The sequence below is a fragment of the Macaca thibetana genome, chromosome 7 (assembly GCF_024542745.1).
Source record: "Macaca thibetana thibetana isolate TM-01 chromosome 7, ASM2454274v1, whole genome shotgun sequence".
NCBI classification, from domain to species: Eukaryota; Metazoa; Chordata; class Mammalia; order Primates; family Cercopithecidae; genus Macaca; species Macaca thibetana.
Window position 1 is genome coordinate 85852347 of NC_065584.1, and position 72089 is coordinate 85924435.

Consider the following 72089-nt stretch of genomic DNA (forward strand, 5'->3'; position numbering starts at 1 on the left):
CAGTAATTATGAAAACAGTAAGGAGTTTCCCCCTAGAATTAAAAATAGTACCATATGATTCAGCCATCCCACTACTGGCTATTTATCCAAAAAAGTTAAATTCAGGATTTTGAAGAAACACTTTCCCTCTCATGGTCACTGCAGCATTATTCACATTAGCCAAGATACAGGAACAACCTAAATATCTACTGATGGATGAATGGATAAAGAAAATGTGATACATGCATAAAATGGAATATTCTTCAACCTTTAAAAAAACAAGATTCTGGGCTGGGCATGGTGGCTCATGCCTGTAATCCCAACACTTTGGGAGGCCAAGGTGGGTGGATCACAAGGTCAGGAGATCGAGACCATCCTGGCTGACATGGTGAAACCCCGTCTCTACTAAAAATACAAAAAAAAATTAGCCGGGCATGGTGGCAGGTGCCTATAGTTCCAGCTACTCGGGAGACTGAGGCAGGAGAATGGCGTAAACCCAGGAGGCAGAGGTTGCAGTGAGCCAAGATCACGCCACTGCACTCCAGCCTGGGTGACAGAGCGAGACTCCGTCTCAAAAAAAAAAAAGAGAGAGAGAGATTCTGCCACATGCAACAACATGAACAACATGGATGAACCCTAAGGACATTATGCTAAGTGAAATAAGCCAGTCATAGAAGGCCTGCATGATTCCACTTACATGAGATATCTAAAATAGTCAAACTAATAGAAGTGGAGAGTAGAATGGTGGTTGCCATTCTTGGGGCTGGGGGAAGAAGTGGGAGGATGTTGATGAAAGGGTACAAAGTTTCCATTAGATAAGATGAAGAATTACTAGAGATCTGCTACACAACATTGGGCCAATAGTTAACTGAGTTGTACACTTAAAAAAATTGTTAAAATAGACATCATGTGAAGTGTTCTTGGCCTGTAAAATTTGAACATAATCAAAATAAAGGGTCATAAAATGCACAATGGAAGGACAAATCTGTAAGAAAAACTACAAACAAAAATGAAACGAAGACGAAAGTAAAACTGGAAGAGGTGGCACACTAAGAAGTAACTAAAGAATGTCAGCAGCCAAAGAAACCATAAACAAGAACCTGAGTCTTTGGTGCAAGAGAAGAAGCCAACTCTAAACAGCTTTGATTATAAATCCTCTACCCTCTTTTAGCTCAATTCATAGGAATATTTTTAAACTACTTTAAAGGCATGTTTTATAATAAGGGAAGAATATGACTTCATCTCATTTTAAAAGAGGAGATTTAGGCAATTATAAATATTTTTAAGAAGCAAGATAATTCACTTCATAATTTTTGTCATCAAAAATTATAAAAAGTAAAATTAAGGAAGACTTAATTTCTGTCTGTGTGAACATTTTATAATACTTTGAGAGGCATTTTTTAATTCTACCATGTGATCAAACTATAAATAAAAATTTGGAGTAATAATCATGTACATAAAATATCTTAGACATGTTGGTTTTTTGATATAATTATTTCAGAGTAAATAATAGTGTACCCTGGTCTTGGAGACACCCATTAGAATTAATATATGCTCTGATAATGTAACCGGAAATTTTTGTTGTGTAATTTTGTAAAATAAATCTGTGTAATCTCTTAAAATGAAGTGCCTCAGAGTTTTAAAGTAGTTTTTAAAGTAGTTGAATCTAGTGTATTTGATATCTTTATATTGGTTACATTTTTATCCCTCAGATTTGGAACTTGAAAATCACTGGAATAGCTGTTTTAAAAATGATCACAACTTGATGGCTTAGTTTTTCAATATTGTATTAAGATTCATGTTTAATTTCCTGCTTTGCATAATGCTTACAAGATTAAAAATCTTGATATTATGTCTAATTTACTTTAAACATGTCAATACCACACAGTGGGATACTATGTATGTGCTGGAAGTTAAGCTTCAAATCTAGGTTGAGAATCTGCAGTACACTGATTGAGAATCTGTGCTGCATGGGTTGCCCTAATTGAGAATCCATCCTGCACAGCTTTTAGCTAACATTCCAATCAGATTATTACATCAGTTATTCACAAGTTAACTCCTGAGGCAATACTAATCATGATGAATGCTAGAAATAATTTTTTATAAAAATGTTGTTGCCTTTTATTTAGGAGCTCTGACACCTTAGGATGTACTTTCTTCAGAGTGTGGAGGAGGTCCCCACTGAAGAAATTCATCAGTAAACCTCCATGTGGGACAAAGCGTATCTGAATGTGGCACGACATTGACATTGGAGCAATTATTCAGGAGACAAACCCTACCAAGGGCTCAGCCTACCCTGCCCTATGTGCCTTCAAAAGGGGCACAGAAAAAAAGAGACCTTCTTGAAAGCTCCACAGGTTGAGTTCTTGAGTCACAGAAAGTCTCAGCATCTCAGGAGGTTTGTGTTCAGCTCCTCTGCAGTCTCAAGCACTGTGTCACTCACAGCACAGAAGTACTCAGCCGTGTCGCTTATATGGGCTGAGGGTTTCCTCAAATGGAAGGAAGTTTCACTCTTCTTAAATTCAGCCTCAAAACCGTTGATGCCTTTAACCAGTGTGGGTCCTGATAAATACTTCAGGAGAAGCTGGAGTCCTTGGTTGGGGTATTGCACATACCAGAAGAGATACACTGAAACAGACGATGATGAGTAGTTGCACCTCAGCAGCACAGGGGCTTCTTCAAAGACAGGGACTTGGCTGTCAAGCTGGGTCACAGACTGGGCTCTGGTTCCTCCTGCAACATCAATGCTGTGTGAGTAAAAAATGTGTCTCAATTTAGATTCAATTACAACACAGTCACTTTTGTGGAAGGAAAAAGAATGGAATGTTACTCACCCAGGGTGAAAATCACCTCGAGCACTGGGACGAGCAGCAGGAGCATGGCTGAGCAGTGGCAACGCTGCAGGACCTTGAGCAGGGCGGACAGAAGCCAAGGGCGCTGAGCCTCAGGACCTAGGAGCAGTGGAGAGGTTGGACTGGACAAGTCCCTGGCTTTGAAAAGTGTCAGAAACAGAAAGAGGACTTCCTTTAAGGAGTCTGGATGTGTTCTGACCTCTTGCTCTTGTCACAGCTCCCTGTCTACACAGACATCAGTGAGCTACATCAGCCAGCTGCAGGAAGGAGGCTCAGTTGATGAGGATGGTCTGCGATGAAAACAGGTGCCTTCGTTGCGCAACATCGCCCTCTGGAGGCCACAGGCGGAACCACGGATCCAAGGGAGCAAGCTGTTTCCTTCTCATTTCAGACATGATATCAAAACTGCAACAGTGTTTATTTCTTCCTAAATCTGTGATGATGTCACCTTCTGTATAGTACATGCTGTTACTCTCAAAATACATGAGAAATTGCAGCCATAAAGCAAATTTCAATAAATTCAAAAATACCAAAATCTTGGACCACAGTGTAATAAAAACAGAAATCATTACCAAGAAGATCTCTCAAAACCACACAATTATGCGCAAGTTAAACAATTTGCTCCTGAATGACTTTTGGGTAAACGACAAAGCAGAGCAGAAATTAAGGAAAACAGACAGACAAAATTCCAGAATCTTCGGTTTGCAGCTAAAGCTGTTAATAGGAAAGCTTATAGTGCTAAATACCTACATCAAGAAATTAGAAAGATCCCAAGTGAACATTCTAGCATCACAATTAGAGGGACTAGAAAAAGAAGAACAACCAAAGCTCAAAGCTAGCAGAAGAAAATAAATAAACAAAATCAGAAAAGAACTGAACAAAATTGAGACTTGAAAACCCATACAAAGGATCAATAAAACCAAAAGTTGTTTTTCTGGAAGAATAAACAAGATTGATACACCACTAAGTCGGTTAATGAAGAAAATAAAAGAGAAGATCCAAATAAGCACAATCAGAAATTACAAAGGAGACATTACAATTGATCCTATAGAAATACAAAAGACCCTAAGAGAATAGTAGGAACACCAGCATTCATAAAAATTAGAAAACCTGGAGAAAATTAATAAATTCCTGGAAACAAATAACCTCTAAATATTCAACCAAGAAGAAATTGAAAACCTGAACAGACTAATAATGAGTTCTGGAAATGAGTCAGTAATAATAATTTTTTTAAAACCTGCCAACCAAATACAACCCCTGGACCAGATGGATTCACAACAGAATTCAGCCACTTGTACAAAGAAGAACTGGTACCAATCCTACTGAAGCTATTCCCAAAACATTGAGGAGGAGGGTTCCTTCCTAACTGATTCTATGAAGTCAACATCATTCTGATACCAAAATCCAGCAGAAACACAATGAAAAAAGAAAATATCAGTCAATATCCATGACAAACTTAAATGTAAAAATCCTCCACAAAAATACTAGCAAACTGAATCCAGCAGTACATCAAAAAGTTAATTCAAGGTCAAGTAGTCTTCATTCCTGGGATGCAAGTTTGGTTCAACATAGACAAATCAATAAATGTGATTCACTACAGAAACAGAATTAAAAGCAAAATCATGTGATCATGTCAATAGATGCAGATTCAGCTTTCAGTAAAGTCCAATATCACTTTATGATAAAAATCCTCAACAAACTAAGCATTGAAGGAATATACCACAAAATAATAAGAGCCACCTATGACAAACAGCCAACATCATACTCAATGGGAAAAAGCTGGAACCATCCTCCTTAGGAACTGGAACAATTGGAAGTCCTAGCCAGAACACTCAAGAAAGAGAAAAAAATAAAATGTACCCAAATAGAGAAAGAAGCAGTCAAATTATCTGTCTTTGCTGACAGTATGATTTGATATCTAGAAAAACCCTAAAGGTTCTGCCAAAAGGCTCCTAGACTTGATAAAAGATTTCAGTCAAGTTTCAGGATGTAAAACCAATTTGCAAAAATCAGTAGCATTTCTATACACCAATAATGTTCAAGCTGACAGCCAACTAAAGAACAAAATTACATGTGCAATAAGCACAAAAAGAATAGATACCTAGGAATACAGCTAAGCAAGGATGTGAAAGATCTCTACAAAGAGAACTACAAAACACTACTGAGAGAAATCAGAGACGGCACAAAAAAAATGGAAAAACATTGCATACCCTGGATTAGGAGAATCAATATCATTAAAATGTCCATACTGCTCAAAGCAATTTACAGAATCGATGATATTCCTATCAAACTACTAATGCCATTTTTCACAGAATCAGGAAAAAACTATTCTAAAATTCATATGGAACCAGAAAGAGCCTAAATAGTGAAAGCAATCTAAGCACCAAGCACAAAGCCAGAGGCATCACACTACCCAATTTCAAACTACACTACAAGGCTACAGTAACCAAAACAGCATAGTACAAAAATGGACACATAAACCATGGAACAGAATAGCAAACTCTGAAATAAAGTAACACACCTACAACCATCTGATCTTTGACAAAGTCAATAAAAATAAGAAATTGGCAAAAACTCTCTAGTCAATAAATGATGCCGGGGATAACTGGCTAGCCACATGCAGAAGAATGAAGCTAGACCACAACCAGTCACTATACATAAAAATTAATTCCAGATGGATTAAAGACTTAACTGAAATACCCAAAACTATAAAAATCTTAGGAAAAAAAACAGATAAATACCCTTTTGCCATCGGCATTGGCAAAGAATTTATGGTTAAGTCCTGGAAAGCAATTGCAACCAAAACAACACTTGAAAAGTGTGACCTACGTAGAGTTTGTGCACAGGAAAATAAACTATCAATACAGTAAACAGGCAACCTACAGAATGGAAGAAATTATTTGCAAACTAGGTATCTGACAAAAGTCTTATATCCAGAATCCATAAGTAACAAGCTGGATGCAGTGGCTCATACCTGTAATCCCCACACTTTGTGTGGCTGAAGCTGGAAGATTGCTTGAAGCCAGGGGTTCAAGACCAGCCCGGGCAACACAGCAAGAATCTGACTCCAAAAAATAGAGAGAGAAAGAAGGAAAGAAAGGAGGAAGGAAGGAAGGAAGGAAGGAAGGAAGGAGGGAAGGAAGGAAGGAAAGAAGGAAAGAAGGAAGGAAGGAAGGAGGAAGGAAGGAAGGAAGGAATGAGAAATAAAGGAAGAAAGAAAGAAAAAAGAAAGGAAGGAAGGAAAGAAAGAGAGAGAAAGAAAAAGAAAGAAAGAAAGAGAAAGAAAGAAAGAAAAGAAAAGAAAGAAAGAAAGAAAGAAAGAAAGAAAGAAAAAGAAAAAGAAAGAAAGAAAGAAAGAAAGAAAGAAAGAGAAAAGAGGGAAGAAGGGAGGGAAGGAAGGAAGGAAGAAGGAAGGAAAGAAAAGAAGGAAAAGAAAAAATCAGCTGGGCATAATGGCATGTGCCTGTAGTCCCAGCTACTCAGTAGGCTAAAGCAGGAGGATCCCTTGAGCCCAGGAGTTTGAGGATAGAGTGAGCTAGGATCATGCTACTGGACTCCAGTCTGGGCAACAGAGGGAGACCCTGTCTTTCCAAAAAATAAAGAAAGAAAAGTAACTTCAACAAATCAACAATCAAAAAGCAACCCCATTAAAATGTAGGCAAAGGACATGAACAGACACTTCTTAAAAAAAGACATACATACAGCCAACAAACATGGAAAAGTGCTCATCATCACTTAACATCAGAGAAATGTAAATCAAAACCATAATAAGATACCATCTCACACCAATCAAAATGGCTTTTGTTAAAGAGTCAAAGAATAATAGATATTGGCTAGGCTGTGGAGAAAAGGGAACACTTACATACTGTTGGTGGAAATATAAATTAGTCCAGCCACTGTGGAGATTAGTTTTGAGATTTCTCAAAGAACTTAAAACAGAGCTAACATTCAACCCAGCAATCTCATTACTGGGTATATACCCAAAGGCAAATAAAATTTTCTACCAAAAAGACACATTTACCCATATATTCATCACAGCATTATTCACAGTAACAAAGAAATTGAATCAAGTCAGGTGCCAATCAGTGGTGGATTGGATGAAGAAAATGCAGCACATATACACCATGGACTTCTATGCAACCATAGAAAAATGAAATCCTGTCCTTTGCAGCAACAAGTATGCAGCTAGAGGCCATTATCTGAAAGGAATTAATGCAGAAGCAGAAAACGAAATACTGCATGTTCTCACTTATTGGTGGGAGCTAAACACTAGCTACACATGAACATAAAGATAGTAACAATAGACACTGGGTACTACTAGAGTGGGGAGAGAGGGAGGGGGAAAAGGACTGAAAAACTATCAGGGGGGGAAAAGGACTGAAAAACTATTAGGTACTATGCTTACAACCTGAGTGAAAAGGCATTCCTAGTCCAAACCTCAGCATCATGCAGTATGCCTTTGTTACAAACCTGCACATGTACTCCTGATTCTAAAATAAAAGTTGAAAGAAATAAAATTTAAAAATTAGAAAATAAAAATGTTTTTCTCCTCAAAAAATACACAAGAAATTGGTGTTATGTAAAAATAGAAGAGTAATTTACTTCACTGAGAAATTAGTCACAGAAGACAATATTTTAGACTTTGGAATGCCATTAACATGCTCTATGTTATTTTTTAGAGCCACTCATCAAGGAGAGGGGAGAAGATCAGGTGCCTCAGGCTTAGCTACACTTCATGTGGCCCTGTGCTAGTGGATTCACATGAGCATTAGAGTGGATGAAAGAGACTTCTCGTTTATTAGGTGCTAAAGGAAAAAAAAAATGACTACAGACTCATACTTAAGATCAGCCTGGATCACGTGTCATTAGCTAATCAATCAATGCAAACTAATAGGCAATAATTTTCTTCGTGAAGCAGAAAGTGTGAAAAAGACTTCTTGGTTTCAAATCAAGTTTGACGTTTGTAAGGCTAGGAGAAAAAAACTTACAGAAAAGTCCCATTTGAATTATCAACGCTCAGAATAGACTGATACATTATGCCAAATTATGGCATCTCACCTTAAAAAGAACATTAACAGAAGCCCATTTATGGAGAAATTTGAGCAGAATAATGAAGGTAATAAAATATAACATATAAATAAGTAATTCTGGGAAGAATTAAAGAGATCAAAAGAAAAGTAAGCCTACATGAACTTAGTAAACCTGGGAGGAGTGCAGCCAGCAGAGAAGAAATGAGAAGACCTTGTGGGAGGTATAGAAGACTTAGGATAGGTTGACAATGACACTCAACAGAGCTAAGCAAGCAGCAGTCCCCGTGGGTGGGAGATAGAGTGTATTGAACCAGAGCGGTCAACTCTATGGCCTAAGACGATGAGATTCTTGAATGATAAGCCTTTCTCACCCAACTTATTTTAGCATAGAGATCATTGGATCCTAAAATTGAAAAAATCAAATAAAGAGAAAAATCTCAGGTGAAATAAGAATCTGGCCAGGAAGAATTCTTTTCAAAGGTCAAAACAAACTCCCTCCTTTCTGTGTACTCTGTTTCACTCGTGCCAGCCTGAAATCAGTTCTCCCTTGCACTTCTGATCTATTCCTTGATTCTGCCTGTAGATTTTCTTTTCAAATGTAAGACAACAAAATATATTTCATTTGAAATATTAAATTTTACTAGGGTAGGCTATTGCTATTATAAATAGTGCTTCAATAAACACACGTGTGCATGTGTCTTCATAGTAGAATGATTTATAATCCTTTGAGTATATACCCAGTAATGGGATCGCTAGATCAAATGGTATTTCTGGTTCTAGATCTCAAGGATCAAGGAATCACCACACTGTCTTCCACAACGGTTGAACTAATTTACACTCCCACCAACAGTATAAAAGTGTTCTTATTTCTCTGCATCCTCACTGGCATCTGTTGTTTCCTGACTTTTTAAAATCGCCATTCTAACTGGTGTAAGATGGTATCTCATTGTGGTTTTGATTTGCATTTCTCTAATGACCAGTGATGATGAGCTTTTTCCATATGTTTTTGGTCGCATAAATGTCTTCTTTTGAGAAGTGTCCATATCCTTATCCCACTTTTTGATGGGGTTGTTTGTTTCTTTGTTTGTTTTTTCTTGTAAATTTGTTTAAGTTCCTTGTAGATTCTGGATATTAAACCTTTGACAGATGGATAGATTGCAGAAATTTTCTCCCATTCTGTAGGTTGCCTATTCATTCTGATGATAGTTTCTTTTGCTGTGCAGAAGCTCTTTAGTTTTATTAGATCCCATTTGTCAATTTTGCCTTTTGTTGCAATTGCTTTTAGTGTTTTAGTCATGAAGACTTTGCCAATGCCTATGTCCTGAATGGTATTGCCTAAGTATTCTGCTAGAGGTTTTATGGTTTTGGGTTTTACATTTTAGTCTTTAATCCATCTTGAGTTAATTTTATATAAGGTATAAGGAAGGGTTCCAGTTTCTGTTTTCTGCATATGGCTAGCTAGTTTTCCCAGCATGATTTATTAAGTAAGGAATTATTTCCCCTTTTCCTATTGCTTGCTTTTGTCAGCTTTGTCAAAAACCAGATGGTTGTAGATGTGTGGTGTTATTTCTGAGGTTTCTATTCTATTCTATTGGTCTATATATCTGTTTTGGTACCAGTACCATGCTGTTTTGGTTACTGTAGGCTTGTAGTATAGTTTGAAGTCAGGTAGCATGATGCCTCCAGCTTCGTTCTTTTTGCTTAGGATTGTCTTGGCTATATGGACTCTTTTTTTGGTTCCGTATGAAATTTAAAGTAGTTTTTTCTAATTCAGCGAAGAAAGTCACTGGTAACTTGATAGGAATAGCATTGAATCTATAAATTACTTTGGGCACTATGGCCATTTTCATGATATTGATTCTTCCTGTGCATGGAAGCATGGAATTATTTTCTTTTTTTTATTGTGCCCTCTCTTATTTCCTTGAGCAGTAGTTTGTAGTTCTCCTTGAAGTGATCTTTCACATCCCTCGTAAGTTGTATTCCTATATATTTTATTTCCTTTCTAGCAATGGTGACTGGGAGTTCACTCATGCTTTGGCTCTCTGCTTGTCTATTGTTAGTGTATAGGAATGCTTGTGATTTTTGCACATTGATTTTGTATCCTGAGACTTTGCTGAAGTTGCTTATCAGCTTAAGGAGTTTTGGGACTGAGACTATGGGGTTTTCTAAATATACAATTATGTCATCTGTAAACAGAGACAATTTGACTTCCTCTCTTCCTATTTGAATACTCTCTATTTCTTTCTCTTGCCTGATTGCCCTGGCTAGAACTTCCAGTACTATATTGAATAGGAGTGGTAAGAGAGGGCATCCTTTTCTTGTGCCAGTTTTCGAAGGGAAAGCTTCCAGGTTTCACCCATTCAGTATGATATTGGCTATGGGTTTGGCATAAATAGTTCCTATTATTTTGAGATATGTTCCATTAATACCTAGTTTATTGAGAGTTTTTAGCATAAGGGGATGTTGAATTTTATCAAAGGCCTTTTCTGCATCTATTGAAATAATCGTGTGGTTTTTGTCATTGGTTCTGTTTATGTGATGGATTGTGTTTATTGATTTGTATTTGTTGAACCAGCCTTGCATCCCAGGGATAAAGCCAACTTGGTAGTAGTGGATAAGCTTTTTGATGTGCTACTGGATTCAGTTTGCCAATATTTTACTGAGGATTTTTGCATGGATGTTCATCAGGGATATTGGCCTGAAATTTTCTTTTTGTTGTTGTTGTTGTTGTGTCTCTGTCAGGTTTTCATATCAGAATGATGCTGGTCTCATAAAATGAGTTAGGGAGTATTCCCTCTTTTTCTATTGTTTGGAATAGTTTCAGAAGGAATGGTACCAGCTTTGTACCTCTGGTAGAATTTGGCTGTGAATCCATCTGGTCCTGGGCTTTTTTGGTTGGTAGGCTATTAATTACTGCCTCAATTTCAGAACGTGTTATTGGTCTACTTCTTCCTGGTTTAGTCTTCGGAGGGCATATGCGTCCAGGAATTTATTCATTTCTTCTAGATTTTCTAGTTTGTGTGTAGAAGTGTTCATAGTACTCTCTGGTGGTAGTTTGTATTTCTGTGGGCTCAGGGGTGATATCCCCTTTATAATTTTATATTATGTCTATTTGATTCTTCTGTCTTCTTTATTAGTCTGACTAGTGATCCATCTATTTTGTTGATCTTTACAAAGAAAACAGCTCCTGGATTCATTGATTTTTTGAAGGATTTTTTGTCTCTATCTCATTCAGTTCTGCTCTGATCTTAGTTATTTCTTGTCTTCTGCTAGCTTTTGAATTTTGTTTGCTCTTGCTTCTCTAGTTATTTTAATTGCCTTGTTAGAGTGTTGATTTTAGATCTTTCCCACTTTCTGATGTGGGCATTTACTGCTATAAATTTCCCTCTCACCCCTGTTTTAGCTGTGTCCCAGAGATTCTGGTATGTTGTGTCCTTGTTCTCATTGGTTTCAAAGAACTTATTTATTTTTGCCTTAATTTTGTTATTTACCCAGTAGTCATTCAGGAGCAGGTTGTTCAATTTCCATGTAGTTGTGTGGTTTTGAGTGAGTTTCTTAATCCTGAGTGCTAATTTGATTGCACTGTGGCCTGAAAGACTGTTTGCTATGATTTCTGTTCTTTTGCATTTGCTGAGGAGTGGTTTATTTCCAATTATGTGGTTTATTTTAGAATACATGCTATGTGGTGCTGAGAAGAATGTATATTCTGTTGATGTGGGGCAGAGAGTTCTGTAAATGTCTGTTAGGTCCACTTGGTCCAGAGCTAAGTTCAAGTCCTTAATATGTTTGTTAATTTGCTGTCTCCTTGGTCTGTCTAATATTGACAGTGGGGAGTTAAAGTCTGCCACTATTATTGTATGGGAGTCTAAGTTTCTTCATAGGTCTCTAAGAACTTGCTTTATGAATATGGGTGCTCCTGTATTGGCTGCATATATGTTTAGGATAGTTAGCTCTTCTTGTTGTATTGATCCCTTTACCATTATGTAATGCCCTTCTTTGTCTTTTTTTGTTCTCTGTTGGTTTAAAGTCTGTTTTATCAGAAACTAGGATTGCAACCCCTGCTTTTTTTTTTTTTTAATCTTTCCATTTACTTGGTAAATATTCCTTCATCCCTTTATTTTGAGCCTATGTGTGTCTTTGCATGTGAGATGGGTCTGCTGAATACAGCACACTGATGGGTCTTGACTCTATCCAATTTGCCAGTCTGTGACTCTTACTTGGGGCATTTAGTCCATTTACATTTAAGGTTAATATTGTTATGTGTGAATTTGATCCTGTCATCATGATGTTAAGTGGTTATTTTGCACATTAGTTGATGCAGTTTCTTCATAGTGTCATTGGTCTTTATATTTTGGTGTGTTTTTGCAGTGGTTGGTACCAGTTTTTCCTTTCCATATTTAGTGCTTCCTTCAGGAGCTCTTGTAAGGCAGGCCTGGTGGTGACAAAATCCCTCAGCATTTACTTCTGTGTAAAGGATTTTATTTCTCCTTCACTTATGAAGCTTAGTTTGGCTGGATATGAAATTCTGTGTCAAAAATTCTTTTCTTTATGAATGTTGGCCCTTGCTATCTTCTGGCTTGTAGGATTTCCACGCAGAGATTCACTGTTAGTCTGATGGGCTTCCCTTTGTAGGTAACCTGACCTTTCTGTCTCACTGCCCTTAACATTTTTTCCTTCATTTCAATCTTGGAGAATCTGACAATTATGTGTCTTGGGGTTGCTCTTCTCGAGGAGTATCTTAATGGTGTTCTCTGTATTTCCTAAATTTGAATATTGGCCTGTCTTGCTAGGTTGGGGACGTTCTCCTGAATAATATTCTAAAGTGTGTTTTCCATCTTGGTTCCATTCTCCCTGTCATGTTCAGGTACACCAATCAAATGTAGATTTGATCTTTTCACATAGTCCCATATATCTTGGAGACATTGTTCATTTCTTTTCATTCTTTTTTCTCTAATCTTGTCTTCACATCTTATATCAGTAAGTTGATCTTCAATCTCTGATATCATTTATTCTGATCAAAGTCTATTATTTCTTAAATGCTGCCCACATACCAGGCAAGTTCCATGTTCACAATGAACACTGCTGGTCCCCAAGCTAGACCTTCTTTCCCAGGACAGTGTAGCCATCCCCAGCTACTGTGAATGTTGGCTACTCTTGGCTCACAGTTGCCTCTTTCCCTAGAAAATCAACCTTAGGCAATGAGAGTTACCATTGTCCAGTAGAATACACCTCTACCCCAAGAAACACCACAACCAATGACAACTTTAGTCTTACCCACAATAGGTCTAGGCAGTCTGGTCCCCTTGCCTCAGGGAGGGAGGGATCAACCCTGTGATACAGTTCAAGCTTCAGAGGTCCCCATGAGGTCAGGCTTGATCAAGACCTCTGCTGGACCATGTCCATGCTTAGCCTTTCCCCCATCTCAACCTGGTTTCCCAAATAAATTATAAAGAGAGAATTCCAAATGCAGTCTCTGCTTTTAAGGAACTCATCCCACGACAATATTTTATCTCATTGAATCCTGAAACCAATCCTGAAATATATGTAATAGTATAACTTAATATGAAAAAGGCCATAAGTAACATAATCGATGTTCAAACCAGTACCACAGCCTGAGTTCTTTCCAGAATACCATGATGCCAGAAGGCAAATCATAAAAATGGGACAAAAATTTAAGTTCCTTGATTTCAGCACAACTGTTTGCTCTTCCTCATTGCTTTTTAAATCTCTCTTCCATGACTGGGAAATATTTGTTCAGAGTCTTCACTTCTGCAGGGTAAGAAGTTGTAGGAAATTCTGACTTGGCTTCATCATTTTCATCAGTGACTGTCAATAAAATGGACAGAAATCTTTGTTCTTCATTTCCAAGATTTTCCCACCTTCTGGGCCACATAAATAATGTCATACCTCTCAGACCACAACTTCATTTTTACAGTAAATGTGATTCTCAAATGTTTTGCCTGTAATTCAAGGTAATATCGACTAGAAGGCCTTATTTGATCAGGTTACAAATACTTTCCCCGTACTTGACATGCACTGCAGGGCAAATCTGTGGTGCCTCGTAATCAGGGGATGGAGATATTCATATGATGTTTAGTGTTTCCAACTCTCCAGACAAACATTTCCTGAAGCATTCTCAATTCCACATGGTCTTTTGTATCTTATTCATACAGGTCTTTACTCATCATAACAAAGGCCCTTGGTGTCTGGATCTCTTTTAGATACTTAGAGACCCTTCTCAAAAAAATGTTAAGTCCTTCTGTGCTGTCATGCCCTGCTGGGGAGATAAGGCACTCTATAACTAAAGCCAGTGCTCCCTCCCATCTCCAGGCCACACTCAAGTACATAGGCATCTATAAACTGTCCCATCAGGCTCAAGCTGGGAGTTTTGAATTTGATTAAAACTTCACCCCAAAATGACAACATAGACCCTCTCTAATCTTTAGTCTGTGCAACTAATTAGACTTTTTTTAACCAGTTCTCACCATCTGACTCTAGATCTTCTAGCTATCTATCAGATGTACCCTTACATAACTCAAGAGTGATGTTGCAGTTGAGGCTGGAGATGGAGTTAGGGTTCTATAACTAAAAAAATTTATGACTTATGGGATTTTCAAAGTAGTCTGCTTATGATTTTTCTTCTCTTTGCACTTCTGCTTTGCTGTTTCCTTCCTAAAGCAATGTCTGTCAAACGCCTTTGGGAAAGAGCGTTTGTCTTAGGAACCATGAGAGCATATCTGTTATTGTATGGAAATATTTTCTTGTCCTTGATAAAAAGAATCATAAAACCAATCTCATAAAGTAAAGATGTGGCATAAAAGTAGACTGGGCATAGATTAAATAAATGTACCTTTTTGTGTAGCAATAATAATCTAATAAAAAGAAAAAAGGGAGGAAGTAAATTTTTAGAAATGCTATCTATGTTTATGGCATGATTATATTGTCTGTATAAAGTGAATATGTGCACCTTTTTGTATGTCAATAATACCTCAATTAAAATATTTTGGATTTCTTTTGTTGTTGTTTTGTGTTTTGTTTTGGTTTTGGTTTTTTGAGACAGGGTCTCACTGCATTGTCCAGGCTGGAGTGCAGTTCTGTGATCACAGCTCACTGCAGCCTCCACCTCTCTGACTCAAGAAATCCTCCCACCTCTTCCCTCCCAAGTTGCTGGGACTACAGGCACATGTCACCACTCTTGGCGATTTTTTTTTTTTTAGACAAGGTCTCCCTATGTTGCCCAGGCTAGTCTCAAACTCTTGGGCTTAAGTGGTCCTCTTCCCTATGCCTCCAAAAGTGTTGGGATTACAGACATGAGCCACCAAGCCCAGCCAAAAAAATATTTAAAAACTAAAGTGGAAAGAGAAGACTAGAAAGTATTTCAAATAGACCAAATGGTGTCTTTGACTTTCCTTTGGGGTCTCAATTATTTTCAGAATTATGAAAATATTTCCCAAATTAATCAAACCTTCAATACTATTGCTCTTGGTTTTCGTCTGCATCCAGAGAGCAAACAGAACTTCATTGCCTTGAAATCTAAGCTCTACATCAGGCATTCCTGGGGTCCAGCAGGTTTGGGTACAGACTGCAGGTGTCTGGGGAGCACTGTGCGCTCATTGCACAGAAGTAGGTGGCTGAATCACTGGGCTGTGAGTCTCTGATGAACAAGGAAATATACTTGCTGGATTTATCGACCTGTGCTGTAAACCTTCCATCTTCTTTGTTACCACTGGAGTATATGTAAATCAGCAACTGAGGGCCTTTTCTGGAATACTGTCTGTACCACATGAAGTATTGAAAAGCACTGTTGCTGTAAGTGCAGTTGAGAGAGGCAGTGGCTCCCTCTGGAACACTGAGGGGTCCAGGATTCTGCTCCACCTCCTTCTGTTGGCTCCAAACCCCTGTGAAAAAAGACAGTGGTCAGACAGAGAAGACAGACTGGGGAGTGGACACTTAGTCCCCAGAATTTAAATCATCTTTTCATGGACCCCCCACTCTCCACAGTCTCCCTTTGTTAGCGGAAAAAAACCACTCATGTTTCTACCCACAGGCCTAGAATACACAATAATTGCAAACAATATACATTATATTCCTATAGAGATGCCCAAAACTCACAGCTTAACTGAAGCCACAGGATCACCAGTAAAACTCTCAAGGATTTCATCATTCTTTTCTGCCCTGGTTCACCGAGGATTCAAACCTTAAACACACACACACACACACACACACACACACACACACACACACGAAGTAATTCAAATGTTTCTCATTTTTCTGCTGTAGGAATCATAAAAGAAATCTGTCCTACCAATTAGAGAAAAGATGTTCTTTTTAACACCTCTGCTCCATCAGTAAGCTCCTCCCTCATCTCTCCCTCTGTCTCGCTCGTATTCATGTGTGTGTGCACTTGCTAGTGCACATGCATCCTCCTCCCCTCCCCCCACCCACAGAAGCACATGAGAGCTTTCCTCAAGGTCCCTGAGAAGACACTGCCATCTTGAGGACTCACAAAAGCGATCAAAGATGTATTCCAACTACAGGCCTGTGTTATATGAACTGTTAAAAGTGAAAATAAGACACTTTCGTTAAATTCAAAATATACAAGGAACTCAAACAACTCAACAGCAAAAAATAAAAAATCAAACAATCCCATTTAAAAATGGGCAGTGGATCTAAACTGACAATTCTCAAAAGAAGACAAATGACCAGTAGGTATTTAAAACATGCTCAACATCACTAATCATTACAGAAATGCAAATCAAAACCACAATGAGATATCATCCTATCCTAGTTAGAATCGCTATTATTAAAAATACAGAAAATGAGGATGCATAGAAAAGGGATCTCTCAAACATTGTTGGTAGGAATGTAAATTAGTACAGCCACTCTGGAAAACAGTAGGGAAATTTCTCAAAAATCTAGTAATAAAACTACCATACAATCCAGCAATCCAACTACTGAGTATTTATCCAAAGGAAAGGAAATAAGTGTATTGAAGGCATACCTGCCTCCCCATGTTTATTGCAGCACTATTCACAATAGCAAAGATATTAAATCAACAAAGTGTCTATCTACTGGTGAACAGATGAAGAAAATGTTGTATAGTTACACGGTGGAATACTATTCACGTATAAAAATGAATGAAATCATGTCCTTTGCAGCAACATGGATGGAACTGGAAGTCATTATGTTAAGTGAAATAAGCCAGGCACAGAAAGATAAATATTGCATGAATTCACTCAGAGGTGGGAGCTAAAAAAAAGAGTTGATCTCAGGAGACAGAGACTAGAATGTTGGTTATCAGAGACTGGGAAGGATGTGGATGTGGTTGCGGGGAATAAAAAGAGGTTGGTAGGCCGGGCGCGGTGGCTCAAGCCTGTAATCCCAGCACTTTGGGAGGCCGAGACGGGTGGATCACGAGGTCAGGAGATCGAGACCATCCTGGCTAACACGGTGAAACCCCGTCTCTACTAAAAATACAAAAAACTAGCCGGCGAGGTGGCGGGCGTCTATAGTCCCAGCTACACGGGAGGCTGAGGCAGGAGAATGGCGTGAACCCGGGAGGGTGGAGCTTGCAGTGAGCTGAGATCCGGCCACTGCACTCCAGCCTGGGCGACAGAGCGAGACTCCGCCTCAAAAAAAAAAAAAAAAAAAAAAAAAAGGTTGGTTAATGGGTACAAACAGAAGGAATACATTCTAATGTTCAATAGCAGAGTAGAGTGACTAAAGTTAACAACAACACATTGTACTTTCAAAATAGCTAGAAGTGAGGACTTGAAATATTCTCAACACACAGAAATAATAAATGATGCTCTTGGTAATAGATATCCTAAACACCCTGACTTGATTATTGTATATTCTATGCACGTAACAAAATATCACATTAACTACATAAATATGTACAAATATTACATATCAATTAAAAATAAAAAGTTTTAATAAAGCTTTTAAGCTATATTAAGAGTCAAAGTCAATGTATGTGTGAGAGAAGCAGAGGGATATGTATGTGTGTATGAGTTTCCATCAAATGGCAATTCTTATCTAAGTAAGACCACTTATATCTAATAGCCACTTTCCTGAACTAAAAAATCAGACATAACAGATTCTATTATAGAAATCTGAGTGATATTTTTGCAATTCAAGGAGAATTTCACACCGTATAGCTCTTCTTAATGTCAGGCCACATATTCCTATACTACTCTGTTATATACAAGTTTTAAAGAAATTTCTTGTAACTCAAAATAAGTCTTCCAAGATGAAATGACCTAAAATCTAGCTGAACAAACATGGTTACAGCCCACAGCCTAAGCAATATTTTTTTTTAGCAAGGCCAGGAACTGGAGGAGCTTGAACTTTGTCATTCCATTTTGCACCAATGATGCATCTGTGCCTAAACAGCACTTGCTTGGGTTGGTGCAATTGAGATGAACCTGCCTTTAGTACCTAAAAACTGTCAATAAACCCAATGTGCCTGTTCATTTGTCCTGTCCCTCTTATTGCTTTTCTTGTATAAAGCTGATATCTAGGAATCAGTCTCTAAAAGTTACAGGTTTTGTTCATCCTGACATAACCAACAAACCAAATCTATCAGGGAGCTATCTATGCAAGGAACTCAATTGAGTCTATAAATAAACAAGGACAGACAACTACTGTTCTTTTCTGTTCCACAATGTGTTTTGTGTCCTTTAAGAGGCCAACAATGAAGCAGGCTCTTTTCCACTCATGAGCCACGTAATCGGTATTCACCAAAGATGGCTGAGGCTAACCTTTCCCATTCCCACCAACAACTGCCTAGGAAATAGAATGAGGGAGAAGATGCTAATATTGAAATTTGTTTCTCCAAGGGTACATTGCACTTGACAGAAACCATGACCATTTCTCGATAAATACAAAAACCAGAGGAAAAGTGAAAGCAACACAAGCTGGCAGCCACTAGTCTTGGATAATGTACTAAAACAAATATAACGTCTGAAGCAAAGTCTGTAAGAAGCACCCTTCTTTGTAAGATTTGTAACAAAACATGATACAAATGGGTCAACAGATCTAACGCTGTGGTGGACCCAAGAGCCATATCAGTGCTAGCAAAATGACAGACTTTATACAGCATCAAACCTGTCCTAAGGACCCTTGTTTGCCTAATTATGTCTAAAGACTATATAAAACTCTTTCATATCCCCAAAGGACAATGTTATGATAATCAACAAATAAGAAAAACCACTGACCTCTCCTCCATTGATTTTACACCGTCTTCACCTTCCACAACAGTAAATTTTCTAGATATGCCTTGTGAACCTCAGAGTATTGCAAAACAAGACTTCATTTAAAAGCGATTTATCTTAAAATAAATGCTTCTGAAATGGTACTAATTTTGCGTCTATTTTTAGACATTTTAGCTTATGTTTTAGGTACAAGGGGTACATGTGCAGGTTTGTTACATGTGTATATTACACTCAGATGGTGAGCATAGTACTCGATAGGTACAATTTAATACACCCCCCAGTCCCTGCTCCCTTTGGTAATCCACAGTTGTTGCCATGTTTACATAGGTTCTGTGTTTGGCTCCCACTTATAAGTGAGAACATGTGATATTTGGTTTAACATTTCTGCATTAATTCACGTAGGATAATGGCCTCCAGATCCATTCATGTTGCTGCAAAGAACATTATTTCATTCCTTTTTATGACAACATAGTATTCCATGGTATATATGTACCACATTTTCTTTATCCAATCCACTATCGATGGGCACAGAATTTTATTTCACATGTTTGCTATTGTGCATAGCATGGCAATAATAATAAGAAGCCATGTGTCTTTTTGGTACAATAGTCTATTTTCCTTTGCATATATATCCAACAATGGGATTGCTGGGTAAAATGATAGCTCCATTTTATGTTCTTTGGGATATTTGCAAACTGCTATCCACAGGGACTGAACTAATTTACATTCCCATCAACAGCATATAAGTGTTCCCTTTTCTCTGCAGCCTCATCAGTATCTGTTGTTTTATAATTTTTTAATAATAGCCATTCTGACTGGTGTGAGATGATAACTCATTGTGGTTTTGATGGATATTTCTCTGATGATTAGTGATGATGAGCACATAGCAAGAGAAACTCTTAGACCCTGGCCAGTGGGGAGAGGTGAGGGTCTAATACTCTCTCTGTATGCTAAAAGAAGTATAGAAAAACAACCATATTGTCTTCTGAAACCAAGCAGCAACTCTCTGACCTGCTATTGGTTTGTTATCTCCTTCCACATTCCATGAACACAGGAAAACTCCTATGAATATGGCTTCCGGACTATTCTGTTATATCAGTGGCAACTTTCCAATATAGATTCCCCATCTTCATAAGTATCCAAACACAAGAATCAACACAACCTTGTCTCAAACGGACAGATACAAATTTATATGCTTCCCCTGATATCTTGACAGTTGGGTTATGTCATGAATGGCTACAGAGGTTGCAAATATTGCAAATACTCACTGACACTGCTCATGTAGTTTAACCAAAGTGATGCCATGCTTATCCAAATCAAGTTTAATAATAAATCCCAAATTTGATTAACCTGTGCATTTAGGGTTATGCCTGGGGAAAGGCCATATAACATCTCTGTATTGGGAATGGTAGGGTTTTTTTCTTTGTGGCAATTCAGAGATCAAAATTTCAGTCTAAACTTTCATGTATGAGTTATAACAGATAAAATGCTACATGCTAGCTGTCTGTACTTTGGAACTTACTCACATTTGGCTGGATCAAGCATAATTAAGGTTAATACTGCAGGTTGGTCTCATTCTGCTTCTTAGAGTTCTGCTGATAGTAGCCTTAATTAAGTGTTATTTGAGACAAATGTAATGCGTTTCGTCATGACATTTCTCAGTTACATAAATCAGAATGACTGACAAAGTGGCATACTCATAAAATAAATTTCTAGCAACTAACCCAGTGTAGGGCCATGGAGTGGATATTATTGAAAGACAGTCCACCATGAGTCTCTTGTACTCTTACATGACCTGATGAGTGTGCCAACAGTGTAATGACATGAGCATTCTATCTGGGTCACTTCTCAGGGTTATGCCAGCAAGCAACCTTGGGAGATGAGGTAATGTCTCCCTCTAAGACAAAAAGCAACCTGGCTAAGTGCTTGTTATAAAAGCAATGAACTTCCTAAGCTCAGAGTTCCTCAGCTGTGACACAATACCACTTCATGCATAGCATCCCTTACTACACATTATATCATCTTCTGAGGACTTAAAGGAAGGAGAAACTGATGGAAATACATCAATGTTCATGCTGTTTGTTGTACCATAAATAATAAAATCCTTTGTCTCTTACTAAGAAGCCCTGTGTTTTTATTGATAGACTCAATGAAATAAGCTTATTAGCTTGTAAGAAGGGACAAAATCCAAGACCTGACAACTCCTTACTAAAGGAGTTATAAAGATTTGTAAAGTAAAGACTTAAATTACATATGAGAAAGGTAAGTTTCTCCAAACTGGTATGAAACAGGCCTTTTATGGAGGATATAACATACATAGCTGACAAAGGTAAGTTTCTCCAATCTGGTATGAAGTAGGCATTTTTTGGAAGATATACATAGCCCCATATGGTAATTAACCATCACTTCCAATAAAATGCTTGAGCAATTTTCTAATATCCTTTAATGAAATAAAGATTCCTTCTGGGAAATTAGTGTTACAAACTCAAATGACCATTAATCTTGTGAGAAGCTTAATAGCCACTACACAGGCAGTCAAAAGCAGGGTAATTATGCAACTGTCATTTGAAAGTAATAATGATCTTTAGCCAGATTTTAAAAAATCTGGCTTCCCGTAACAATATACAAAGCCTACTTATTTGAATTTTTTTCTTGAGGAGCTTTTTCTTTTGCAGTAATTTGAAATAAAACTTTGATATGTGTTCATAATTATTAGGCTTGAGAGGTTACTTTTATACTTGCCAAACGTCTTTTAGGTATGTCTTTTTTCTTTTAGATATTTCGCTATGGGTTAGTAGTCTTAAGAGTTGACTCAGTCCTTCACATCACATCTGATAAGGTGAGGTCAATTAAGTGAGGAAAGGCTAAGGTCCTGAGTGAATCTATTTGATAGAAGCCACTAAGTACAAAAAGACTGGGTTCTGAGTCTTGGGGTGAGGGCCAGAGAAAACTGAGTTGCTCCACATAATGAAGTAGAGATAATATTCATAAAGGTCAAAGTTGCTAGAGTGGGAATGAGAGAGGAAGGGAAAAGGGAGAAAGAGAGGAGGGCCAAACAAATTTCATTCTTTCATTCATTCAGTAGATTTTTTGACTGACTACTATGGACTAGTCATTATTCTAGGCACTAAGAATAAAGCCAGGAAGAGAAACTCCAAGATGATCGATTAGACTCAGCCAGAGCTTCTCCTACCAATAAATCACACCATCAGAAAGAATGGCATTTTCTGAGTGTATCTTCAGAAAGAATGCATTGAGAATGGGTGGAGAGAAGACTCAGACCCTGGACCAAAGTGAGAGGAACCTGGGAACCCTGCACAGGGTTGCCAAGCACTGGGACTCATTCATGATGCCCAGTGTCTCCTGAGGAAAGGCTGAATCAGATAGGCGAGCATTTATTAACTCCTCCCACGGACCTCTCGAATCCTGACTGCAGGAGACCCCATGAAGCCCATCGAAATTTGAGCTGGCAGGGAGAACTACTTGGAATGCTAGAAGTGACAGGACTCTAGCCTGTGTGAAGCCCAGAATGTTTAGCATGGGAATAGCAGCAGTGAGCACAGCGAGAGACGCCCATTCCCCAAGGTGCACCATGCTCTTCTAGATGGCTCTGGCCTTTGTTGACTGTTAGACCTGGACAGAGTAGGGTTGTCTTGCCCATGGGTCAGGACTAGTCTGATCTGAGCACCCTCTTGTCTGCCGACCTCTCCTGGGGTCCCTACCTGACCATGCCTGCTTGAAGCTCTGCCTTAGGTGTCAAACCAGAGCACTTCCTGGCTACTGGTGCCATAGCTACTTCACCAGCAAACTCTGCCTAACCATCAAAGAGCTTATGCAGACAGGCCACTCCTGACACACATCCTTCCACAGCCTCACCCCATTGCCACTGGCACATGTGTACATGAGTGCTAATACTGCTGCCATGAGTTCAATGAAGTGCTTTTGCCGGCACCCCCAAGTGGAGTGTTGATGTCAGCAAACCAGTAATACCTCAGTCCCTCTGGCTCAGCAGGTACTTAACCTAAAGGGGCCAGAGAACAAAGCAGTGGGCCTGGTCCCAGCCCCATCGGGTTAGAGCATGCAGCCCAGGAATGCTCATCTGAATCCGGGACTCCTGAAATTATCCAGAAATGAAGTCAGTTGACTGAACCCAATTTATTCCACAGTCAAATCCCTCAAGGGCATAAAGTAATATAAAAGTTTTAAAAACCCATTCAAAGGACAGAAACTTCAAATATTAAAGGGTCATCAGCCTACACAGATGCTAAATAACCAACACAACAACTTTGGCACTTCAAGAAGCTAGAGTGTCTCCTTACTTCCAAACAACCACGCTAGCTCCCAGGCAATGATTATTAACCAGGCTGAAATAGCTGAAATGACAAACAGAGAAGTCACAATTTGGATGTAAGAACATCGAGATTCCCAAGAAAATTGAAACTCAATCCAAAGAATCTAAACAACCTAAAGAAACAAAATAATATGAGAGCTGAAAAACAAAATAGCCATTTTAAGAAAGAACCAAACTGTTCTGATAGAGTGGGAAAGAAAACTATTAAAGGCCACTACAGGGAAGGGGCTGGTCATCCACTAAGGAAACCCCATCAATCTCACAGTGAACTTTTCAGTAGAAACCCCATAAACCAGAGGAGATTAGGGGCTTACATTCAGCATCCTTAAAGAAAATAAATTCCAAACAAGAATTTCATAGCCAACCACACTAAGCTTCATCAGCAAAGGAAATGTAAAATTCTTTTCAGACAAGCAAATGCTAAAGAAATTTGTAACCTCCAGACCTGCCTTATAGGAGGTCCCTAAAGGAGTGCTCAAACATGGAAATAAAAGACTGCTACAAGCCACCACAAAAACACAATTAGGACAGACCATTGATACTATGAAACAGCTCTACCATCTATTTTCTTTCTCTCTTTCTTTCTCTCTTTCTCTTTCTCTCTTTCTTTCTCTCTTTCTTTCTTTCTTTCTTTCTTCCTTCCTTCCTTCCTTCCTTCCTTCCTTCCTTCCTTTCTTTCTTTCTTTCTTCCTTCCTTCCTTCCTTCCTTCCTTTCTTTCTTCCTTTCTTCTCTTCCTGAGTCAGGGTCTCATTCTATCACCCAGGCTGGAGTGCAATGGTACAATCATGGCTCACGGCAGCACTGACCAGTCAGGCTCAATCAATCCTCCTGCCTCAGCCTGCTGGGACTACAAGCACACATCATCACACTCAGCTAATTTTTGTATTTTTTTGCAGGGACAGGGTTTTGCCATGTTACCCAGGCTGGTCTCAAACTACTGGGCTCAAGCAATTTGCCCACCTTGTTCTGCCAAAGCATTGGAATTACAGGCATCAGCCACCACACTGGCACAATTGTACAATCAGGTCTACATAACGACCAGCTAACAACATGAAGACAGGATCAAATCCATACATATCAATATTAAACTTAAACATGAACAGAGTAAATGCCCCACTCAAAAGGCAGAGGGTGGCAATTTGGATAAAGAGGCAAGACAACTGTATGCCATCTTCAAGAGACCCATTTCACAAGCAGTGACACATATAGGCTCAAAGTAAAGAGACAGTGAAAGATCTACAAAGTAAATAGAAAACCAAAAAGAGCAGGGGTTGTTTTTTCTAATTTCAGTTAGAACAGACTTTCTAAAAAAATAATGAAAAAGCACAAAGAAGGGCATTAAATAATGAATAATAATAAGTGTTCAATTTAACAAGAAGACCTAACTATCCTAAATAGGTATGCAACTAACACTGGAGCACCCAGATTCATAAAGCAAATTCTTAGAGACCTATGAAGAGACCTAGATAACCATGCAATAATACTGGTAGACTTCAACTCCCCACTGACAGTATTTGACAGATTATTGAAATACAAACATAAGAAAGATACTTGGGATGTAAACTCGACACATGACAAAATGGACTTAACAGACATCTATAGTATACTCCACCCAACAACCTCAGAATACGCATTCTTCTTACCTGCACATGCTTGACTATAAAATCAGCCACATGCTTGACTATAAAATCAACCACATGCTTGACTATAAAGCAATTCTCAAAAAATTCAAAAAGACTCCAAATTATACCAACCACACTCTTGGACTATAGTGTAATAAAAATAAAAATCAATAACAAGAAGATCTCTCAAGACCATACAATTATATGGAAATTAAACAACCTGTCCCTGAATGACTTTTGAGTAAACAATGAAACTAAGGAAAAAACAAAAGATTCATTGGAACTAATGAAAACAAAGATACAATATATCAGAATCACTGAGACACAGCTAAAATAGTGTTGAAAAGAAAGTTCATAGTACTAAACATCCACATCAAAAAGTTAGAAAGATCCCAAATTAACAACCTAACATCACACCTAGAGTAACTAAAAAAACCCAAGAGCAAACCCACCCCAAAGCTAGCAGAAGAAGAGAAATAACAAAATTCAGAGCTGAACTGAATGAAATGGAGATGAAAAAACCATACAAAAGATGAATAAAACCAAATGGTTTTTTTGAGAGAATAAAAATGATTGATAGACTGCTAGCTAGATTAATAAAGAAAAAAACAGAGAAGAGCCAAATAAATACAATCAGAAATGACACAGTGGCAGTACAAAAAACCCTCAGAGACTATTATGAGCACCTCTATGCAGACAAACCAGAAAACCTAGAAGAAATGGATAAATACCTGGAAAAATACAACCTCCCAAGATTGAATCAGGAAGAAATAAATTTTCTGAACTGACTGATAAGGAGTTCTGAAATTGAATTAGTAATAAAAACCTACAACAAGAAAAAGCCCTGAACTGGAAAGATTCATAGCCAAAATCTACCAGACATATAAAGAAGAGCTGGTACTTTTTGAAACTATTCCAGAATATTGATGAATAGGAACTTCTCCCTACCTCATTCTATGAGATCAGCATTATTCTGATACCAAAGCCTAGAAGAAACACAACCAAAAAAGAAAACTTCAGGCCAATATCCTTGATGAATATACATGCAAAAATCCTAAACAAAATACTACCAAACCAAATCCCGCAGCTAATCCAGCAGAATCAAGTAGTCTTTATTTCTGAAATGCAAGGTTGCATATACAAATCAATAAATGTGATTCATCACATAAACAGAATGAAAAAAACTACATACCTCAATAGACATAAAAATATTTAATCATTTTATTTGATTTATGAAAATCATTTAATGAAATTTAAAATCTCTTCAGGTTAAAACTCCTCAACAAAGTAGGCATTGAGGAAACATACCTCAAAATAATAAGAGCCATCTATGACAAATCCACAGCCAATATAATAGTGAACAAGCAAAAGCTGGAAGCATTCCCTTTGAGAACCAAAACATGACAAAGATGCTCACTCTCACCACTCCTATTCAACATAGTACTGGATGTCCTAGCCAGAACATTCAGTCAAGAGAGAGAAATAAATGGCATCCAAATAGGAAGTGAGGAAGTCAAACTCTCTTTCCTCACAGACTATATGACATTTTACCTAGAAAACCCCATAGCCTCTGCTAAAAGGTTCCTAGATTTAATAAACAACTTCACCAAAGTTTTAGGATATAAAATCAATGTACAAGAATAAGTAGCATTTCTATAAACTGAAAACATCCAAGCTGAGAGCAAAATCAAGAACACAATCCCATTCACTATAGCCACACAGAAAAAGTTATCTAGGAATGCAGCGAACCAGGGGTGTGAAAGATACCTAAAATAAGAATTACAAAACACAGCTGAAAGAAATCATAGACCACACAAACAAATAAAAACACATTTCAGGCTCATAGATTGGAAGAATCAATGTCATCAAAATGTCCACACCGCCCAAAGCAATCTACAGATTCAGTACTACTCCTTTCAAATTATCAGTGTCATTTTTCACAGAATTAGTAGAAACCATTCTAAAATTCATATGGAACCAAAAAAGGAACCTGAATAGCCAAAGCAATACTTAGCAAAAGAAAGAACAAAACTGGAGGCATCATATTATCTAACCTTAAATTGTAGTACAAGGCTAAGTAACCAAAACTTAGCCTTAGTAATAATAGAAAACTGGACACATAAACAAATGGAGCAGAATAGAGAACCAATAAACAAAGTCACACACCTAGGATCACCTGATCTTCAACACAGCCAACAAAAACGACCAATGGGGAAAGGACTCCCTATTCAATAAATGGTACTGGAGTAACTGTCTAGCCATGTGCAGAAGATTGAAACTGGATCTCTTTGTTTTACCATATACAAAAATAAACTCATGATGGACTAAAGATTTAAATGTAAAACTTAAAACTAAAAACACCCTAGAAGAAAACTTATGAAATTCTATTCTGGACATAGGCCTGGCAAAGATTTCATGACCAAGACTCCAAAAGCAATTGCAAAAAAAAACCCCAAACATTGACAAATGGGACCTAATTATGCCATGGGATAATTAAGGAATCAGACCAAGAGGTTGAGGAGGAATTATCAAATTATTTAGATGCACCGACCAAGTTGGATTAACATCCAAAGGTCTGAGCCCTGAACAAAGAGTTGAGCTACCTTTTAAGCATTTCGTGGGGTCGGGGGAGATCTGTGCAGGGAGAAGTGTATTACAGAAGTAAACAACAAAGACAGTTATTCAATTGAGACATGCATATTTCTTACTTTTCAAGGAACAACATGTTTTACAACTTGAGATTATCTGTCTAGTGACCTTGCAGCTGTACAGTTAGAGAAACAGAGTTTTCACAATGCCTGGGAAAGGGAGAGATAAGGCTCACTAGCCACAGAGAGAGAAACAGGCAGTTAATTTTAAAGGACTCCAGCCCTTTCTCTTCCTCAGAGGGAATTGGGTTTTCTTACATATAACTGAGTTTTTGCTTACACAGTCTTTAATTTCTTTTAATTCCTGTTCCAATTACACTACAGAACTTTTACACAGCAAAGGAAACTATCAACAGAGTAAACAGGCAACCTACAGAATGTGAGAAAATATTTGCAAACTATGTATCAGACAAAGGTATAATATCCAGAATCTATAAGAAACTTAAGCAAATTAACAAGTAAAAAACAAACAACATGGACAGACAAAATGGGAAAACAACACGAACAGATACTTCTCAAAAGAAGACATCAATGCAACCACCACACATATAAAAAATGCTCAAAATCATTAATCATTAGAGAAATGCAAATCAAAACCACAATGAGATACCATCTCATACCAATCAAAAAGGCTACTACTAAAAAGTAAAAAAATAACAGATGCTGGCAAAGTTGCAGAGAAAAGGGAATGCTTTTACACCACTGGTGGCAATATAACTTAGTTCAGCCACTGTGGAAAGCCATTTGGAGATTTATCAAATAACATAAAACAAATACTATCAGACCCATCAATCCTATTACTGGGCATATACTCAAAGAAATAGAAATCACTCTACCGTAAAGACACTCGCACACACATGTTCATTGCAGCACTATTCACAATAGCAAAGATATGGAAACAATCTAGATGCATATCAATGGTGTACTGGAAAAAGAAAATGTGGTACATATATACCATGGAATACTATGCAGTCATAAAAATGAATGAAATCATGTCCTATGCACCAACATTGATACAGTTAAAGGCCATTATCCTAAGCAAATTAATACAGGACAGAAAATCAAACACTACATGTTCTCACTTATAAGTGGGAGGTAAACATTGATTATACATGAAGACAAAGAAGAAAATAACAGACACTGGGGACTACTTGAAGGTGGAGAGTAAGAAGAGGGTGAAGATCCAAACACTACCTACCAAGTACTATGCTCATTACCTGGGTGATGGAATAATCTTTACACCAAGTTCCCGTGACATGCAATTTACCCATATAACAAATCTGTACATGTACCCTCAGAACCTAAAATAAAAGTTGGAAAAAAAAAAAAAAAAAAAAAGGAAAAGCAAACATAAAGAATCAAGCCATGAACTAAACCAACAATACCCCTGACATCATAAAGATTGTATTCTAGTAGAAATTATGGGTAATGAACATATTGGCAAATAAACCAAGAATGTAACTGCATGTTGTGATAATTAACATAAGAGAAATAACTAGAGTGTTCTGATAGAGTTAGGGGGAGGATTAAGGATGGCTACATTAGTCAGGAAGAGCAGCGAAGGTCAGTAGGGTTTTTTCTACAGTAGTAACACTTGAGCTGAGACCTGAAGGATGACTCTTGTTGAGTCAGGCTCAACAAGATCTAGGGGAAGAACATTTCAAATGGACGAAAGAGAGCCTACGTGTGGGAAAGGACATGGCAAGTCCAGAAAATTAAAAGAGAATCAGAAGTTTTGCTGCACAGAGAGCCAGGAAAAGGGACAAGGGAAGTTCGAATTATATAGATCCTTTTCTATCACAGCCTGAAAGCCACCACACTATTCCAGGAGCAATAGAAAGCCACTGAAGCATGTTTGACAGATGGAGAATGCTCTTTACTTATACTTTAAAAAATCATTCTGACAACTCATCAGATGGGTGCTTCTTAAACTTTGATGTGATAGAATGGCTTGGAAATCTTTTTTTTGAAAGGGAGTCTCGCTGTGTCGCCCAGGCTGGAGTGCAATGGCCCAATCTCAGCTCACTGCAAGCTCCGCCTCCCGGGTTTACGTCATTCTCCAGCCTCAGCCTCCCGAGTAGCTGGGACTACAGGCACCCGCCACCTCGCCCGGCTAGTTTTTTGTATTTTTTAGCAGAGACGGGGTTTCACCCTGTTAGCCAGGATGGTCTTGATCTCCTGACCTCGTGATCCGCCCGTCTCGGCCTCCCAAAGTGCTGGGATTACAGGCTTGAGCCACCGCGCCCGGCCTTGCCTGGAAATCTTGATAAAATTCAGATTCAAATTCAATAAGCCTAGGGTGGAGCCTGAGAATCAGCATAAGTTCAGACAATGGTGGTTCACACTTCGATGCTGGTTCACACTTCGAGAGCAAGATCATAGAGAATTGATTGCCTTGAGAAAAGAGAGACCAGTTAGAAGGTAGCTTGGATCAGAACAGTATTTTTCACACTTTCGAAAAATACATGTTACTGCATAAAAGGATACTTATTCTGTGTGGTGGAATCTGATGTTTTCTCATCTCATTTTATTTATTTATTTTAATAATAAAAGGTATAAAATCACAAATTAAAAGAAAAGAATAATTAAAAAGTGAATATTTTACTTAACAAAATGGAAGCTAACTATATTGGAAAATTAACATCATCATGTGCTACTGCTGAAATTACAGTTTGGTGAGAAACAGCTTCATGGAAATTAGGGATTCAGTATCATGTGTTTTTCTTTATTCAAGCAACTCCACTTCCATTAAAGCTACATCTGTAAAGATGTTAATAAAAACATTGTCTATAATACTGTATAAGTGGAAACAATACCAAAAAAAGATTTTTTATAAAAGCATATTTATATAATGGAAACTAGGCAATAATTTAAAATTATTTCAAAATATATACTTCCTGAGTTGAAAATACCTAAATATAAAGTTGAAAGAAAAGTGTGTTAATAAATACTTGATATATTATAAACCACATTTATACAAAAATATAGCCTTATATGTGCACCATTTTTTTACATGCAAATAGCTATCATTTCTAGGTTATGAAATTATATGAGTGTTCTATCTTTTCTAGGTGTTTATATCTCCTAATTTATTCTGATGAACATACAATTAAGTAATAAAAGTATAATTTAGTTTAAAATTACAACATACCACTCCTTTTTTCAAACACTGAAACCTGCTTTACACCCTTCATGGAAAAAGCAAGTGACAAGGGGCCAGAATGTCTGCGTTCCACTCCTAGCTTCCATTTTGCTATAATTCACGCTTTGAGTAAGTAATGCTGTCCCTGTTGATTGTACCTTTTTCATCTATTAAATGAGGATCAGCATCTTCTAAATTGTGGTTAACATAGGAGGTCATGTTAGGCAGTACACAGATGGTCTTTTTAATTGTTACACATGTAATGTTATTTTAATTTGTATCAAGAACAAATATAGCCTGCATATCAGATGTATAGTTTATATACAAATATGGTTTCACTGATAGTATCCATTAAAATAAGAACAATGTTTTACAGAGTTTTGAAGTCTACTCAACATTAAAGTTAATTTAATATTAAATTAAGTAAATAATAGTATAGATGATACAAATACAAGAAATATCATGAATTTACAAGCAAATGGATAAAATACTGTTGGTGAGAGTACAGCAGGGAGAAAACTTGCCTCTTGGCCTCAGAGCCTGTGCCATAGAGGTCTGCCACTTTAGAGTAAAGGACAGAGCAGTGGAAGGGATCTGTGGGCAAACAGGCCCAGAACCAGCACAGCACAATCTACATTGAAGAATGAAATTTCAATAATAACAAAATGAAATTTAATTTAATATAAATTCAGCTTCATCAAATAAGAAAGATTCTGCATTATCCTTCACTTCTGTTTGGAGACAGAGGTTATAAAGAAGTTCCCTCTACATATAAAGATGATACCTTCACTCCCACCTGCAAGGCAAGACCTGTGTCCAGGGTCCCAGCTGCAGGTTGTAGTACACGTTGCAGGTGCTTGGGGACCCTGTGCTGCAAAGCACAGAAGTAGGTGCCTGAATCTCCATCATGAGAGACCAGCATATTCAAAGCACTATAAAACTTCTCTTTTCCAAGCGCTTCTTTAAAATGTTTGTCTCCCTGCTCCATATGGCTTGACTGAATTAAGGTCAAAGACACAAGTCCTTTTCCAGACCCTGCCAGAACCAGTAGAAATTAGAGAACATTCTCTCCTCATAAGTACAATTAAGAATGGTGTGCATTCCCTCCTGGATACTCAGGAATGAAGGACTCTGCTCCAAAATATGGAGGCTGTTCGCCCCTGTTTAAACAGAGAAGCACAGACAGAGGGCATTCATTCATGGCTAACTACTTTTGGAAGATATACTCTCTTTTCAAGTCCCCATAGGTGAGCATAGAGGCCCTAACCACCCTTCTGTAATTTCCAGACTTTTAAAGAAGATACTACAAACTGCTCTTTTCAATGATATTTCCAGAGCCCCCAAATTCACAGCACAGCTGCCAAGAGAAAATCAAGAACAAAACTCCCAAGGGCTTCTCCACTTTATCCATGAGACTTACTGCGGGCTCTGGTTGGGGTCTGGGAGCTCTCAAACACTACCAAGCCACTTGTTTCTCTGAGTGAATATTCATAGTTCTGTTATTACAGGAAGCTGAGAGTCCCCCCAGCCAACCAGAAACAAGATCCATTCCCCCATGCACAGATCACACAGCTCCTCCTGATCTCTGAAGAGGTGACATGGAAAAGGACCTTGGTAGGACCAGGTGCTGATTTGTTGGAGAGCGACACTTGTTTATCTGCTAGATTGTTGTCCTTCCTTTTTTTCTTCTGTGATACTTCCTGAGCATCTGCCATGTATATATAAGTTATAAATTGAATACCCAAAAAGCATTCCTCCCCAAGGAAAGCCTAGAAAGGTTATTTTCTCTCTTTTCCAATGCAGAAAGCTGTTAAATGACCCCCCAAATACAGATCTAATTGTCGGCACCGTAGCTCAATGTAATAGTATTATATCTGAGACCCACTCCATAAGGCTCATGCGAATTCATCTTAGAATTTACACTAAGTTACATCAGGAGCAAAAATGTTTCATCCTGTGCATAAAACCTGTGAACTAAAGAAACCAAACAAGAAAGCCATTACAGTCAGTTCAAATAATTGGATGGAATAAGGTCAATGTGAAATAAAGGGTGACTCAGCCTTAACCATAGTAAAATAACATAATCAATAGCAGGAGAGTGGCAAGCTAAACCTTAATCTATACTTAAATTTTCTAGTTATTTTATCTTATGTTCTGTTTTATCCACATTTCATCTGCATTCCAGAATAACTATCATCAGTTGAAAAATTATTTTTGGTTAAATTCAATCATGTAGTTAAATTCATTTAATTTAATTCAATCTTTACAGTGGTGTGGTAAGTTGTATGTTATTAAAATTGATGATGTGTAGATGCTCTAAATTAAGTAATGTGTCCATGGCCACATAATTTAGTAAGTGACAGATACAGCAGTTAAATACCTAGACCTTGGCCAGGTGTGGTAGTGTGGGCTTATAGTCCCAGCTGCTTGGTTGGCTGAGACAGGTGGATCACTTGAGCCCAGGAGTTTGTGACCAGCCTGGGCAACATAGTGATACCTGTTTCCAAAAACAAAACAAAACAAACTTTACCTTTTAATCATCAGATAAAACAGGCCAATTGTTATAGGAAGCAAGAGAAAGATCTATGTTAAAACAAAAACTTCATAGGATATTTCTCTAAGAGAAAGTTGAACACTGTAGACAAAGCCAGATGCAAGTCCCATGAGCGAAGCTCTTTTGGTCTCTGAATTTGTCTATTTTGTTTATTATTCTATTCATCAAACCTACAAAAACACCGGTTGCTTATTTAAGAAATAATTGTATAATCAACAAATTTAATGTGTGTCTGCCTTTTAAAGCTTAATTAAATTTTCTATTTCCCCATGATGTCTCCCCTTGTCTTTTCTGTAACACAGTGATCTCCTCCTGAAAATACCTTTAAAACTTAATTGTCTACATACTTATAATTTTAACTATTGATTAAGTTTTTATGTATTTTATCTTGTCCCTCACTTAATTTATAAGCTTTTTTCTGATAAGTTCATTCCAGGTAAAAGCAATATTTTATACTGCTATCAGTAGACGAATGTCCTGATACAGCACATTGTACATATAAGGGCTTCATTATTATTTTAGGTCAACATGTATTCTTCTTTTCTTGCTTATTTACTAAATGATTAACCACCGAAATGGTAATTTTTCTCTCCCTGAATGCAAGTGACTTCTTAGTTTCTCAGTATTATAGAAGATTTTATAGTAGCTTTTATAATCAGCTAACAATTACTGAGCACTTATCATGGACCATAATTTCAAATATATATATTCATTTAATCCCTGCTGCAAATGGTAGTTCGAAAGTTAAGCAACTTAGCCAAGGTTATACAGTTGTAAGCATCCAAGATCAGATTCAAACCCAGGCAAACGGGCTTCTAAATTCTTACTCTTAACTGCTCACTTCACTACCTCTGCTTTTTGTTCCCTAATCAACAAATCACATGGTTAATGGTGGCATTCACAATGTGTGAATTGAAATGCTTCACTTGTTTACCGGTTTCTGAAAAGATGAACTATTTCTCATGGATTCAGCTGAGAAGGACTCAGTCCCATGACATTATCTGATTTCAAAGACATGAAAGTGACTGAGCTGAGAGAGAACACAGGCAGGCCACACTTTGTCCTTGCTAACCTCTTTTAAAAAGGAAAGGATGAAATGTGGAGGGGAGGATACGAAAAAGCTACTGCTAAAAATTTTATTCAGCTTTGATCATTTGATGCTGTGACTTCTACTGTCATATGAAACATAAATTATTCACTTATATGCTAGAACAAATACCATCTGTTTTTATCATAATAGTTTTCTTCTGTGACTAATTACTAGGAAATTGAAGGATTTTTTGTGGTAATTGAGAAATGTTCTAATAATTTATATGAGTTTAGAGCAGAAGTGTTATGCCTAGATGGAAAAAGAAATGCTTTGGTAAAGGCTAAATTTTCAAGACTTTGATATAACTAAGGGAAAACTAAGACAGAGTATCATTTTCAGCACACTTACAAGAGAAGAATAAAATTTTATCTGTTTCATTTACCTTTTATTTTCATGGACTATTTTTACCATGTTTTGCTGAGTTCAGACAGAGCAAACATCAGGCTCTCATTGGAATCCAATAAGCATAAAAAATCCAGAGTTCTCAGTGACCCCTTTTCATCAAGCAGTAGCAGAATTCTTGTCACAGATGCAGGAGAGAGATCATGGTCTACATAAGCTCACTTCTTCTCTGCAAAAGCAGGAATCAAATCCCTGGTCTCCAGCATCAGTTGCATATTCCTTACAATGACAGAAACCTGAACTTTTAATTTATCTTTAAAGAACTTTTAACATTTCTTGTAAGGCAGGGCTACTTGGCAACACATATCCCCAATTTTGTCTGAAAATGTCTTTATTTCTCTTGCACTTTTGAGAGATAATTTCTCTGGGTACAGAATTCTAGGTTGGTGGTTTTTTCTGTTAACACTTTAAATATTTCACTATACTCTCTCCTCCTTGCGTGATTTCTGAAGAGAAGTTGGATATAATTCTTATGTTTGTTCCTGTACAGGTAAGGCATTTCCCCCACTCCACCCCTTGCCAGCTTCTTTCAAGATATTTTCTCTATCTATGGTTTTCTAGTTTGAAAATGATATGCTTAGGGTTTGGGGGAGTTTTGGCATTTATGCTACCAAGTGTTCTCCGTACTTCTTAGATCTGTGGTTTGGTGTCTGGCATTATTTTGGGAGAAATTCTCCATCATTATTTTAAATATTTTTTCTGTTAATTTCCCTCTGTTAATTTCCCTCTCTTCTCCGTGTGACATTCCCATTACATGTATAGTACACTTTTATAGTTGTTCCACAGGTTTTGAATATTTTTAGATATTCTTTTCTGGGTTTTTTTAGTGTTTGTTTTCTCTGCTTTTTCAGTTTTGGATGTTTCTACTGATATATATTAAGTTAATAAATTCTTTCCTCAGCTACGTCCAGTCTACTAACAAGTCAGCCAACGACATTCTTCATTTCTGTTGCAGTATTTTGATCTCTAGCATTTTTTTTCTTGGTGCTTTCTTACGATGTCTGTCTCTCTGTTACATTGCCCATCTGTTCTGGCATGCTCTCTACTTCATTATTAGAGCTGTTGGCATATTTGTTTCAAATTCCTGGGTCTGATAATTCCAACAACCCTGATGTGTTTTTCTGATGATTTTTCTGTCTCTTCAAATTGTATTTTCCCTTTTAATATGCCCTGTAATCTTGACAGTCAGACATGACATACTTGGTAAAAGGAACTGCTGTAAATAGGCTGTTAGTGCTATGGTGGTAAGGTGTGAGGGGAGAGGAAGGGTTCTAGAGGCCCAAAATTTGTTCTCAGTCTTTTAGTGAGCCTGTGTCTATGGGCTATAAACTTCTCAACTTTTCAAGTCTCTAGAAAAATCATGATTTTATCAATAAATGCATAAAAAACATTTAACAAATTTCAGCACCCATTCATGATAAAAACTTTTGGTGAACTAGAAATAGAGTGGAATTCTTTCAACTTCGTAAATAATATGTTCAAAAATCTACAGCTAACATCATAATGATGAAAAACTGATGCTTTCCTACTAACATCAGGAACAAGGCAAAGATGGGCCTCTCTCCACTCCCTTTCAGCATCATACTGCAAGTCCTAGCTAATGCAATAAGACAAGTTAAAAAAAAAAAGGTATACAGATTGGGGAAAAAAGAAGCATAACTTTGTTCCCAGATGACATGTTCATGAGTAGGAAGACTCAATATCGTCAAAATGTTCATTCCTCACTATTTAATCTGTAGGTTCAATGCAATCACAATGAAAATCCCAGCAATTTTTTGTGAATATTGATAAACTCATTCTAAAGGTTATATGGAGTGGCAAAGGACCCAGAATTATGAAAAAAAAAAAAGGTTTTATAGGAGAATAAAGTCAGATGAATGACAATACCTGATTTTAAGACTTACTGTAAAGCTACAATAATCAAGACACCATGACACTGGCAAAAGAATAAATAAATAGATCAATGGAACAAAATAGAGAACCCAGAAATAGACCCACATAAAAGTAGTCAACTAATCTTTGACAAAGGAGCACAAGTAATACAATGGAGTAAAGACAGTTTTGTCAATAAATGGTGCTGGAATAACTGGACATTCACAGGCAAAAAAAGAAAAAGGAAAGAAAATTAATCTAGACTCTAGACACAGACCTTATACTATTCACAAAAATTAACTCAAAAAGCAACCATAGATGTAAGTGTAAAATGCAAAACAAAACTCCAAGAAGGCAATGTAGGATACAATCTAGATGACCTTGGGTTTGGCAATGATTTATACAAAGACAGGTATGTTCTCTGGAAAAAAATTATTGATAAGCTGCACTTCACTAAAATTTAACAGTTATGCTCTTATGAAATGCAATGTCAAGAAAATGGGAGACAAAACACAGACTGGGTGAAAATATTTGCAAAACACATATTTGATCAAGAACTGTTATGCAAAACATCTTAAAATTCAACAATAAGAAAACAGTCTGACCAAGAAAAATGGATAAAAGACTTTAACACATATTTCAGCAAAGAAAATACGTAAATGGCAAATAAGCATATGAAAATTTGTTCTTTATCATATGGCATCAGGGAAATGAAAATTAAAACAACAATGAGATACCACGATACACCTATTTGAATGGCCAACATCCAGACCTCTGACAAAACAAATGCTAGCAAGGATATAAACCAAAAAGAACTCTCATTCATTGTTGGTGGGAATGCAAAATGGTACAGCCACTTTGAGCACAGTTTGGCAACTTTAAAAAATATATATTCTTTCCATATGATCCAGCAGTTTTCCTCACTGGTATTTATCCAAGTAGTGGAAAACACATGTCTACACCAAAACCTCCAAAGGGATACTTATGGCAGCTTTATTCATAATTACCAAAACTTTGAAGCAACCAAAATGCCCTTCAGAAGATGAATGGATAAATAAACTATGGTGTATCCAGAAAAGAGAATATTATTCAATACTAAAAAAATGAGCTGTCAAGACATAAAAGAAACAGAGAAACCTTAAATGCATGTTACTAAGTGAAAGAAGTCAGTGTGAAAAGTCTACATACTTTATGATGCCAAGTATATGACATTCTGGAAAAGGCAAAATCATGGAAACACTAAAAGATCAGAGGTGGCCAGGGGTTACATAGGGAAATGAATGAATACCGGAGCACAAAGGACTTTTAGGACAGCGAAATTACTCTGTCTGATACTACAATGATAGATGTATGGCATTACACATTTGTCCAAATCTATATATTATGCTACACTAAGCGTGAACCCTAATGTAAACTATGAACTTTGAGTGACTATGATGTGTCAGTGTAAGTGCATCAGTTGTAACAAATGCACCACTGTGGTGGTGGATGTTGATAATGGGAGAGGACATATACCTGGGAAGGGATAGAGGGCATGTGGTAAATCTCTGTACCCTTCTCTAGATCTTGCTGTAAACTAAAACTGCTCTTAAAAAATAAATAATTTTTCAAAGGGTGAGGGTTTGCCAATATATAATAGTTGGAACAATGGTAGATGTGGGAAATAATGACAATAAATGGTAAAAAAAAAAAAAAAAAAAAAAAGGGGGGGTCAATATGAATATGAATGGCAATATATCAAAAAATGTAAATAGCTTTTAAATATATTAAATGAAGCTCCGTCTCATTCATAAGTAAATGAAATATTCTTTAAACGAAATTCTAACTGATTAGTCAATGTCAAAAAGTTTAGTAATACATAAGGTTTAAGGAAAATAGGTATTCTGCCAAATCACCACTACGGATAGTATAAATTAGTGAAACTTATCTAGAAGACAATTGGGTTGAAACACATAGACTACTATGAGAATATTTCATAAACAATATTTTATATTTCTTATATTAAATAATTGACTATGATATTTTAACATTGTAATTTTATTCTGCTTTCTTGTGTTATTATGTTCTGCACTTCAATTAATGAAATATTAAATTCCAATTTTCTTCTGGGTTTGGGAAGTGATCATCGCTTGTTAAACAGATAGTGGTGGAGAGCATAGGTGGTCTATTAATTATACATTTTCTCACTTTCTTCTCCTCTTTTCATACCCTCTTTTCAAATACCCTCAAAGTAGAAACACATACACAAAGCATTGTCTTCACCAATTATTCAAAGGTCATTGGTACTTTTGATTTCTAAACCTTTTAACCAAGGCTTAACACACACTGGGTATTCCTCGTAGTCGTCTTTCACTAGGCCCATGTTTTTTCTTTATCTGGTCTTCTATGCAAGTTTTCACTTCTCCATACGCTCTTGCCTTCTAAAATTTTATTGATATCACTGTCTGCTGTCACTTCCTTTTCTATTCTTTTTGTAGTCTTATGCCCTTTTCAATTTCTTTACTGTGTCTTTAATAGGATTTCACAGGGATACAAATATAAATCTGTATGCTTAATCTTCCATCGGCGCTGCAAAACTAACTCACTTAAGGACGTGTTGTTAGAAAGCCTATTGATCAATGTAACAAGTAAAGAATACTTATGATTTACAAATGAGTCATTTCTTCAATAATGCTTTTGATCCTTCCCTTTCTTTTTGGAACATGAGACTTTGTCTACCATCTGGTTTACCAGAAAAGAAACCTTCCTCTTTCTGACAATTGTTGCTTTCCTCTCTGCATTGTTTTGTTACATGTGGCATTCTGTCCCTCCTCCTTTCTTCTCTTCCCTTCTTTCTCTATTAGGAATCCTGCATAGACATTTGAACTGAACTGAGGAGCTGTAGCTCTCCTGTCATCTGTCCTGCTGTACTCTGTTAGGGAGACATTATAGAGATGCCACCTTCTCTGGCACATTTGGCTGTATAAAAATGTAATAGAACACATCTACCTCCAATATCTGCCAGAGTGACCTGGAACAAGAGGTGGAGGTTGAACTTTGTCTGCAAGGATGAGCACAGGGACCACTTCATTGTTTCTGTGGTTTAACCTTGAAATTACTTTGGCACTGGATGAGGAACTACTTGGTGTCAATGTCTGTTTCTAATTTCACTAACCAAAAGCTGGGTTTGGGGATGTCCATTTCTTGTTTTTCTCCTCTAGCCATGCATATGATTACTGCATTAATCAGAGAAACTGAGGCACAAACAACCACAGACTGTGCTGGAACCAGAGTGGATCACAGTGGCTGACACTCAGCACCCGGGCCCCTCGTGCTGCTCAGAGTTTGTGCTCAGCTCCCCTTGCAGTCCCTGTAACTGTGTCACTCAGAGCACAGAAGTACACAGCTGAATCTGACTCTTGAACTGAGTCTTTCTTCAAGTGGAAAGAAGTGGTTTCTTTACGGTATGTGGCTTCAAAACCTTTGTTGCTTCCCTTCTCATCAGTCTTCGTGGCTTTCAGGAGGAGCTGTGGACCTTCTCCAGGATATTGGACATACCAGAAAAGGGAAGGATATCCTGTGGCTGTGTACGTGCAGTTTATAGTCAGGGAGGCCCTTTCTGAGAGAGTCACTGGCCCTTCCATCTGGGTCACTGAATCTCCACGCGTTCTTCCTAGGGAAAAAAAAGAGAGAGAGACATAGAGAGATATGTTTAGTCTTGAGCATAATGCTCTTAGGTCAAATTGTGGTTAAATATTTTTTTTGGCTTGATAGAAGACAGTCCAAATTTTAAAAGGCATCTTACTTACCAAGCAGTAAGAGTATCACAGATACTAAGCCTGGAGAACAGTTCATCTTTAGTGTGTTACCCAAATAATGATCTTGATCCTTAACATGAAGAAATCACAGTGAAACCTACAGCGACAGCAGGAAATGAGCTTGTGTTAGGCAGCCACTCCCTCTGGTGGACAGGGGCTGAACTGGGATGAATGTTTTCCTGGACTCCTTCCAAAAGTCCGAAATAGGTCCTCAACCCTGACCTCATTTATAAGGCCCATGCCAGTCTCAGGTGGTCCTTGTAAATATGAAGGGCAGATGTTATCATCTCTATGGTCTATTTTATCAATTTTGTTCTTTGGACACTATCTGACATAAAAGATCTTTAGTAGAGCATCCTAGGGTATTTCTGTAGGTGAGATTTCCATTTTCTTGGATATTTTAATACAGGCCAATACTTTCATGTATCCATTGCAGGCCAGTGGTATAACTCAATGGGATGTCAGACAAGGGTTTTGAGTTGAAATCAGACAGAGTGTTAAGAAGTCTTGCTGTTACTGAGTCTACGTTTTTCAGCACTGTATCCTAACATGTAGAACAGTGACTGACATTTACTGATAAGATATGACCTCAGATTAATAGCTTATTCCCTCACAATTTCAATGACTCCAAGATAAATTGCTTGCTTATAACAGTCAGGCAACAAGTGTTAACACTATACTCATGGAGATCTGGCCTCAAGGACACTTTCTACTGTGGTCATATGCAACATTTTGTTGCCAAAGTTTAATCAAATAATTTCCTCTGGTGATGTAGGGAACCCACATGTAGATTTGCATCAATAGACTGAAGCATGAGTTAGAACTTTCCTCTTCTCTTGCTTTACAAATTGATAAAGACACATCAGCTGATAATCGAGGTTCTAAAACCTGGTTGTGTGAGAAATGAATTAACTTGTGAGTCATTTAAAATTACAGATGTTGGGACAAAACCACTAACTTTAGGAATCACAATTTCCAAGATTTCAAACCACAATTTCCAAGATTCAAAGGGTTTCATTTTTTAAAAACTTCCCTGGTGGTTTTGTTGCTGCCTGCCTGATAGTTGTTTACAAGATTTTGTTTGTGAACACTGTCCTATACCAAGATGGCTATCAACTATCAGAGATAACACCCTGAGGTCATCACAAAAGAAGTCCCCATGATTACACAGATTGTTAAAGCTGGTCTTTTCCTATGAAGTATCTGCAGCAAAAACAAGCACTTCATTATGCTTCCTTCCTATGAGTTTTCATTTTATAACATAACAAAAGAAAACAAAACCTTTTCTGGTAAGATGGCAGATTAATGCAGCTGAAATATGCCTCTTACATGAGAGAAACTAAAATATCAAGAAAGATTTGTTCAAGTGCAATGGATTACTCAGTTTGTGTTTTGTCTCCCATTTTCTTGACATCGCATTTCATAAGAGCATAACTTTTAAATTTTAGTGAAGTGCAGCTTATCAGTAATAAAAAATGTACCAATTAAAAAGCCCCATACCTGATGGATTCACAGCCAAATTCTACCGGACATACAAAGAACTGATACCAATCATGCTGAAACTTTTCCAAAAAATCAAGGAGAGATTGTTGCCTAAATGGTTCTACAAATTCAGTATTATCCTGATACCAAAATCTGGTAAAGACACAATGATAAAAGAAAACCAAAGGTCAAATCGCTGATGCACATAGACACAAAAATTATCAACAAAAACTAGCATCCTAAATCCAGCAGCACATCAAAAAGCTCATCTTCATTCCTGGGATCAAGTAGGCTTCATTCCTGGGATCCAAGGTTGTTTCAACATACACAAATCAATAAATGTGATTCACCACACAAGCAGAATTAAAACCAAAACTCATGTGATCATCTTAATAGATACAGAAAAAGCGTTCTATAAAATCCAATAATTCTTCATGATAAAAACCCTCAACAAACTAAGTATTGAAGGAATATACCTCAAAATAACAAGAGTGACCTATGACAAACCCATAGCCAACATCAGGCTTAATGGGCAAAAGCTGGAAGCATTCACCTTGAGAATGGGAACAAGACAAGAATGCCTACTCTCAGTACTCCCATTCAACATAGTACTAGAAGTCCTACCCAGAGCAAGCAGGCAAATGAAAGAAGTGAAAGGCCTCCAAATAGGGAAAGAAGTTACATTATCTCTTTTCACTAACAATATAATTCTATACCTAGGAAACACTGACGACTCCACCAAAAGGCTCCAGAACTAATAAATGACTTCAGGGAAGTTTCAAGATACAAAGTCAACATTAAAAAATCGGGAGCATTTCTATAAACCAAAAGTGATCATACTGAGAGCTAGTTCAAGAATGCAATCCAATTTACAATAGCCACACGACCCAAAATACCTCGGAGTACAGCTAACCAATGAGGTGAAAGACTTATACAAGAAGAACTACAAAACACAGCTGAAAGAAATAGAGCACACAAACAAATGGAAAAACATTCCGTGCTTATGGATTGGAAGAATCAATGTCATCAAAATGTCCATATTGCCCAAAGCAATCTACAAATTCAACACTATTCCTATCAAATTGTCAATGTCATTTTTCACAGAATTAGCAGAAACATTCTAAAATTCATCTGGAACAAAAAAAGAGCATGAATAGCCAAAGCAATCCTTAACAAAAAGAAAGAACATCACAGTACCCAACTTCAAATTGTAGTACAAGGCTAGGTAACTAAAACTTGGCCTTAGTAATGGTACAGAAACGAACACAAAGACCCATGGAACAGAATAGAGAACTGAGAAATAAAGCCATACACCTATGATCATCTGATCTTTGACGAAGCCAACAGAAATATGCAATGGCGAAAGGACTTATTCAACAAATGGTGCTGGGATAACTGCCTAGACAAATGCAGATGAATAAAACTGGACCTCTATCTGTCACCATATACAAAAATTAATTCAAGAGAGATTGAAGGCTTAAATGTAACACCTCATAGAAATCCTAGAAGAAAACCTAAGAAACACACTTCTGGATATCAGCCTAGGCAAAGAATTTTTGGCTAAGTTCTCAAAAGCAATTGCAACAAAAACAAAAATTGGCAAGTGGGACTTATTTAATCTAAAAGGCTTCTGCACAGCAAAAGAAACTATCAGCATAGTTAAAGACAATTTATAAAATGGGAGAAATTATTTGCAAACTATACATCCTACAGAGGACTAGTATCCAGAATCTATAGTGAACTTTAACAAATCAACAGGAAATGAACAAATAACTCCATTAAACAGTGGGCAAAGAATTTGAACAGACACCTCTCAGCAGAAGATGTACAAGTGGCCAACAAACATATTAAAAATTCTTTCATGTCACTAATCATCAAAAAAATGCACATCGAAATCACAATGAGATACCATCTCATACCAGTCAGAATAGCTATTATTAAAATTCAAAAAATAACAGATGCTGGCAAGTTTGCAGGAAAAATGGAATACTTATACACTGTTGGTGAGAATGCAAATTAGTTCAGCCCCTGTGGAAAGCAGTGTGGAGATTTCTCAGAAAACAAATAAAAACATTTATGGTTCAAGCCAGCGATCCCATACCTGGCTATATATCCAAAGGAATATAAATCTTTCTACCAAAAAGACACATGCACTCATATGTTTATCACAGCACTATTTACAATAGCAAAGACATGGAAACAACCTAGGTGCCCATCAATTGTGGATAGACTATGGAAAATGTGGTACATATACACCATGGAATACTATGCAGCCATAAAACGAATGAAATTATATCCTTTGCAGAAACATGTATGCAGCTAGAGGTCATTATCTTAAGCGAATTAGTGCAGAAACAAAAAACAAAATATCATATGTTCTCATTATAAGTGGAAGCCAGACTGTGGGTACACACAGACATAAAGATGGGAATAACAGAAATTGTGGACTCCAAAAGGAGGGAGAGAGGGAGAGAGAAGGGCTGATAAACGTACTATGTTCACTATCTAGGTGACTTCCTGTTGTGTACTATGTTCACTATCTGGGTGACCAACTAGAAGCCCAAACCCAGCATTACTCAATATACCCTTGTTACAAACCTCCACCTGTAAATCTAAAAATAAAATGAAAAAGGAAAGAAAAAACCTTCAGAAGTGTTAACAGAATAAAATTTAGGAGAAGGACCCAACTTTCTGCAAGGACCTGTAAACATTTATACCTAGACACATAGCTAAGAACAGACACTTAGTTCATTCTGTTTCCTGGAGTTCACTCTCCCCAGATTCAGATAAAGAATGCATCCAGAGTCAGCATATGAATAGTTTCTCAGATACAGACTTGAATAAGAAATTCAGGCCCAGATATTGTTTGGGTTTGCAAATCTCTTCTCCTTCTCCTCCTCCTCCACCTTCCCAATCACTTTGTCAGAAACAAGCCTAGAACTATGTTGAAAATAAATTCTGGAAAATCAGCTACAAATTTCTATTCTGATATACAAAGGGGAATGCAAAATAAGCTGGAATGATGCTGGGTTGAAAATAAACAGTAGAGCACATGGGTGAAAACTGTTATCTATACTTAAGAAAAATAGTTTAAACCCAGTGAGAACAGTTTGCATTTTGGACCATATCAGAAGACTTCTGTGATGTTGAAGACATGTACTTTTAAATTTGGATTTTTTAATGGTTTTATTAATGTATAATTTACATAAAAATTAACTGCACCGAAGTAAAGTGAACATTTTTATAAGATTTGACATACATATGGACTTATTATGCTATTATCACAATCAACATGATGAATATTTACATCACCCCAAAAGTTTCTCATGTTTCTTTGTACTTTTTCTCTTAACCTTCCTATCTCCCATGCCCATTTCCAAGCAATTCTCTGTCACTATATATTAGTTTGTGTATTTTATAATTTATAAAAATTAAATTATATACACTTTTTTTTGGTTTATCTTCTTTCACTTAGCATAATTATTTTGAGATTCTTCCATTGTGTCATTTGAATCAATGGTTTATTTCTTTTTATTGCTGAGTAGTACTATTACATTATATAGATATAAAACAATGTGTTTGTTATTTATCTGTTGATGTACATTTCAGTTAGGCCCAGTTTGAGGCTGTTACAAATAAAGTTACTACGAATATGTGTATTCAAAATTTTGTATAGGCATATTCTGTCTTTTCTCTTAGGGCAAATAACTTGGAGTAGAATGGCTGCATCAGATATCGGGTGTATATTTGACTTATTTAAAACCTGCCCGATTATTTTCCAAAGTAATTATATTACTTTGTATTTCCACCAGTAGTACCTGAGAGTTCCAGTTGCTCCACATCCTTGTCAACCCCACTCTAATAGGTATGTAGTAGTACTTAATTGTGACTTTAATTTGCATATCCCTAATGACTAATGATGCTAAGCATGTTTTCATATGCTTATTTGCCGTTCATATAGTTTCTTTGCTGAAGTGTTTGTTCAAGTCTTTTGCCCATTTTATTCACTTTTCTATTTTTTTGTTGTTGTTGTTAATGGATTCTATGGGCTCTTTGCATAACTCAAATAAATGACTTTATCAGATACCCAATTTGCAAGTATTTTTCCAGTCTATAGCTCATCTATTAATTCTATTGACAGAGTTGTTTCCAGAAGCAGTTTTAAATTTTTATGAAAACCAATTTATCAGTTTATCAACTTTTTGTTTTTTATGGGTCATGTTTTGCTATCATATCTAAGAAATGTTTGCATAGGCCAAGGTCACAAAAATTTCCTCCTATTTTCTTCTAGAAGTGTTATGATTTGGGGTTTTACATGTATGTTTATCATCACTTTAAGTAACTTTTTGTATATGGTATGAGAGTGTCAAAGTTTATTATTTTGCATATGGATATTCAATTATTTAAGCACTATTTGTTGAAAAGACTATCCTTTCCAAATTGAATTGCCTTTGTACCTTTGTCAAAAAGTAGTTGTTCATGTATATATGGGTCTATTCCTGGGCTCTATTCTGTTCTATTAATCTGTTAGTCTATCTGTACACAAATGCCACATGGTCTTGATTACTGTGGAAAATGGCTTGCAGTAAGATAGTATTATCCCTCCAAATTTTTTCTTTTCCAATGCTGTTTTGGCTATTCTAGGTGCCTTATATTTCTGAATAAATTTTATAATGAGATTGCTAATTTTAAACAAAAAAATGAACTTTTATTGTGGTTATATTGAATCTATAGAATAATTGAAACAGAACTAACATTTTAACAATATTGAGTCTATCAATCTATGAACATAGTTTATCTCTCCATTCTTTAGGTCTTAATTTCTCTCCTGAGGTTTTGTGGATTTAAGTTACCAGGTCTTCTAAACTTTATAAGATTAATCTGTAAGCATTTAATATTTTTGATGCTATTGTAAATGGTATTGTGTTTTTAATTTTAATTTCTGATTGTCCCATGTGAAAATATATAAATACAATTAATTTTTGCAAATTGATCATTTATCCTGCAACCTTTAAAATCTTACTTATTTGTTCTGGTAGATTTTCTGTAGATTCTCTGGATTTTCTACTTAGACAATTATGTTATCTGCAAATAAACCTTGATTTATTTCTTCCTTTCCAAACTGTATGCCTGTTGTTTCTGTCTCTTGCCTTATTGCACTGGATAGGCATTCTAGTACAATATTAAACAAAAACAGTTAGAGCAATAACTTTTCTCTTATGTCTGATCTTAGGGAGAAAGAAGCCTTTAGTTTTTCACCAAGTATGACACTTGACATAGGTTTTTGTAAGGTTTCTTTATTAAGTTGAGAAAGTTCCTTTTAATTTCGCATTTAGAGAGAGTTTTTAATCAGGAGTGGATGCTGGATTTTGTTACATGCCTTTTCTGAGTCTATTGAGAATATCCTCATTATTAGATCATCTGCTACTTGTTAATCTTCTTTGATACATTATTGATGAATTCTCACAACAAATACTAAAGAAGCCATCACTATCACATTTTACAAAAAATGAAACACAGCACACAAGTATTCAGCAGGTACATGGCAAAGTTAATAGTTTTGAACATAAACCTCATTAATAGCAAAACATGTGTTCCCTATTTTTTCCAGTATAAATTGCTTTCAGAGAAATTTGAGAGGGAAGTTAGAAGACACCAAAATGACTTTTTCCCAAGCCCTTGAAATATTTTAAGACAGCAAGTTAATAGGTGCTCCATTTATCCAAATGAATTTTTTTAATAACTAAATAATTTCAGGTCTGATTATTTGACTAAAAGAGGAAAGAAAACATATTTTAGGCCGGGAGCGGTGGCTCAAGCCTGTAATCCCAGCATTTTGGGAGGCCGAGACGGGCGGATCACGAGGTCAGGAGATCGAGACCATCCTGGCTAACACGGTGAAACCCCGTCTCTACTAAAAAAACTAGCCGGGCGAGGTGGCGGGCGCCTGTAGTCCCAGCTACTCGGGAGGCTGAGGCAGGAAAATGGCGTGAGCCCGGGAGACGGAACTTGCAGTGAGTTGAGATCCGGTCACTGCACTCCAGCCTGGGCGACAGAGCGAGACTCCGTCTCAAAAAAAAAAAAAAAAAAAAAAGAAAATATATTTTAAAGGATGAACAAACTGCAGTTTAGGAGCTGACCACCAGGTAGTGGCATAAGCATTCTTTTCAGACCAATTATTAAACACCTGATGAGCAATGCATGGTAGCAAGGCTGAAAAGGTTTCTAAACTTCTGTGAACCACCAGAGTACTGGAACTTTATTCATGGCCGGTGATCACTCTCTTTCTCTTCCTGGAAACTTGCTCGTGATAAAGGAGTCTAAAGCATAGTTGTTCAAATTAACCAGTATGAAAATTTCTCACATACAGGATCATAGCTTAATTCTTTCTAATGACTAACATTATTAAAAGCATGGGTTAGTCTGTGCACAGTCAGTCATCATTATGAAGCATTATTTCACAAGATTATGCAAGGTTTAAGGACATAAATGAGAATAATTTTCAAGAATATTCCAAAAATCTGAACTATATGCAATCCATCAATTTGAACAATACTTACTGGTCCACCAATTTCTAGAATAAACCTTGGTACAGTTCACAATAAAAGAAAAATACAAAAACAATAATATGGAAGTCAAAACTTTGTCATAAATATGATTGAATAAATTCATCATTTTCCCCTTGTCTTCATAGAAATAATCTAAATGCAACCAGAAATTTAAGAACAATAACACTATATCTATAATTGGGGTCAAATTAAGAGAGAGAACCCAAATATTTTTAAAAGCCAACAAAATTAAATGAGCCTGCACAAATGCACATATACATACAGGTACAGTGAATCATCCTAGATCCAAATGAAACAATCCACCAAACCAGGTATTAGAACATCTTTGGCCTTCTTAAAGTTTGTTAATATCAAGCATTATATTAACAGATTTTCAAGTATTAAATAACCTTTACATTCCCAAAATAAATTCAACTTAATTATGTTGTATTTTTTGTGCATGTATTTGTCCCTTCTCACTTTTTTTTTTTTCTGGATCGTGTTAGTATTCTAATTGTTTTCAAAATATCATGTTGTGGTTTTATCATTGATTTTATTATTTTCCTTTTAGCCATTAATTTGTTGCTTTTATTTTTAATTCCTTTAATCTACTCTCAACCATTTTATTTTACTGTTTATTTTATAACTCCTGGAGTTGTATATTGAATTGGTTTACTTTTATTTTTCATTGTTTACTGAAAATTCATCAATTGGAGTCAAATGACTTAAGTTGAAGTGTTGAATCTTTATTTACTAGATCTATGGACTGAGGTAAAACTTTCTGCTTCTATATCTCTCTAGTGTGGAGAGTGCACATTATTTTCTCCTGGTTTAGTATTTTCAATTACTGACTAAACATTGCTTTAAAAATATGTATCCAAATACAAATTCTTCATCTCGTTCATCACATCATCATGAGTTAGAATATTTATTCTTAGAAGGACATCATTCTTTGACTTCTCAACATTTAAACTAAATTTTGAAGGGCCTGATGTATTAAAGATTAAAATGATTACATTATGAAGTTCATACTTCTATGTATACTTGAAGTTTTGCAGCCTACATGAGTTATCCTGAGGGACACGAGACTAATGTCCTATTCTCCACTCTACTGTCACAATATCTGAAATTCCACCATTAAAGATGCTTGTAGTTAGAACTAATAAATGAATTTAGCAAACTTGAAGGATACAGAACAGCACACAAAACTCAATTGCATTTCTATACACTAACAATGAACACTTTGGAAATTAAGAAAATAATTCCATTTACAATAGCATCAAAAAGAATAAAATATTTAGGAATAAACTTAAACAACGATGCTAAGACTTGTACAATGAAAACTAAAATGCTCCTGAAATAAATTAAATAAGGCACACATAAGTTGAAAGACATTTGATATTTATGGATTGGAGAATTTAATATCATTAAAATGTTGATGCTACCCAAAGCAATCTACAGATTCAATTCAGTCCCTATCAAAAGCCCAATAGTGTTTTGCAGTAATAGAAAAATCCATTCAAAAGTTCATATGACATCTTGAGAAACCCCAAATAGCCAAAATAACCTTGAAAAAGAAGAACAAGTTTGGAAGGTCTCACACTTCCTGATTTCAAAGCTGACTACAATGCTACAGTAATATAGCAAAAGCTGTGTGGTGCTTGCATAATGACAGTAATATAGACCAATGAAATACAACTGACAGCCCAAAATTAACCTTTGCATTTATGACTAAATTATTTTAGAAAAGAGTCCTAAGACTGTTTAAGGATGAAAGGAAAGTCTTTTCAACAGTGTTGGGAAAAACTGGATATCCACATGCAAAAGAGTGAAACTACATCTTATCTTACAGGGAAAAGCTTCACGATTTAGATTTGGCAATAATTTCTTTTTCTTTTTTCTTTTTTTTTTTCAGCCTTCAGAAAGCATGAAGTTGGCAATAATTTATTGGCTATGATACCAAAAGTGTAGGATGCAAAAGAAAACTTAGATAAATTTGACTACATCAAAATTAAAAACTACTGTGCATCAAAGTGCACAGTTAATGGAGTGACAGAGTGAATAAACAACCATGGAATGGAAAAAAAATATATCAGATGATATATCTGACAAAAGGTCAATATCCGGAATATATAAAGAACTCTTACAAATCAGTAGAAAAAAAGACAACCCAGGCCAGGCACGATGGCTTACAACCTATAATCCCAGGAATTTGGAGGCTGAGGTAGGTGAATTGCTTTCGCTCAGAAGTTCGAAACCAACCTGGGCAACATGGCAAAACACCATCTTGAAAGAAAGAAAGAGACAAAGAAAGAGGAAAGGAAGAAAGGAAAGAAAGAGAGAAAGAGAAAAAGAAAAGAAACAAAGAAAGAAAGAAAAAAAAAGAAGAAGAAAGAAAGAAAGCCCAATTAAAAATGGATAAAGGAGTTATACAGGAATTTTTCCAAAGAAGATATACAATTGATCAATAAGCACAGGAAAAGATACTCATCATCACGAATTATTAGGGAAATGCAAATAAAAACCATAATGACATACTGCTTCATGCCCATTAGTATGGCTACTATTAATATCAAAAATAATGATAACAAAAGAAGTGTTGATGAAATGTGGAGAAATCAAAACACCTTTGTCTTGGTAAAAAAGTAAAATGGTACAGCAGCCACTGTGGAAACCAGTTTGGCAGTTCTTTAAAAAATTAAAAATAGAATTATTATGTGATTCAGCAATTGCACTTCTGGGTATATCCCCTCCAAAATTGAAAGAAGTGGGAGATATACCCCAAATATTGAGATGTTTGCATACTCATGTTGACAGCAGCTTATTCACAATAGCCGAAAGATAGAAACAGCTCAAATTTCCATTGACAGATAAATAGATTAACAAAATAGGGTGTGTACACACAATTGAATAATATGCAGCCTTATAAAGGAAGGAAATTCTGAAAACCTGCTTCATGCTATAACATGAATAAACTTTGAGGACATTATGCTAAATGAAATAAGTCAGTTACAAAAAAAACATTGTATGATTCCAGTTATACAAAGTACCTAGAGTAGTCAAACTTATAAAGACAGAAAGTAGGGATGGTTCCTAGGGATTAGGTGGAGAAGAGAATAGAGAGCTATTGTTTAGTAGGCACAGAGTTTCAGGTTTCCAAGATGAGAAGAGTTCTCAAGATGGATGGTAGTGATGGTTGCACAACAAAGGAATGTACTTAACACTACTGAAGTGTCCGTTTATAAATGGTTAACAAGGCGAAAATTTATGTTATATATATTTTTCCACAATTAAAAATAATTTAAAAATTTTTAAACATGTTTCTCTTTAAGATTTATACTATACACATCTACTTTTCAAACGCAAATATAAGAGGATGTTGCAATACGAGATCACTTACCAACCAACCATTACCATTCAAAACTTAGGGAAGGAGAAAATGGTGTTGGAGGTAGAAGGAGAAGATTGAAAAGAACGAGGATTTTGCATAGTGGAACAAGTCTGCGGGTGTGCAAAGTGATCCACACGATGGCATAAATGCTTTTGAAAGAGTACTAAAATGAAGGACAAAAGCAGAGAAAAGAGAGACTTCAAATTCTGTCTCTCTACAATGTCCCTCTAAGAGCCAGTAATTTATTAATCATTTTATGGATAAATCTGGTATGGGGCAGGTAAACCCTACAGTATAGAAATTGAGCTCTTACATGCTAGAGGTCACAATAAGATTGTTACATGGACTGAGTTCTCGGCACAAAGTTTGTCACTCTGTAGGTGCTGAATGATTTTTTAAAAATAAATGGATATATAAGTGAATAAATAAGTTTTTAAAAATCAAGCTGTATTATTTTGTTAATACACTGCCTTCCGGGTTTTAATTACTTAATTTAAATATTTGCATCTCTGTTCAAGAGTAAATTTTTTGTCATTAAAAAAACTGAATACATTTATTAAACTAAGGTAGAGTGACCATTTCCATATTATGTTTTACCTGTGGTTACAAAGGTTTTCCCAGAAGTAGGTGCCAAGAAATACAATGATAATGACTGAAGAGTTAGTGAAAGACAACATTTCTCAACTAAAAAACTGATTTTTGGTGCATTCCAAAGTTATCTTTTAGTAGAGTCTTGTTTCCAAGATTCCAATTTTAGATGTCATTTCTATTGAATTTGAACTAATTACTGATTAGGCTGAAAGTATGTGATTTCTTTTTTTTTTTTTTTTTTTTTTTGTAGGGGTGTATTTTTTATTTTTATTTTTTTATTTTTTTATTTTTTTTATTTTTTATTATTATTATACTTTAAGTTCTAGGGTACATGTGCATAACGTGCAGGTTTGTTACATATGTATACTTGTGCCATGTTGCTGTGCTGCACCCATCAACTCGTCTTACTGGTTCTCTCTAACTACCTAAAAGGTAAACTGCTATTTGTAAACTCGAACTTGGGGTGAGATGTGAGTGTGTGTGTGTGTGTGTGTGTGTGTGTGTGTGTGTACATGCCTGCAATATCCTTCACATCATCCCTTAGATATTATGTTAGTTAGAGTGAACATATCTTGCCTGTCTAGACTGTGTGTTGTAACAAGGGTGAGGATTATGAAACTCTTTCATAAAATGTCTATGAAAGACTCCATCTACTAGATGTGAAAGTAGCTGTAAAAGTACATTTGGCTTATTTTAATTTGTTCTCTACTATTTATTTGGTAGAAATATCTAGAGGTTCTATTATAGTAAATGGTTCAAGAAATCCACTCACCTTGCTCATTCTATATTGAAAACAGTAGCAGCTACATTAGAGGCAGCAGCATAAGCTACACAAGCTCATGGTACTCGAAGAGACATTTTCAACTAAATAAAATTCCAGATCTCACAAATAAAATGAAGTACTTTAAATTTTTAAATTTGAAATTTGAAATTTAAAATTTAAATTAAAATTTTAAAATTATAAATTTTAAAAGTAGAATTTTAAAATTAATACTATGTATCCAACTGCTATTTTATATCAAATTATATGAATATGAATATATGGATATTCATTCTAACTGATGTAATAAGATGTATACATGCTTATTACAATGTGTTTTATATTGGCATGGGACACTTGCAAATATATATTCAGTTTCTTCAGTGAATTTTTAAATATGTTCTTTTAAGTTCTTGGATACATGTTCAGAATATGCAGCTTTGTTACATAGGTAAACGTGTACCATGGTGATTTGCTGCACCTATCAACCCATTATCTAGGTATTAAGCCTCGCATATATTAGCTCTTTATCCTGACGCTTTCCCTCCCCCTGCCTCCCCAACAGGCCCCAGTGTGTGTTGTTCCCCTTCCTGCGTCCATGTGTTCTCGCTGTTCAGTTCCCACTTATAAGTGAGAACTTCTGGTGTTTGATTTTCTGTTCCTGTGTTAGTTGGCGGAGGATAAGGGCTTCTACCCCCATCCATGTCCCTGCAAAGGACATGATCTCATTTATTTTTATTGCTGCATAGTATCCAAAGTGTATATGAACCACATTTTCTTCATCCAGTCTATCATTGATGGGCATTTGAGTTGATGGTACTTCTATGCTATTGTGAATAGTGCTCCAATTAACATATATGTACAGGTATCTTTATAATAGAATGATTTATATTCCTTTGGGTGTATATCTAGTAATGAGATTGCTGGGTCAAATGGTATTTCTGGCTGTAGGTCTTTGAGGAATCACGACATTGTCTTCCACAATGGTTAAACTAATTTGCGTTCCAACCAAGAGTGAAAAAGCATTTCTATTTCTCCACACCCTTGCCAGCATCTATTGTTTCTTGACTTTTACATAGGAGAGTAGGCTGGGTGTGGTGGTGGCTCATGCCTATAATCCCAGCACTTTGGGAGGCCAAGATGGGCAGATCACGAGGTCAGGAGTTCGAAACCAGCCTGAACAACAGGTTGAAACCTCGTCTTTACTAAAAATACAAAAATTAGCTGGGTATGGTGGTGGCGTGCGCATGTAATCCCAGCTACTCAGGAGGCTGAGGCAGGAGAATCGCTTGAACCTGGGAGGCAGAGGTTGCAGTAAGCTGAGATTGTACCACTGCACTCCAGTCTGACTCCATCTTAAAAAAAAAAAATCGGGGAGTAAATATTTTTATCGTCCTATTTTTTTAGGTGTTGAGTTAAGATTAGGCTAGGTTCATAAAATAAAATTTAATGGTTCAAGCAGTATGAATATATTGCAAATTATCTACACTTTAAAGTTAGAAACTCTTAGCTATATAACCAAGATGATTTTTAAATAGCATTTCTTTGTACTGGGAATATCAGTAAAAATGAATATATAAAAGATAATTTCATTTAAAACGCATATATATAGATGAATGTGTGGGAACAGTTTTATGCAAATCCATATGAAGATAAAATTAAGAAACTTCACAATGTAATAGAGAACATAAAAGATCCTATACAAATGAAAAAATATCATTTTTCTGAATAAAAACGTACAAAAGCAAGTTGATATTTGTTAACATATTCATTAAATGCCATTTCAACTTTCTGGTTTTTAGACATTTTTGTTTTGTCAGTTTAACAGAAGGGTATTGAACATAAGGAAAATGTGACAGAACTTTTAACATACTGAAAACTAAATGTGCAAGAATTATTTTTTAAAACCTTGAAAAAGATTTTTCGTGAAAAGTGATTTACCCTAAGAGATTATAAAATTTATTGTGAAATGACATTTTGAGATTGTCATAGAATGAAACAAATAGATCAGTAGAATTAAATAAACTGTGTGGAAACATAGTGAAAGGGAAATTTCTTATATTTCAAAAATGGTGATTCATTTTAGAAGAAAAGATGTCTTATTTATATATAAATGAAAAGGTCTGTGCCTCTTTGAGGAAGATTCACCACATGTCCCTCAGGAAGTCACTAATAAATTATCACTTCATGGATAAGAATGTTGAGAGGCAGGTAAATCTGTAGTATGGAAACTGATTTCTTCCACATTCGAGGTGTTAATAAGATGAAATGAGCTCTTAGCACAAAGTTTGTCACATAGTAGATATCTTTAGAAAATAAATGTGAGTACCATTTACTCACAGCAAACAAACCTAAATCAAACTAATCCACTAAACAATATAAACAACATAACATATTTAGAAGGGAAATATAAAAGGTTTCAATGCCTTTCTTATTTAAAACAATGCCAATAACACAATAAATACAAGGAGATTTCAAAAGGTTCATGTAAAATAAAATTAAAATATAAAAATTAAGCAATGGTAACAAAAGCCAAAATTGACAAGTGGGATCTAATTAAACTAAAGAGCTTCTGCACAGCGAGAGAAACTACCATCAGAGTGAACAGGCAACCTACAAAATGCGAGAAAATTTTTGCAATCTACTCATCTGACAAAGGGCTAATATCCAGAACCTATAAAGAACTCAAACAAATTTACAAGAGAAAAATAAACAACCCCATCAAAAAGTGGGTGAAGGATATGAACAGACATTTCTCAAAAGAAGACATACATACAGCCAACAGACACATGAAAAAATGCTCATCGTCACTGGCCATCAGAGAAATGCAAATCAAAGCCACAATGAGATATCATCTCACACCAGTTAGAATGGCAATCATTAAAAAGTCAGGAAACAACAGGTGCTGGAGAGGATGTGGAGAAATAGGAACACTTTTACACTGTTGGTGGGATTGTAAACTAGTTCAACCACTGTTGAACCTCAAGGATCTAGAACTAGAAATACTGTATGACCCAGCCATCCCCTTACTGGATATATACCCAAAGGATTATAAATCATGCTGCTATAAAGACACACGCACACATATGTTTATTGCGGCACTATTCACAATAGCAAAGACTTGGAATCAACCCAAATGTCCATCAGTGACAGATTGGATTAAGAAAGTGTGGCACATATACACCATGGAATACTACGCAGCCATAAAAAAGGATGAATTCGTGTCCTTTGTAGGGACATGGATGCAGCTGGAAACCATCATTCTCAGCAAACTATCACAAGAACAGAAAACCAAACACCACATGTTCTCACTCATAGGAGGGAATTGAACAATGAGATCACTTGGACATGGGAAGGGGAACATCACACACCGGGGCCTATTATGGAGAGAGGGGAGGGGGGAGGGATGGCATTGGGAGTCATACCTGATGTAAATGATGAGTTGATGGGTGCTGACGAGTTGATGGGTGCAGCACACCAACATGGCACGTGTATATAAATGTAACAAACCTGCACGTTGTGCACATGTACCCTAGAACTTAAAGTATAGTGAAAAAGAAAAATAAAAAAAAGAACTGACCTTCCAACATAAAAAAATAAATAAATAAAATATAAAAATTTAAAAAGCCTTTATTCCTGAAATAAGCTCCATCGAGCTCAAAACACTTTTGTAAGCAACGATACTAGCCATTTAGTTCATTGCTGCATAACTGAGGGTCCCGGGAATTTAATCATGTCAATGAGTTCTTTTTTACATTACTAACTAAAGAAAATGGGTGCCTTTTAAAGATTTTTTTAAGATTAAGAAACAAAAAGAGGTTCAAGGAGCCAAATCAAGGCTATGTAGATGCCTAATGATTTTCCATCAATACTCTTACAAAATTGCCCTTGTTTGATGAGAGGAATGAGCAGGATCATTGTCATGGTGAAGAAGAAATCTCTGGTGGAGCTTTCCTAGGCACTTATCTCCTAAAGCTTTGGCTACATATCTCAAAACATGCCCATAATAAGCAAATGGTTTTGCTCTTTGGCCCTTGAGAAAGCCAACAAGCAAAATTCCTTGAGCATCCCAAAAAACTGTTGCCATAATTTTTGCACTTTACTGGTCCACCTTTGCTTTGACTGGACCACTTCCACCTCTTGGTAGCCATTGTTTTGATTGTGCATTGCCTTCAGAATTATACTGGTAAAGCCATGCTTTATCTCTTGTTACAGTTCTTCAAAGAAACGCATCAGGAGCTTGATCCCACTCGCTTAAAATTTCTGTTGAAAGCCCTGATCTTGTCTGCAACTGATCTAGGTGCAATGGTTTTGGCACCCATCGAATGGAAAGTTTGCTCAACTTTAATTTTCAGTCATAATTGTGTAAGCTGAGCCAATTGAGGTGTCTGTGGTGTTGGTTATTGTTTCTACCATTAATCATCAGTCCATTTCAATCAGGGCACAAATAAGATTAACATTTTCCAAACCAATTGGTGTGGATGGTCTGCCACTGCAGGCTTTACCTTCAACATTGTCTCATCCCTTCTTAAAATGAGTTATCCATTTACAAACTGCTGATTTCTTTGGAGCATTGACCTCGTAAACTTTCATAGAGAACTGATGATTTCACAATTCTACTACCCAACCTTCACCATAAATGTGAAGCTTTTTTTTTTGCTTCATTTTAGCAGAATCTGTTGCTCAAATAGGGGTTCTTTTCAGATTGTTGTCTTATTTTTCTTAGTGCCTCAAAGTAGATCCTGTCTACATATAACAATTTAAGTGTAAGTTCATTTTGGTGCAAAAAAAAATTGAAATCCAAAAATAGTTTTTATAATACACATTTTTCATGAACTTTTTGCAGATCCCCAGTATTTACTGAACAAATTGTTGTGAAAATTCACAGAGACTTTTAATGATTTTTCAGTCAAATATTTTTGAATCCAGTTCAATTTAGTGGCCAAATGGCAAATTGTTTATTGTGGCTGTTTTTTATCTTCAACTTTCAGTCACAAATTTGATATGTCTAACTTTAAACCAAAGATTCAGAGATAAGAAAGTTTTTAATTAATGATAATTTTGATCATGGTCTGTGAACTTAAAGAGGTGTTTTCTTAGAGTGAGTGTATTTCCTACAACACTGCCTCTGTGCTGCCACAGCTGTAGCCACTTCCTGTCTGTGATGTTGATTTCCCGCCTTGGTTCTCCAGCAGATGGAGGTCTCAAGCAGGTCCTCGGGGCTTTTGTACACCTCCCTCCGACGGTTCCCTCACTGTGCCCTCTCATTGCACAGAAATACGTTGCTGAGTCCCCCACTTGTGAAGCAGAGATGACAAGGTTGACGGATTTTCTTGCCTTCTGGAAGTTCAATGAGTAGCGACCTTCTGTTGCATTTTGCTTGTCATAAGATATCTGAAGAATAAGAAAAATCATCTCTCCACTGCTGGGTTGCTTGTACCAGAATAGACCGTAATTTTGATCACTGGTGTCATATGTGCAGTCCAGAGTCACAGCCTCCTTTTCCTGCACGAACATTGCTGGTTGGGTTTGAGTTATCTTCTGGGCAATGCCAGATCCTGAAGGAAAAAAAAGAGAATTTGAAGATTTAAGGATAAAGTGGGTTGGAACAAAGAAGTGCGATTTTTGTACCCCATTACCCCTCCTTCCCAACGTTTCCATAAAGATACTTCCAAGGTCCTTAGTTGAAACAGAAAGTCCATTCCCACTAGGCCATCCCTACCTAGCCAGAGTGAAGCTGTGACCACCTTCAGCAGGCTAGAAAGTAACATGTTTGATTCTTTTTCTAGACAAAAAAAAAATCTTCTTCTTTATTTTCAGGACTCTGCACTGTGAGGTGAACCTGGCATGGTGGGAGAAGAATTACTGGGCCATGTGCTGCTGCTACTGCTGCCCTAGAACAGGAAACAGAGGTTTCCTGGTATAGCACACTAGTGTGTGTTATCTCGCACTTCTCTATGAGAACCTCACCCAATGCAAACTTTCTTTTGGATCAACCAACTCTTAATTTGTTAACAAATCTGAAAATAAACATGGTCACATTGAGAGGAAAAATGATCATTCGACCAACTACTGTATTTTGTCATTGCACCTGTGATGGAACTGGGAGATTGACACGTATTTATGCCTGTAATGAATTATAGAGCCAATGTAAGATACCGTAATCCTCTAGCCTCACATCTATATATGTTGTTGTTTCTCCTAAAGTACAAATACATCACATTGTGATAAGAAGGTTTGGACAAATCTCTGCAGATCTTTTGCATTATCTATTGATATAACAATATTCCTCCTCAATTCCAATGCCTATCCAGTTGCCGATCTTGGAGCCAAACTCAGAAAAACAATCTCTCTTTGATGAAGAGTTTAGAATTAACCCCTCAGATATCAAGTTGTATTTTAAAGGTCCCGTTCTCTTTTCTATTCAGTTTCAACAGCCAGCTCTGTTCATACGGATCATATTAGATATCAGAGTTTGGTTATAAGGTTATTAAGCCTTTGAATTTATATTTTTTCCATGACTTCAATTCAGACCCCAAATAAGCCCCAGCAAGCCACTCCGTTTTGTACGCCCAGCTCTGAAGAGAATGTATTCTGGGCAATCCCATATACAGGACAACTGATTATAGGATCACTGATTGCAACAAACTTTTCTTTCTGTGTGAATATTAAAGGCCATGCCCTAGTGATACCATTCAACAACATTGCAAACAACAAAGGTCATTGCCTTGCTACTGTAATTTATTTCTTAATATAGTAGCCATAGCTTATGGTTCTTGTCTTAAAATAGCTTATCTTAGCCTTGTCAAAACTGATTGAAGTATCTTCAGATCTTTCACAGGAATCACCATTAAATCTTATGATGCCACATACAGTACAAGTTATCTGTTTTGTAAAAGCATCCATTATTTTTTCTTCCAGTTGGTGGACTAATTATGAAATATTACAAATTTATCTTCATAGTGTTCAACTCCATTACACTTCTCAATCAATAAATCTTTTAATTGCATTTTTGTTATTTAAGAAGTGTCCATACCCAAACAGATATTTTGAACAGTCTTATATCAACTTCTGATTAACTAATTGAACAATTAATTAAACACTTAGTTAATTAATTGTTTTAATGTCTTATACTCAAAGTTGAAAAGGAATAACATGAAACTTATTATGTAATAACTACCCAAGACTCTATTATAAAATTCAATCTCTTAGAAGAAGTAAAATTAATGCAGTAGCTGAACTTGTGACTCTCGTTTTTGCATGTCAAATTATGATAAATATAAACAGTGATAGTCAATGTTTTAACGTAGTTCACAACTTCCAAATATAATGGAACTGATGAGGTTTCTTGACCTTCTTTACTTCTTCTTAACCTTCTCGTATATTTCATGTATCTTTATAAAAATGGACACCAAATACTTAAATTATTTGATGCCTTCATGCTATTCAAACAAATTTCCTAATGAAGACAAAGTCCCATGTATGAAACGCACTTTAGAAGCTAGAAAAAAAGTACATGAGCAGAGGATCATGCTAAACATGATTTTCTGACTAAAGTCCTTATGCAAGCACCTCTTATGGAATTAGTGGCACATCCATGGAAAATGTCAATAACTCTCTTAGATAAATTATTGATTTGTTTGATCAGTGATGATAAGATATATCAAGGCCAGAAAGGCTGTTTGGTGGAACCAAATGATTGTCAATGAACACTTGTTAATACCCCTCAGGGACCACTCATCACAGTAGGGACATGTTGACTGCAATATTAAACATCTGTGGAGAGACTTTTCTAGAATAGTAGGGAATGTAGACAGTTCATGTCCTTTTTGGAACCTCCAAAATTCCACGAAAACTGTAAAAATTGAATATGAACTGGAATACTGTCCTAAGGGAACAGTTGAGTATGTTTTAGACAGTTCTACTACCTAAGGGGTTGTGAGTATGCACTAGTAAGAGTTGTTTTATTTTCTACATGAGTTGAAGCACTCACCTGTCATAAAGACACAGCACCTGCAATAGCTAAATCAATTGATTTCCATGTCTTATCCGTGCCAATTCAAATTATCTATATGTAGAGGAACATATTTTTCTAGGACAGTTATGTAAGGTTTTGCTCTCACTCAGGAACTTTGCTTTTCTTATCACCTCCTGGTCCTCTGAAAATGTTGAAACAACATAGGACTATTAAGAATAAAATTAATTACCCTATCAGACATCTGTGAACACCCATGGCCTAAAGCATTGTTACTTTTAGCTCTAACAGCCTTGCATTCTTCCGCCTCCCAAAGTCATGTGTCATCTCACTATGAACTGGTCACTAGTAGGCCCATATTACTCAGAATGTTCTGAACCACACATATTCCATTCTTACACACTTAACTATTAATAGACAAATAAACCCATTATATTCAGTCCTTTAACCAACAGGTACAGGTTCTTTCCTGGCCTTTCATTTAATCAGCTTTTACTTTACTTAAGTATTCAAAAAAATTTTTCGAAGAAATATTGCCTTTGAACTTGTGGAAATGTGTTCTTGACAACACAAGAAGAGAAGCCAACGTGACTATAGCAACAGGGATTGCAGTGATGGCACCACAAGCCAAGAAATGCTGACAGAGCTAGAAGAGGCAAGGAACAGATTCGTGTCTCTGCAGCCTCTGGAGGGGGCCCTACTGATGCCTTGATTTCAGCCCAGTGAAACTGATTGAAAAAAATAGGTATCTATTGTTTTAAGATAGCAAGTTTGTACAGAGGCAACAAAAAATACATCAAACTTGGTGTATTTGTTCAATGTGTTTTATTTAGCTCCATTGATCTGTTTCATTCTATGCCAACCTCAGAAGGTAATTTTATAGTAAATTTTATTACCTACTAGTGTCTCTCCTCATCAGTACCATTTTCCATTTAAAGTTTAATGCTTAAATGTGTCTGAATCTAAGCTGTGTACTGACTTTGCACACTCTAGCTAGAGAATTTTTCTTCTTACATTGGAAAAATTGACAACTAAGATACAGCAAATAAACCAATTGTAATTACACTCTTTTAAGCAATAAATAAATAGACTATAAGCCATGATGCCCACTCACTCCATTTCAGTCTGGGAGGAAATGGACTGATCAAGAGTCAGCTTTCTTCTCTGGAGAGAAGCTAGTGGTATAGACAGGAAAATAACAAAAGCCAGTTGAGTTGTTGGGCTACAATACTGACCTTGCTTGTTCAGTTGTTTTTAACCCTAATTTAATCTAATGACTTTTCCTATAAGACCAACCTAATAACTAACAGCCATAATTCAGCCAGAAGGGATCATTCTCACCCTACCAATTGCCAGTTATATCCATCCTTAGGAATAATATGAGGAATAATATGAGGAATAATATTAGCCTACTCTTGACCACAGGTGGGAGAATTAGGGAATTAATTATTTGTGCAACTTCTTTATTTTCATTATTTTTATCGACAACACTAAAAGATAAGACTTTTGAAAAGGAAACTGTGCTAGTATTGTTTAAAGCAGTCAAAACATGAAAATGAGGTGGGGTATTTGGAACAAGCTACTACAAATTAACTATGCAAATGCCTCCTGCAATTTACTAATAAGAATTGAATAAAGTAGCTGAAAAACATTTATTAAAAACATTCCCACATACCTCAGAAAGAAAAAGGTAGCAATAAAAATTAAATGTCTAGAAAAAATTTAATTATCTTAAAACAACGAAGTTTTATGGAAAAGAATGACATAGATAGATGGAAAGAAATATTAAGCTCTCAAATATTCAAGTAAACTAAATATATATTTTATGAGTTTAATTATTCACAAATAAAATTATACATTTAATTCAACCACAAAGCCTAAAGTAAAATTTTGAATATACAAGTTTAATCCATTTTTTTCTCTCTTTAACAAACATCTACTGATTATGAACAATGTGAAAAAGCTTACACTAGGTTCTGCAGAAATAGCAGTGATTAAAAAACATAACTCGTCTTAATTCTGTGAGAGGGTAAATAAGAAGAGATACCAATAAGATTTTGAAGAAGAATATACTGATGAGTCTAATCTGAGGTTCACATTTTAAAGTCACTTCCTGTTTTAATTTCCCTCACACACACAGGGTATATATCCAAACTTGACTCTAAAGGAAAACGCATCACATTTTCCCTACAAGAAACAGCAGGTAGAAAGGGCTGTCAAATTTTACCACAGATACAGAGAGTGAGAAAATGAAAATAATTGTGACTTATGAAAATTTCTCACGGAGCTATTAAAAAGCATGTGTTTGAGGAGAGGACTTGACGAAGTGAGAAAAGCCCAATTTGAGACATAAGAAAAGGTGAAAAAATCATGATCCTAATTATAATAGGACTCTATGAAGAAACAAAGCTACATATTAGGCTGGTGCAAAAGTAATTGCTGTTTTTGCCATTAAAAACCATGGCAAAAACAGCAATTACTTTTGCACCAATCTAATATTAGCAAAAAACTATCTGGATACAGAATTATCAATTTTGTGTTTTTTGTATTTTACACATTATCTGGTGTTGGCATGCAATGTTTTACAATAAGAAAAAGATAACAAAAGCAATTTTGAAAACTAAGTTATAATTTATCCATAATAGGGATTACAATATTGATACTAAGGGGTTATATATAGGAGAGGAGTCTGAATAGCAAATGTAAAGTCACATTTAAAGACTAGATTACAAAATCAAACATCACTAAATCTCTGTAAGGATCCCTTGAGCAGGGCTTCCTGATTGCTGAACACATGGTGGGTGGCATAGCCAGAGAAGGCATGGAAGCTCAGTGCCATTTTTCCCATACCTTGCCCTATGCATCTCTTTAGCTGACTCTTTACTATGTACATGTATATCAAAACTTCATGTTGCTAACTTAAATGTGTACCATACTTTTTTTTGAAAAACGGAATCCATTAAGCATCAACTGTCCAACAAAATGCTCTAAACCTTTCTGGGTCTCCTTGAATCTAACCTTCTTATCATATGGTTTTAATATCTATATGTTAGTTTCCACTTATGAACAAACAAAATGATAAGTGTTATAATTAAAATTTATTCTAAAGGAAAGGAGATGCTGCTTCACCTCCCATCTCAGGTTTGGGTGATGGTTACAGGTGCCTGGGAAGCAATGTGTATTCTCTGCACAGAAGTAGACAGCTGAGTCTCCAGGTTCAGTAGCTGCAATTTGCAGAGAGAGATGTTTCATTGTCTTATTCAATAAAACGGTGAGTCTTTGGCCTTGCCTCTTAGCCATATTTGAACGGATGTCCATAATGGATTGAGGACCTTTTCCAGATTCTTGCTTGTACCAAAGGAAGTAGTCTGAGGCACTGTCTGAATAAGTACAGTTGATAACAGAGTTGTCTCCCTCCTGAACACTCACGGTAGGAAGATGCAGCCCCACACTCTCTCCTCTGCTCACCCCTGTGCAGAAAGAAAAAGAAAAAGAAGAAGGTTTATCAAGTTATTATTCTCCAGAATTTTCTTTTTCTACAGTAACTAGAGGAAACCTAAATAAAGCAACTCTTCCCCTGGACATCTCAAAAACATCACCTAATATACTGTGTTACCCAAAACTCTAAACTCACAGTCCAGCTGCAGCCACAAGTACATAAATGAAGCTCGAATGCATGCCATCATTGTTCTTCCCAAATAGGATCAGTCATAAACCTACAATCTCCAGCCATAAGAGCTACTTCTATCATCGGGTTTTCCTTGCTTTCCTCTAAAAATCATAGCGGTTTCTCACATTGTCTACTCAGCCAATAGAAAAAGGCTTTGCTTCTGCCATAAACCTGTTTATTCAGTATCCACTAAAACGAACCCTCCATGTGTTCCGCATTAGCAGAGAAGCACTGCCATCTTGTGGTCACATTCGTAGCTACTAAACTTGCTGTTTGAATGTTTTTCTATAATCCTGTGAGGAACTCCGATAAACAAAAGGAGCAATAGGTCAAACAAATAAAGTCCTCACACTGAGATTAAGTTCACAGTAAGAATGTAGACATCAAGATTGATATTATGCAAACTAATGAGTCATTGTTAAAAAGTTGGAAAGAGGTAGATGTTGCAGGTGTTTATACGATGATGCACCAAGTTTACATGTTTGAAATCAGGAAAGCACCATGATTCACTCTCCTGGACAAAGAAAAGTAATATATTCCCTTGCAGTCAAATCTATCATCACGATTTGCTTGTTCCGGAGAAAAACTCTTTCTTAAAGGAATATGTAAGCCAAAGATAAGAGTAAGAGAGAGGACCGCTCAATATTTCAAGTGCATATTATCTCAGGTTCTGCTTCTCCAAGATTGGTCTTCCCCATGACCTTCTATTCCCAGAGACTTAACAGTACCAACACTCAAAATGTGGAATCTTTCTTTGGTAAAGATGGCCTTAATAAAAGGTAAAGAATTAAAGTACAATGATAAAGGAGAAGGGGGACAAGTTCCATTCGTTATTAATACTCCAACAATAGGAACAATTTGACCCATAGAGTGGGCTGGTTTGCAAGGAGAAATCTGGCATGTTTTAATAAGTCTCTTCCTATTGCTATGTGGCTTGTATTCTGCAAAGCACAGAAAGAACAAGGAGAAATTCTTGGAAAACATCAGGCTGCAGGCTCCAAAAATGAAGCCACATGTAAATTTCTTATTGAGGGTGCTTTTATTTTCTGATATCAAAATGAATGATATCAATATGGCATGTCCTTAAATACAATGACTGACTCATATCTTCAGTGGAACTTGTCTCTAAAATATGAGCCAAATCATCTGGCATGGACTGCTCTTGCCTTAGCCATTGCTAGCTCTGATTCCATATCTGCCATTTTCTCCCAAACTCCACTACAACATTCTTGCCTAAGATATTGATAAAGTCCTTCAGTCTTGTACGTTTCTGGGTTTATCTATCCTTGCCCAAAAAAAATGTCTCATCTACTTTAATTTTTGATACGTTCTGATTACTTCTGTAAAAATAAATCTATGGAAGCCAAAATATTGCTTGTGTCCACTAGGAGGGATAGTGCAAAACTAAATAAGTGACCATGGGGAAAGTTTCCTCAGAAACCAATACTATCTCCTTTCCAGAAGGAAAGCACCTTTCCTGTGACTTGTACTCACTAGGGCCCTGGAATTATAGAGACTCAATATAATTTCTTATTCACATCTTGCACCCTTAAGTATGTAAGGACAGTTATGATGAAAAATATCAACTAAAAGATACAAATATAGATATGTATACATAAAATGTGTGGTTTTACATATGTAAAACTTCTCTGTTCTAAGGATTTTCCCTTTTCTCATTCATTCCTTATACAATATAATTCTCAAATCCTTTATTGGATGAATTTCTCTCCTTTTGCTAATGGAAAATTTAGGTCAATATTTGGCCTTTTGAGTATAGCATTAAGAACTGAATATAATGGTCTAAATATGACCACTCATATGGATTCGGCATATTAACTATGCCTTAGGTATAGCCATCCCCTGGACAAAATTCCCAACCCTATGATTATTTCATTGAATATTACCTAACTCATTGTCAATGTGTTGGCCCAGAAAAGATTTTCTAACCCCTTCATGAACCGTCACCTACATGAGGACATGTTATCCTTAGCTTCTCTATTCTAATTATTATTTTTTGACAATGTAGAGTAATGCTCACTATGTCCACATCCTTCCTTTGAGAAATATCCACCCAGCATAATGAATATATCTTACTATTTTTAGGAAAGTCCTTAGAAACGCCTCTGGGGGTTGAGGGTGGCACCATCACGTTTGGCTCACTCCCACAGCAGCCAGTGAGTCATGGACTGATTTCCTCGTAGAATAACAGTGGCTCAGCCTGAGTATCTTTCTTGCCCAAAGTGGTAAATGTTTACACAAACTGGAACTCTCCGCTCTCATGGTCAAAGTGATTGGACCAAGGCTTTCTGGGAACCAAAATGCACAGGTCAGCCTGGTAGGGCTGCCGTTAGATAGTTTCTCTTTGTTCAACAATATGTGCCTGCAGGAATAGGCAAGAGTAAGAATGCTAAGGAGGAAGTGAGGAAATCCAGTTTCTTTCTACTCCTAGATCATTTACTATCTAATGGTTTCATACTGGTATTTTGGATATAGTTTTCGTGTTTGTAAAATGAAGTTGAACTAAAAGGTTTCTAAGTGCTTTTATAAGTCTAACATTCTTTTATACTATTTAACAGAGCAAATATTTACTGAGGACTGATTGTGTACAATATAGAGCACGGGAGTAGTCAGAAATTATCCTGCATCAAGGGACTCCAAGACCATCGTCACGCCCACATGCAATCTAGTGGGTCTGAGGTTACCCTAACCAATCCTTGGGCTCCGTCAGAAGCAGAGACAGAGTCTTCTGTGATCTCAGCACTTTGGGAGACCTAGACAGGAGGATCACTGGAGCCCAGGAGTTCAGGGCTAAAGCAAACTATAATTTTGTCACTGCACTTGAGTTTGGGCAATGAAGCAAGACCTCTTCTCTTAAAAAATAAATATTTTTTTAAAAAGTAACAAAGTGGCTTACTGATATGTATGTGATTCACTATGTTTGTTTGTGCATTCTTTCATTGTATCTTCAATTATAAGAAAAATTAATTTGAAAATTAGCCTCTAAGTCGATAACTGGGTCATTCAAAACTTCGCAGGAAAATAATATTCCTTTCCATCAAGCTGCTACCCTTGCATTTAATTTCTGTTTTGAAACCTGCAGATATTCAAATTGTAATGTATTAATTTTCAAAACTAGAGTTTCTAAACTTTTGTTTGTTTGTTTGTTTGTTTGTTTTGAGACGGAGTCTTGTTGTCCCCCAGGCTGGAGTGCAGTGGCCAGATCTCGGCTCACTGCAAGCTCCGCCTCCCGGGTTCCCGCCATTCTCCCGCCTCAGCCTCCCGAGTAGCTGGGACTACAGGCACTCGCCATCATGCCTGGCTAATTTTTTATAATTTTCGTAGAGACGGGGTTTCACCGTGTTAGCCAGGATGGTCTCGATCTCCTGACCTCGTGATCTGCTCGCCTCGGCCTCCCAAAGTTCTGAGATTACAGGTGTGAGCCACCGCGCCTGGCTGAGTTTCTAAACTTTTTGAAGGATTCAGATAACTCTTCAACATGCCTTATTGCAATGTTCATGATCAGTCTTTTATTTAAAAGTTTTTAAGTTTAAAAACATAAGTTTTAAAAATTCATCTGAACAGGAAACCACCCACAGTGGCCCAGTGAGACTGCACAGCAATCTCTCACGAGAGGAAGAGGCACTATTTCTAATGTATGAAGATATAGGGTTTTTTTAAAGCACTTTATGTAAGAGTAGTTTACAGATAACATATGTGAGGAAGGGAGATGGTACCTCTCAGAAGAATCTGTGTCTCAGCTGGGTTAAGTAGAGCTTTAAAGAGTAATGGGAAGAGAAACCCCATTTCCCAAATTACACAGTTTGACAGAAAATTAGAGAATTCAAATATATGAAAATTCTGATAAATGAAAACTATTTGATAACATGCATTGCGAATTTAGAAATAAATAGTTTCTTGAAATTAGGAGATTAGAAAATGTTTCCAACTAGAGGTTGGTTGGTTGGAGGAAAAATAGGAAGTGTGTATGATATCCACTCTGATTTAATTTCTACCTCTCCCCTTCCTCTGTCCAGACCTTTCCCCACACACCCTGCAGGCTCTCACAACTGCTCTGACCAGGCCACACATTGCTGGTCAAATTAAATATTGTCCTCTCCCTCTTCTCTTTCTGTTCTTGATCCTTATTTTATTCCTATTTTCTTCTCTTCTGTTTATTCTTCTTCCTTCTAGTCTCAGAGAAGATATAAGAAAAGATCAGATATCAGGGGTATTTAGAATAATTTCCAGGTCAGTGAATTTCATGAATTTTAATCATAAGAATTTAGAAACTGAAAACATGTAATGGAGATTTTTTCTAATGAGCGTCCATGCTCCCAATGCCCATTAAAACTCCAATTCCCTTACCTCTGCTTACAGAAGCATCTTCACAACGGATCATAGACCTGTGAACTCCAGCTTTCTGAGGTTTTATATAGAATGTCAGAGCTGAAAACCTAAGATGAACTTTACACACACATCACCCACCACCCCGCACTAGCTCCCTGTTATCTGTGATTTGACTGACTCGCATGTCCTCTTGTACCCTGTTCCATCCTCTGAGAACATCAGAAAAAGTCTGTATTTCTGGAACTCCTCGAGTGCCCCCTAGTGGACTGAAACTATCAACAACGACCACTTTGCACCAACGTAGCTCCTTAGTAGTCACACAACACAGCCCCATTCACTTCACGTTTCCTATGAAGGAAACGGAGGTGGTCAGAAAACAATGTAACTGCCTAGATTGAATGGGGGTTAACAGTGAACCAATTACCACTTTTAAAATGCCATTTCATGGAAATTAATATCTTAAAATAATTTGGCAATTCCCATCTTGTGCAATTTATTTGAATTCTCTGATTTTGTTTTAGAAAATCCAAAAAGATTTTTTGAAGTATTACCATAAGTGATTAATTTATTAGGTTTTAAGAGTATATAAAAAGTGATGGGCCGGGCGCGGTGGCTCAAGCCTGTAATCCCAGCACTTTGGGAGGCCGAGGCGGGTGGATCACGAGGTCAGGAGATCGAGACCATCCTGGCTAACATGGTGAAACCCCGTCTCTACTAAAAATACAAAAAACTAGCCGGGCGTGGTGGCGGGCGCCTGTAGTCCCAGCTACTCGGAGGCTGAGGCAGGAGAATGGCGTGAACCTGGGAGGCGGAGCTTGCAGTGAGCCGAGATCGCGCCACTGCACTCCAGCCTGGGTGACACAGCGCGAGACTCCGTCTCAAAAAAAAAAAAAAAAAAAAAGTGATGAGACATTAGTTTATAATCTACTGAAGAGTACAAAACTACACATGTCTATAATAAAATCAGTAAAATCTATAATAAAATCACACTGCGATCCTAAGCGGAGTGTGAACTAAAAGCTAATGATCCCAGAGGTGGGGGAAATACTTAGGAAGGTTGGACAAGACCTTATAAAGAGGGTGGTCATTTTCCCCTTTCTCTCCTTTTTCATGAGGATAATAGAATAGGATATGGATAAACCTTTATGATGGCTTTTATGACTTTTTATTGGTTTAATATTAGAAAGAATTGATGAACATTTGAAATTATTAAAAGTGATACAACATACTAGGTAGACAAAAATCTACTTTTACTACCACTCCCAATTCTGATTCTTTCATCACTCATTACCCTAATTCTCCCTTCATCTTATCAATTTGGAGTTGATACTTCCAAATGTTTTACTATAGCATTATATACATGTACTAAATACAAAAAAAAAACTGAAAATAAATAGTATTTTGGTTATTATTTTTAAATTTAATACAAAATGATACACCTCATGCATACCTTTTTGTAACTCACATTATAAATTCAATAATGTATCTTGTAGAGCTTATTATATTAACACATATGGGAACTTCTGCTACATTGCATCCTATTAGAGATATACTTCAGTTTATATAGTCCTCTCCTATTGATGAAGACTTAAGATGATATATGATATAGTTTGGATCTGTGTCCCCGCCCAAATCTCATGTTGAAATGTAATCCTCAAAGTCACAGGTGAGCGATGACTACCTGGGCTCATGGTGTTGGGATAAAATAATTTGCCATGACTGTTGTAGATAAAGAAAGGCAGATCTATTAAAGAAAGTGTGAAAGTAGTTGCCAGGGAGCAATCAGCAGAAGAGGAGCTGACGGTAAGGAAACAAAGGCTTGCTGGAGATTTTACAGGATGTTTTTGGGTTGCAGAGTGCTACATGCAGTACTGATAATGCCAAGGTAGCATTATCTAACTAAGGTAGCAAGGAACTAACTTGCATTCTTCTGTCAACTGGGGTTTTGGATGATAGATAGAGGTGTTTGATGATAAGCAGGAAGTCTGTGAGTTATGTATGTTATTTGCTCAGGAGAGCTATAGGTTCCAAGCCATAAAGACCTATAACTTATCTGCTTCCTCTTTCTATGTCCTGGACCATGAAAAAAAGGCAGACCTATAGCTTATTTGCTTTATCCCTTTGCTTTCCCCTGGTCCTGCCAGCCTGACTCCTTTTCCCTAATCAGGATTCCACACCCAATGCTGGAGGTCAGGCATGGTAGGAAGTGACTGGGTCATGGGGGTGGATTTCCCCCTTGCTACTGTCCAGAGTGCTCCTGAGATCTGTTTGTTTAAAAGTGTATAGTACCTTCCTTTCTCTCTGGGTTCTGCTTTTGCCATGTAAGACGGCCTCTCCCTCTTTACCTTCCACCTTGAGTAAAAGCTCCCTGAGGCCTCCCCAGAAGCAGATGCCACTGTGCTTCCTGTACAGTCTATGGAACTGTGAGCTACTTAAATCTCTTTTCTTTATAAATTATCATGTCTCAGCATTTTTTATAACAGTGTGAGAACAGACTAATACAACGGTTTTTTTTTAACTATGAAATACAATGCTGCAATAAACTTTTTGAGCATTCTACTTTATTCACATGTTCCCATGTTTCTCCAGGAGCAAAGACTATGAGCCAGTGAAGGCATCTATGTGGCCAATGGTGAAAAACACTCCAGGCAGAGGGAAGATCAGGGACAATGGCTCTGAGGAGGAAGGGAGCAAATTCATGTTGCAATTATTGTGTCGGATGGTTTTCTTTTCTATTACTTTTCTTAATGTACATTGGAGCTATAGTTT

General features: G+C 36.6%; 4 gene segments (V, D, J or C); all 4 read right to left on the reverse strand.

Annotated features, from left to right (window-relative positions):
• Window positions 1-1515: 1515 nt before the first annotated feature.
• Window positions 1516-3089, reverse strand: LOC126958348 (T cell receptor alpha variable 8-6-like). The segment is given in 2 exon segments: window positions 1516-2712; window positions 2814-3089. Coding segments are annotated over 2 exon segments (396 nt in total).
• A 12227-nt stretch (window positions 3090-15316) lies between these two features.
• LOC126958342 (T cell receptor alpha variable 12-3-like) lies at window positions 15317-16163 on the reverse strand. The segment is given in 2 exon segments: window positions 15317-15759; window positions 15974-16163. Coding segments are annotated over 2 exon segments (405 nt in total).
• A 23913-nt stretch (window positions 16164-40076) lies between these two features.
• Window positions 40077-40707, reverse strand: LOC126959201 (T cell receptor alpha variable 9-2-like). The segment is given in 2 exon segments: window positions 40077-40411; window positions 40548-40707. Coding segments are annotated over 2 exon segments (381 nt in total).
• A 17613-nt stretch (window positions 40708-58320) lies between these two features.
• Window positions 58321-59232, reverse strand: LOC126958319 (T cell receptor alpha variable 14/delta variable 4-like). The segment is given in 2 exon segments: window positions 58321-58886; window positions 59051-59232. Coding segments are annotated over 2 exon segments (558 nt in total).
• Between the last annotated feature and the right edge of the window lie 12857 nt (window positions 59233-72089).